Genomic DNA, 72,089 nt, shown 5'->3' with positions numbered 1-72,089 from the left:
CACCTCCAAAGCAATCAAGCCTGTCGCAACCGGGAACGAACATTTTCAGCACTAAATCGAATAAAAACGTATGCCAGAAATACGAAATGACAGGCTCGACTTTCAGCATTAGCTTCAATGGCGATAGAAAAGGAGGAAAGAAAGGAGGATGGATATTGTGTACAGTTAAAAAGGATTTTTGGTGAGTAAAATATGGCTATATTCCTAAATAATCAATTCAATTCTATTTCAATTGTACGAGGTTATTATTGATGATTTTTCATGTGTCGCAGCTGTAGATTCAGTAGAGGTTTTATAGCCATAAAATAGTTTTTGAGGGTTGGATTGATTCCGATAGCTGAAGGCCCCACTAGAAAATGCACGGACCACCACTGGATGGAAGATATGCCTCGCTCAATGTTTTGAATCACTATTTTGATTTGAGTGTCAACTTAACCAGTTGTGGACTCCATTTAGCCATTATTTCCTTATGACATAAAACCAAATAATTTGAGGAAACAACCTCTCAATTGATTAAAATAACCATGCTGATTTGAAATTGAAATTGATAGCCTTATTGTCATTGTACGAGTTGAACCAAATGCCTTCCAGATACGGTCCCTATTGAGAATGTGTGAAAATGTGACATTTGGAGAGCCAATCCTTTCTAAAGGGCAATATATCCAAAACTCAGATCCGCTTTGTCAAACAAAAACTCGTGCTTACTAATATATTAATTAATTTCGTTAATGACATTAGTGTGTCAACTTATTTCCCCCTAGATTCCTAAACAAACGTTATAATTGCTGGAACAGTATTATTATTATTTTTTTAATTGTACAGACAAAGCAATTGTTGTTGCATGATTGTAAATCTGTTTGTTTTCAGTGTATCCCCAAATGGTTGCTTCTCAACAAAGTTTAAATTAGGGAAAGCTACCTGTAAAAATCGGATTATTTTCTACATAGTAAATTTAACAACAATGTCTAAACTCTGCTAATGAGATCTTCTGCTGAAGGTCAATTCTGTCAGAAAGCCAGGAAGTTAGCAGTTGATTGCTTGCCGACCTGCTGCATCAGCCTCCAACTGATTATTTCCTGACGCTGCGCGGTGAGGTGGCTGGCGAAGAGTTTGACTGCTAATTAAAATGCAACAGGAGAACTGCAAAGGAGGACCCTGTAGAATCACTGACAAAGTAAAACAAAAAAAACAGGCAAATATTTTTGTTGTACTCGGTGTCTATGTAAATATGTATGGTTTTTGGCTTGGATTTTCACAGTGACTCATTATTTGGCATGGGGTTTTTTTTGGCTTAAAGAGGAGGTTGAGTTGCTTTTCTACCAACAGATGAGTGCTGTAACCAATATTAAATCATATAAATTGATTTAAATTGTCCCACAGCTTAGATCGTGTTAGTGCTGATAAAGTTTGAAAATGTCCCAATTGTATTATTTTCTGAAGTTGTGTAAATGTTACCTGGCGGTCCCAGGAACAAACAAAATAATTGTTTCCCCCCCTCAAACTTGAACTTTACAATCACACAGCAGCATAAAGCTCTTCACTCACAATATAGTTGTAATTTCAGAACAAAATTAGTGACTTTAATATCATAAAATGGTCTAACTGGTACATTGTACCTTAAATCTGTAATAATATCCAACTACAGTGTGGCAGGGTGGTTTTTTTGTTTGTTCTTTTGCTTTTTTTGGCTTAAAATAATTTTACTTTTGTTGCTTTAGTCCAAAATGAATGAAAAACCGCAACAGTTTGGCTTTGCTAAAATTAGAGGTTATAATCAAGTTTGTATATCCTTAATTATTTAGAAAATACTTGTTTTTCACAACAAACATTTCTTCATGTTTCAGAAACATAACCAAATAAATTCATTATATAATATGAAATATACATCTCATTTTAAATGTCAAAATTATGACCACAAAAGCATTTTTCATACATTAGTGCTTGGTCATTTAAGCTCCTATTATCTCACAAACGTGATCATTTATGCACATATTAGCTCATCTACTCTAGAAAACATTAGCATGTCTCAATGCTGATGTTCATGTCGATGTTTTTTACTTTGCATGCTGAAAACACAACCCAAAAAATCATTGGGAAAAAAAGTCACACTATTTTCTCCCATGCTGTGAGAGAAATCAGAAAGCAGTTCCAGCCTCAGCACTGCGCTTTCACAGCCTCACACAAATAGAAAACTAAGGGAACCAACAAGGAAACTGTTGACTATGATCCTCATACATGCCCCAGTCAATTAGCAGGGATGACCTCTTCACATGTACAATTATGTTGTCTCGAAAAAGCCTTTATCGGATGCAACTCTGCTCTAATAGTGTCCTAATTGTGTCATTAAAATAGGAAGACAGTAATGGAAGAGCATGAATGCGGGCATTTTGCTGAAGCTAATTGCTGGGGCTTTCCATCTGACCATACACACACTCACACACTCAAAAATGCAAAAGCACCCTCATGCACACAGTCAAAAGTATACCGTGAGCTTCTATTCATATTCTACTTGTTAAAAGCCAGAAATATTAAGGCAGTGGTGTGCCGTCAGGGCCTTCAAGGCCTTCTTTGCTGGCCTAAGAAATATCTGAATCACAGACTGATGTTAATTATATTTTGTCCATGAATACTTATTAAATAATTCCAAATTGTCTGTCAGTTTCTTTTCATTGCTTTCCCCCTGGTTGCACTGCTTCCAGATGTGTGTTTTCATATTGAAGCATTTAACCAATCACATTTCAGCCATTATTGGTTGCCAGGGTCAGAAATCTGCCTCAAGGCCTTCACAATCAGTTCTGCAGGCTCTGCTGCATAAAAAAAGCGCCGATAATACTGTTGCTTCAACCAATCCAAATTTGATTTGGTGACACCAAGGCCTTCTCGCAGGCAGGGATACGTCATTGCCTTCTCGCGGGCGTAGGGACACGTCATCGCTTTCACCAACTATGATTGGCTAGTGATAGAGTGGACTAGCCAGAGCTACCAAACTGTATCTGGAGTGAGCTGCACAAGCAAATATATTGTTGTGTTGATTTTGTAGCAGTTTTGTCAACCCGCAATGGCTGAAGGAGGAGAAGAAATGGATTTGTTTACAGAGTTACTGTCAAAGCCATTTTCAAGACAGACTTTTAAAGAAAAAAAGCTGGACATCATTAAGAAAGGTCGGACAACTCCAAAGCAAGCAAAGAAATGACTACCACTTGTCATTTTATTTCTGAAATTGACATATTTTCAGAGTTGCAGTAAAAGCCAGTACTAGTTTCAAAATAATCATTACCATTAAAATCTCACTAATAGCAGTAGTAGTAGCAAGAATAGAATAATATAATAATTGTATGGGTATAGATATGCTGTAATGCCATTGCACATGTGCAATGGGGATTTGTTTTAATTTGTTGAGCCTTTTTCTTACACCATTTTTACTAAATATGAAAATAACCATAGGGAAATAAAATTTGTCTGAATTTGTTGTTTTCAAAGATTAATACTCACTCTATTTAAGTTTTGTTCTTGGAACATACTATGTTTTGGATACTTCATCAGGCAACAATAATCTTCATTCACAAAAAGTGTGTTACATTTGCTTGCTATGTACAACGACCGTCTAAAATGGAGTGTATAGCATGTGAAATACTACTGGCTATTAACAAGGAAATTGAATAGTGTTTCAGAGTGAACTACTTGCCCTTGGCAATGCTTGATTGAGTTTAAGACTGCGAATGGATACGGAAATAGGACTGTGCTGGATTGGAGCATGATTTAAGCATCCGTTCAGCCATTTTTATACTTGATATCCTTTTCAAATTCACAGGAAACTGGAGAGTATCCCAGCTGACTTTGGAAGAAAGGCCGACTTCACCCACAAATGGTCGCCAGTTAATCACAGGGTACATAGTAAGAAAGAAAAGCTTTCACTACCAATTGTCAGTAGTACATAGTGCCAACTTCTACCATCATGAACTATAAATCCCTCTGCTGTAAAATGTTTTATTCAACTTTTCATGAAGTTTGCATGAACTAGTTGGATGACTGGAAACACTAATTGCATTCTGTCGCCTCTGAACAGAATGGAAAAAAATCCCCTCAACTCTGTCACTCTCAATATCCTCAATCTTTCCTTCACCTTCAGCGTTTTAATAACGCTCTTAATGTTGACATTCAGTTTTTTTGCACTCTCCGCGGGCCACACTGCTGCTGTCTGGTTTCTAATTGTCATAATAATTGTGCTTGCCACTAATGTCGACCAGTGCTGCGACCCTGGCTCGCAGTCAGTGGGATTTGTGATAATGAAATAATTGCCCAAATGCTTCCCCCCCTTCTCTCAATTAACAGCCAAGACCTGAACCTACATCCAAATCCTCATCAGCCACAGTTTCTACTTTAATTGAAATTTAGATTGAGTTGTTGACCTCGTAGGCAAGACTTACTAGAACAGTCGTCTAATGGCAAAAATGCCAGCTGTCTGTCACCAAACAAACTGTGTGTGCATGGAGGAAGTGTATGTATATCATCTATCTTCAGGAGTTTTGTAGTCAGATTTGCATTGTTGTAATGATTGAATGTGAGCACACAGAAATTGGACATTTATTCTATTTGTCTGGGCTGAAAACGCATCATTTCTCTCGCAGTAGGTCAAACGAGGCCATTGTGAAAGTCATGTTTTGTCAGAGTATTTCTCCGGCATGATGCCACAGTTCATTTATACAAAGGACATGCCCTCATTGGCCAGAACAATTTATTCTTTCTATCCCAGCTGGCTGATGGTGTGGTAGTTCACTCATCCGATTTCAAGGTGGGCAGGCGTGGGCTCGATTCCCGCTGGTGGCGGTATGATTGGAAGTATGAATGGTCATTTGTCTCTCTGCATGCCCTACAGCTGACTGGCGACCATTCTAGGGTGTAGTCGGCCTGCTGGGATTAATTCACAATGATGTAATTATCAAATTACACAAAATTTTGGAATATTTTGATAGTTTATTGTTGAGAAACATTGCTGATGTAAAATTCTATGAACTGGTGGCTGACCAATTGCAGGGCAAAAGGAGACAGACAACCAATCACACACAGTGTCATACCAATTTAAAGTGTTCAACCAGTCTTCCAGCAAGGATAGTTTTTTGTATTTACTTACATTTATAATTATAAAAACAAAAAGATTAAAAGTGTACGTTTTTTTGTTTTGTTTGTTTTTATTCATTCTTTTTTAAAATGTAATTATCTTTTTTTAAATATTATTTTTATTATGTATTTATTTATATTTTATGTATTATTTATTTATAGAGTTATTTATTATTTATTTATTATATATGTATTATTTATTTGTTAATACATATATTTATTAATTCATTTATTTATTTACCTATGTTTATTTATGTATTTATTTATGTATTTGTTAATTCATTTATTTATTTACCTATATATATTTATGTATGTATGTATGCAATTATATTTATTTATGTATGTATGTAATTATATTTATTTATGTCTGTATGTATGTATTTATATGTATTTATTTATTAACTTGCTTATTACCTATCCATTTATGTCTAAAATGCCTTTCCTGTATTTCAAAACAGAAAAAGAAGATTAAATATATTCTTACATATGTAGTCCTCGGTCTTTCATCATTCCAAAATGTACTTTGGCAAGAAATGCAATATTGATGGACATGATTTACTTTCACAGGCCATTGATCAACCTGATCCGGCGTCCAGATATTGCATATGACACCTGTGACATAGTGGAAAGGGTAATTTGGAAAGATTTTTAAAGGATTCACTTAACCTAAGAAGAATGTTTTGTAAACAGAGTAGAATATTTGACTAACATATCTCTTTAGATTATGCACGTGTAGCCAATGTTGTGCCTACTGAGTGTGTATGTCTATTTGAGGAAAGTGTTTTAGCACGAGATGAATTTCACAGCATTAAATGTGGGCTTTCATTTTTAGGGCACGCTGCATCATTTAGCAGGAGTGCTCCAAGAACATTAGCAGTGGGACTAAAATAGATGTTACGCTCAGGACCTTATGTAGAATTGCAAAGGTGCAAAGTGACATATAGGCCGACCCAATTCTTTGATTTTCTTTACTCTGAATTGTTTTGTGACTACACTGTAAAGCACAGGTGTCAAAGTGGCGGCCTGGGGGCCAAATCTGGCCCGCTGCATCATTTTGTGCGGCCCGAGAAAGTAAATCATGAGTGCCGACTTTCTGTTTTACGATCAAATTCAAATGATTATAGATGTACATTACATTTCCTGATTTTCCCCTTTTTAAAATCAATCATTGGAATATTTTCAATCCAATTTTCTTTCTTATGTTTTTAATTCAAAGCACATTTTGTAAGATCTAAAAATAAATATATAGATATTTTCAATTTTCCACTTTAATATTGAACATAATTTTTAAAAAAAATGTTTCCATTTGAAATGAAAAACATGATTAAAATAAATTTTCCATTACTTAGAAAAAAAAAAGCTCAAATAAACATTGCTTTAGATCTATAAAAACGGACTATTTAGGGCTTTTGATCCAGTTCTTTTAATCCAATTAAAAAAAATCTAATTACATCTAAAATGGTCCGGCCCACATGAAATAGAGTCGATTTTTAACACAAATCCATCATTCTTCTGTAAAATCAAATCAAAACACCCAGTCTGTCTCATCGTGCAGTGCGATTGGCTGCCCACCGATTCAAGGTATCGCCTACCTGGTGCCCATAGTTACCTGGGATAGGCTCCAGCACCCCCACAGCCCTTGTGAGGATAAGTGGTTCAGAAAATGAATGAATACATTTTTCAGTTAACTCGAGTGAAGGAAAAGGGGTAAAAAAATGAGCAAGACACAAAAACTATCCTTTTAAACAACTAACCTTGACAGTCAAGTGCAAAATATTTCTTTAATATGTCTTTCAATTTGTGCTTTGCCTTTTCCAGCTCCACTTGAAAGAGATTATTCACCTAAAAAGCGAGTGAAATGGTGAAAAACTAAACATTTAAATTCAGTCAGTCTTGTAGATAACCACGTCCCCATTAACATTTTAACGAGTGCATCCCACTTGTATTGTTCCTGCTTGTTTACTAACCAGCAGCTACAATTTGGTCGTCGGTGAAAGCAGTTCATTATTGTTGTCTCCTCCTTCTACCGAGGTGTTGCTTTTCTTACGAGGGGGCTACTGAGCGAGACCACTTTGGACAAGTGCTCGCTGTCAGCTTTCTTGTCCGAGCTTCTCAAATGGACTTTAAGATTCATGGCTTTTTTTCCCTTGAGAATAATTTCACGTATTTTATCACTAGTTTCCACAACAAGGCAATTGCTTTATCTTTCTCTGCATTTTAGTAAAATAATCCTATTTTTTTTATCTTATAATAATTTTACTTATGTAGCTTTAGTCCAAAATGAAAGAAAATCTGCAACATTGGTGCAAGTTTGGCTTTGCTAAAATTAGAGGTTATAATTGAGTTTTTATACATTTTATAAATCTTAATAAAATAATCCCAATTTAAGCCTCCTTTTTTCCTGTGGCGATAACAACTCGACTATATAAAAGAACAATAAGATGGAAGGGAAGCTTTACTGTTTCTGATTTTAATACGTTTTAGTTTTGTGATCAAAGAATACAGTAATTTATCATTTTGTTTTTTTAATTTGTTTTAGTGAAAGGAAATGTTGATCTGTTTTAGTTTTTATCTTTTTGTTCATTTTCATTAACAATAATTACATTGGCCTAGATGGAAAAAAGAAGTGTGGACGATCACACAAAAAAAGATCGGAAATGACCAAAAATTTGGGATTGTGCTTTATCACCTGTGGTCTAAGCATTGACAATATGACTTCTGAATCGTATTGGGGCGTGAACGGACGTTTGGTCGAGGGACACTTGGTCCCCGGACGTTTGGTCGACGGACAGTTCGTCGAACGTACGAACTGTCCGTCAACCAAACGTACGAACTGTCCGTCAACCAAACGTACGAACTGTCCGTCAACCAAACATACGAACTGTCCGTCAACCAAACGTACGAACTGTCCGTCAACCAAATGTCCGTTAGACGAAACGTCCGGGGACCAAGTGTCCGTCGACCAAACGTCCCTCGACCAAACGTCCGGGTACCGTATTGGGGAGAGGTGATTTGAAAATGGCCGATTCCCTTTGAGTTAACATTAATAGCAGACTGGTTTAGCATATCCTGATTCGGGAACAATCGATCCCAGGAATGGACAAGTCAAAGCTCCCATAAATTAAAGATGTTGCCTCCAAAAAATGAAATGTAATGCATTAAATCAAATGTAATTCCACTGTGACTCAAGCCACAAACAACAACAAGAAATGTAAGATTGTCAGACATTTTGTGTGTAGGCTATTCTTCATCCAAATAGAAACTATGAGCACTATACCTGGCTTGCCCGATTCCAACACACATTATCCTCAGCAACGGTGCTGCTATTTGGAGCGAGAAAACCAACACAAAAACCTCAACGTTAATGTTTAAGTCAGAACAACAGCTTTTATCCGAAGCCTAGTTTACATTATTTAACCCTTCTAATGCACATTTCTTTCCACACTTTGACGAAGAACCCAGAAAAAACCAAAGGGTGACTAGACATGCAGTTTAAGATTGTTGAATATAACTCATCATGGACCACTTCTGGGCCACGGTGACCAAAACCAACACAGTGTTTGAATTATTAAAGCTTCGGAAGGAAAGGGACCATGGAATTGTGTGTACATGCTGTTCAAGGCAGGGATGGATGATGAAATTAGAACATGCACTACATACTAAAGAAGGATAATGATTATTCAGAGCAAGACTAGGTTTTTACGTCACGCCTTAATTCATTGACCTCCTAGAATCGGACATGCAGATAATTGTTTGATCTATAGAGCGTAGCATGAAAATAGTAATTTATTCAATAATATTTCCAGGGTGGTGTTGGCAGTCCAACAATTGTCGTAGAAAAGAAATTTGCTTGTATGTAAAGGCAACAATTTGTGCTGCTTCTTCTGCCACGTTTATTTCGCTAATTAAACTGACTGGGGAACAAAAGGCAACTTTAATTGCTTTCGAAGCAATGCATAGATTCGTCTGCGATAAGCGTTGGAATTAGTGGAATTTTTAATTAGCCTCTTTTCTATGGAGGTGAGTTTGATGAAGAGACGGCAAGAGTGAGGGTGTTTTTTGGGGGGGAGCTTTGAGAGGGAACAGCTCAGCGAAGCGCTCAAGAGGAAGGAATGGCCTGCTTTAAATGGTGGCATTTTTACTACTTCCACATAGACAGACACAAAAACACTGGATTCAGAAAAAGAGAAACTAAAGCAAGGGTGTCAGACTCGGGTTGGTTCGCGGGCCGCTTTAACGTCAACTTGATTTCATGTGGGCCGGACCATTTTAGATATAATATTTAGATTTTTTTTAAATAAATGGATTTAAGGGACTGGATTAAAAGTCCTGAATATTCAGTTTTTTATAGATCTAAAACAGCTTGAGCTTTTTTTATATATATTTTTAGATTTTACAAAATGATTTTTGAACTAAAATCACAGAAAAATGGATTAAAAAATTACAATTATTGATTTAAAAAGGGGGACAATCAGGAAATTTAATATACATCTATACTCTTCATTTTAATCTGATCCTAAAACAGAAAGTCAGCACTCACGATTTACTTTCCCGGGCCCCACAAAATGATGCGGCGGGCCAGATTTGGCCCCCGGGCCACCACTTTGACACATGTGAACTAAAGAGACTAACAAAGACTGAGGAATAAATGGTGGTGTTGTGAGTCAATAAAAGAGGATAAAAATAGGAAAAATATATTTCTCAAAAAAATGTTCTGTTTTGGTGAGAGCATATCAGTAGTCAGATTGGCTCAAAGTGTATAGACTGTCTTCACTTTGCATATGCTAGTTAGCTAGTTAAAGTATCCTTTATTTGAAGAATTGAGTTAATTATATGCATTTTCTACATCTGCATAGCAATTCACATGAATTATACTTGCATGGGTTGAATGTGATTTCAGCTGTAAACAATAGAAGAAAAAGATTCATTGTCTACAGTAGAGTAATAATGTCTTTTTTTATTTTTAATATTATCTTTATTATTTTTCACTGTGCAATTTTGTCTCTCACTTTAACAAAAAGCCTGCAAAATTCAGTGTAATCAAGTAGGCCATTTTTATTCTCTAGGTGTTCATTAATACATTTATATTAGCCTTGTAATTAGACAATGAGTTTTACTATGGTTACATGACAATTTGACCTTTGAGAATGAAGGTTTAAATACAAGTAAATGCATGCAGATGAGTGTATCCACTAAAACACGGCATTTATTGACAACTACACACTCATAAAAGCCCATACACAGCATTTACCAAAGGACTTTAAATGTGTTTTATATTTGAACTGAGCTTCGGCCGAGTGTTTTTAATCCAAATGTTTCAGCCTTGCACTTCCTGAGAGGTTTGAGAATGAGATTGTGCTGTCGTGTATAATCCACTTCTATAATGACTTTTATAGGGGAAAAAGCAGCGGCCCACAGGGGCTAAGTAACTGTCAGAGAATCACAGCGACTCACCGCTAACACCGCCACATCCTATAAATATAGAGTCCCTGCTAAGGCAGCACGTTTGCATTGAACTTGTAGCAATCCCCACGTTGTCGTGAGAGGACTTAGGGTTCAATAAATGACTGGATTTGGATGGAAGATCCAACTAGCTCTTAATGGCTCATTTTATAGGCCTGGGGATCGTAATCTGATTCATTAAACCGTGTCAAGTGCCAAAGACACTCGTGATTGCATCCATCTATAGAGCACATTTAAGAATGTTACTTATCTTGTTCGAGATAGAAACCACATTACAGTAGTAACACCTGCAAAATCTAATAAGATCAAATCCATTTCCTATAGCTCTCATGCTGAAGTTTATCCCAGTAAATAACATCATGTTTCTTTTATATTGCCATCAAGCAGTGTTTCATTTTCACTTTGCGGCACCCTTTTTGCATTGCAAAAATCTCAAGGCACACCAGCAGCTGAAAATCTTCATGTAAAACTGTCACTTATATATTTACAATGTCACATTTTGGCAACATAAGGTCAGTGTTAAATTAACACTGACTTTATGTCGCCGAAAGTCAAAGTCCGCAGAACCCGAACAACTACTGCTTCATGTGATTTTATGACTTTTTCTCCCAATATTACTTCAATCTCCTAAAATTTGACCAGTTTGGTGGTCAAAGAGACTTCGGGTGGCCAAAAGTTAATACCCGAGAAACCAAACAACTTCCAGATCATGTTAAACACTAAAAATAATTAACAAAACAACTTGAACTTTGTAAGATTACGATTTAAATCTTGTAAAATCCCATTTTCTTTGTCTTATTTCAACTTTAATCATGCAAATTTACATTTTTTCCTTGAAATATTGCACCTAATGGGAAATTTCCCACGTCACATCTGACCATCCCTTACGGCAGAGTATTTGGAAAACACTCTTGTCGAAGAACCTTATTGTGTAAACTGCCACACATCATACTGAGAGATGTTTCCATGATAGCACAGGATAACACAAAGAGGACGTTCAAGGCTATTCAGGCCACTGACCACACATCCTGTGGGAAGACACTTCATTGCGCTTCTAGTTGCTTTCTTTATGATCTCAGAGAACATGCTTTTTGCTTTACAAGGTCACATTGTGTAAAAAGCAATTTACATCAGGTTGACGACTTCATGGAACCTTCGCTGTTCTCACAGTCGATCGTCTCAAAGGACCCGCTGTCATCTCTTTTAACCGTCCCAAGATACACACACACTCTCACACACACACAAAACACTTCTTGTCAGTTACATACTCTACCGAGACGCAAACCTGTCAGCATCTGCTTTGACAGTGACATGTTTTGGTTGGAGAGTAGTGAAGAACAGCTTGAAATTGTGTGTGACTGCTATCAAAAGCCAAACACCTCAGAAAGTAAATGAGCTGAAAAGTGGTTATACATCCAAGCATGTTGGAGCTATCTATCAAAAAGAGAGCCGTAATTATTACCATCTGTCTTTCCCTTCATCAAATCCAGTATAGTGGTTTTCAATGGTCCAACAGCTTGAGAAAGATAACATAAGGGGAACGGATGTTTATTTTTCCTGCACATATTTTGGGTTAGTTCAAAAGTCTTACAAATGATTGACCATGAACTTTTAGCAGACACCTCCTCAAGTAAAGGAGACAATAAACTCAAAGGAAGTCATTAAACAAAGCTCTTAATATTCTTGTCCTACTGAGGTGCAAGTTGCAGGTCAAAAATGACTATTTTGATTAGCTAATGTTTTGTCATTATACGAGCAAAATTCAGCTTCCTAATCTTACTTTTTGATTTTTTTTTAAAAGCACTTTGTGATATCAAAGTGGACTAGAATTACAGCAGAGTTTTAGAGTAAAGCAAATTACCCAAATCGGTTTCATTTTTTCCTCCATGTGAAACTAACAAATGTTGATTTCATTCAATCAGAAAATGGATTGAAATTTAAAAGCAGAAGGGGATTAAAGTGAGAGTGCTGGTACTTACCTTCACAGAAGAAAAAATCAATTTAAGAAAGTACTATGAGCATCCAAGCATATCCAAAGATGACATCTAATATTTTATCTAAAAAATGGAGTAGTCAACAACACAGTCCAACACTTACCTTTCCAGCAATTTTAAAAGTCAAACAATATTACTTTTTGTACGAACAATAATAAAACAAAAATAAAATTAATGACTTTATGGGAATTTAAGGGATTTGTTAAGTGTTGTCTTTGAGTGAGCTGATTTTTCAATAATCAATTATTGCCCAATTTGGTTTCTATTAAATATTCATCTATTTTAACTATGAATCCAAACAAAATTATTCATGAATTAATTTTGGGTGGCCGGCCAATCACAAGACACAAGGAGACGGACAACCATGCACACTTAGACTCATACCTAGGGGCAATTTAGAATGTCCAATCAGCCTACCATGCATGTTTTTGAAATGTGGGAGGAAACCAGGAGAAAACCCACTCAAACTCAGGGAGAATACACAAACTTCCCACAGTGAGAACTGACCTGGGATTGAACCCTCCATCCTCAAACTGTGAGGCTGACGTACTAACCACTTTCCACTGGGCCGCCCAAACAAAATTAATGACCAGATATTTTCCTAAGCATGTTCCTCCTAACTGGTGTGCAAAGAAAGAAGGCATTCAACCGTGTACCAATCAATGATGTGATAAATGGAGCAAATTTTGCCTGGACATTGAGGATCATTACACCCTTCTCTCCAACTCGTCCTTTATCGTGTACAGATATATAAGCGAGTTGGTAGAAAGTAAATAGTGTGCTTACTGCATTTAATGAGAAGCTCACAGACACAAAGGAAGATAAGTGTAGTCATCAGGGACTGCATATATGTGTTATCTGCATCGTCACATAAGATGAACAATATGACCTTCTGACTGTGTGGCCAATCACGCGACAGGGACAATATGCAAATTTCATACAGTGAAGCATTTTACCTCCTAGGACAAGGGTGTCAGACTCGGGTTGGTTAGCGGGCCGCTTTAACGTCAACTTGATTTCAGGTGGTCCGGACCATTTTAGATATAATATTTAGATTTTTTAAATTTGTATTAATGATTAAATAACTGCATTGAAAGCCCTGAATATTCTGTTTTTATAGATATAAAACAATGTCTATTTTAGCTTTTTTTATATATATTTTTACATTTTACAAAATGATTGTTGAACTAAAAACACAGAAAAAAAAAGATTAAAAAATTACAATTATTGATTTAAAAGGGGGAAAATCAGGAAATTTAATATACATCCATACTCTTCATTTGAATTTGATCCTAAAACAGAAAGTCTTACTTTCCCGGGCCACACAAAATGATGCGGTAGGCCAGATTTGGCCCCCGGGCCACCACTTTGACACGTGTCCTAGGACTTGCCATTCACATATGTGTACATCATTTTTCTCACAAACTACATCATGAAAAAAGATAATTCTTTGTCTTTCTACTCATCAGGTCCCAATTAGCCTAAACATCAAATAGAAAATAAAAATGCATGCCTTGCAAGAGTCTGGCTCTTAGGAGTTTAATGATATATATACTCCCGACAAATATTGCCATTTTGGGAATGGGTGGGTTATGTTATGTTGTATCAGACCCATAAAAGTGGTCTACAACTTTGCAAGTCTGCTTCGATATAGATGGCCTACTTTCTGGACCTGTCAGTCAGAGAACAAAATATCATAGAACACATAGCGAGCCGTTCACACCTCAAGAAAATATAACATTTACTTCACCCAAAAGGTCAGTATACGTCAATACAAGTTCATAATTACCACCCAAGCTCTTGGATGACTTTCACCTTGAGCTCAGACATATACAATCACAATAGGACCCTCATGGTGGGTGTTTGTCTCAGTAGGACCCAGACAAAATATGAACTTTTGACCGTTTCAACAAAGAAAATAAAAGCCCCACTGGGGCTATTAGGATAATTTTGCGGCAGTCAACGTCAGCTGTGTTTAGTTCTCACCATTAACTGCTGAGCCACCACATTTTTACACTTCCCAAAGAGTGTGGTAGTATTTACCTTTCTGGGGCACCTCCCAGTATTTAAACCCTAAGCTGACCACAAAAAAAGCTTTTGAACACTAATCTACACATAGTTCACATTTCAGAAGAGATGTTGCTGTACTACCTGAAACTACAGAGAAAAAGTGAAAATAAACATACCAAAGTATGTAGATGTCGATCAGGGATGTCCAAACACAATGGGTCGTAGTGTGTGCGGGTTTTCATTCCAACCCATCAAGAAGGCAACTTTTCACCAAGCTGGTGTCCTACAAGTGCAATCAGTGGATTGCAGTCTGCAGGTGCTTCTCGTTTTCTGCAGAAATCTCATTGGTCAAAGGGTCTGTGTTGGATTGGTTGGAACAAAAAGCTGAGCAGTTGTTTTTGACAAGACAGACTTTTACACTAAGTGTTTTTCTCGTTGTAAATCAAAGTAAACGGTACACGGTCGATTGGTCGCCGGTCTTTTGGTCACCCAGAAGGTTATTGATAATTACCATTTAAATCGTTGCTCAAATTCCCTAAATACAAACTGAATTACTATTTAGTCATACTTAATGCCCTATTAATTATTAGGCTAAAGAAAAGCTCCAAATTTCCCGGACTTGTATTGTTTTTTGTTGGAGAACTTGTTAAGACCCTGACTGACGTACCTTCCTAAGGGGACCACTCATCTACATACAAACTCTTATACACTCACACGTCGGCTCAGTGAAACTGCTCATGGCCATTGTTGGCTTTTATTGATGCGTAGACCGTGTTGTTTTACCTTGTTTTGTCGTCGGTCTTTAGGTCGCCCGGACCGTGACAACGGGCGACCAAAAGACCGGCGACCAATCGACCGCACACGAAGTAAGCAGAGTTGCATTTGATTTCCAGATGGTTTCAGTTGAAGGAACGAGATTTTACGCGATTGCTTAGTGACTACGTACATCAAAGTTATACATTAAAGTTTACAGTTAAAGCAACGAGGGAACAGTGGTAATATTTGTCAAGTCTGTTGGAACGAACCATTTAATTTTCAGTCGTCCTCATACTAAAATAAATCATTGCACCTCTAACTTCGTCACCCTGATTGGAGAATGTCACAACATGCTCGCTAGGAGCCAATACACTTTGTAGAAAATTTTAATTGAATTCATTTGGTTCTGTTTTGCATTAAACTGCTGTTACTTTGTGTCTGGATTCATCAGTGCCAGACCGTTGATGGCGTGAACAAAGCCCACATAACAGCTTTGCAGGAGACAGCTGGAGAAGTGAAACGCGAAAGCTTTCAGTCAAACCATGGCAGGAAGGCTAAACAAAGTGTCAACAATTGGAGAAATAGAAGAAAAATGCATGACTGTTAGTGCAAAAAAAAACCAAAAAAAACTTTCAACCAAAGCAAAATGAGTCTGGAATGAACCATAAGCCTTCGGTGTGTTTTTATACGCATTGACATTTTTGAGCAAAAAGGTAAACCGCTGAAAAACCATTTGGCAATGAATTAGAAACATTTTTTTGCGTTTCCAAGTCCTACAGATCATTGTACTCGACCATTAGAAGAGTGCTAAGAGGCCTAATTTATTTGTTCACTCAGCCTCATTCCACATGGAAAGTGGAGTGTTTCATTCGCCGCTGTTTTCAAAGGTGCTTTATGGCCACACAACTGTGGTCCATTATGCGCCATGAAGAGGAAGGCTCTTAACCGATGGATGTAACTTGTGGAGGAAGGAAGGCAGCATTCATACGACACACTCCATAAAATGACAATAATTATCTATTTTTGATACACAAAAAAGAGGTTTGAGGTTTTGTTGAATGAAGGACACACAAAGTGCTAAGTGTGACTTTTTGTGTCACAAATATCCTCATGCTATTAATGTTAAGGGCAATATTTCTGATCCTCAAATCCGATTTTGACTGTTCATACTATTTTAATGGACTCAATAAGGTTTGGCCCTGTTGTAATTGAGCATTGTTGACCCATGTGACTGCTTCTGTGTCTACAAAGGCGTCATCTGGCATAGAGTATGGATATGAAATTGCCTCATTTAAGTGGTTTCACGGTGTGTTGCAAAATTCAGATACATGTTATGTGCATGTTCAGACCAACGAATTTAAATCTGGGTGAGCTAAAAATGTGCATTTCGATGATCAGCCTGAATAAGATTTTAAATCAAATGGCAAAAGTGCACTAAAGTGACTACGAAAAAAAAAGTAAGACCTGATGAGACACTGTATATAGAATGGGTTCTCGGACGTTTCGTTGAAAGACGTTTGGTCCCCGGACGTTTGGTCGCCCGGATGTTTGGTAGAACGGACGTTTGGTCGCCGGGTTGTTACTGTTGAAACCAGCTCTCAAAAGTATAATCATGAGAGAGAGAGTGAGTTCAATATCTAAATATCTAATATCAAAATATCAACAGTAAACTCTCTGCCATAATTTGACAGCGAGCGAATCCGGCAGCCAAACGTCCGTTCGACCAAACGTCCGTTCGACCAAATGTCCGTTCGACCAAACGTCCGTTCGACCAAACGTCCGTTCGACCAAACGTCCGTTCGACCAAACGTCCGTTCGACCAAACGTCCGTTCGACCAAACGTCCGGTCGACCAAACGTCCGGGGACCAAACGTCCGGGGACCAGACGTCCGGTCGACCAAACGTCCGGTCACGTAGAGAACGTAGTCTTACTCATTGACATAAATAAAAACCACTTGAAAAGTGACCTGACAGTATTATACATCAAGAATGAGCTTTCCAGCAATTGACAGTGTTTATGAAGAAACATTCGACATTTGGTGAGATGTATTTTCTCCTTTCTTACTGGCCAAGGCAGCAGCTTGACCCTGGGTAACCTTAAACCAGACTTTCTGAAGTGCTAAACTGTGCGGAGCTAATAGCCAGAACTAGGATAAATGGTCTTTAACCTAAAAAGGGACCATTAGGCAGGGTGCCAGAAGGTTTTAGGTTAAATTAAAATATATCCCTTTGATTGATGTTCTAATCACTCAATTTCTAATTCAATGGCACAAGCAGAAAGAAGAAGTGGAGGAGTATGTTGGACAGAAATAGGAACATAGAATAACATGCCTGGCAAATGTGAGTATAGCAGCTGGTCTTGTGTCATGCTTAACACACATTTGGTCAAATTGCAACACACATGGACACAAAGTAATGTGTATACTAACTTATTATCTTAGGAATACAACATCACGTAACACGTTTTATTTAGTACATGTGCGAATGTCAGTGTTACTGGCTCCTAGTTAAAAAAAACCTGACGTGCCAGTGAAAAACTAATTGCGTACCTAATAATAAATTGTTGTCAATATTTAAAAAAATGGTCTATTGACTGACAAACTAGCACAGTTTTGATGTTGTTATAAAGCCATAGTCTAACATAACAGTTAAAATAAAAAAGAATTGGAAGGAAAGTCTAATCATGGATAGATCAATTTATTCATTCTGTCAGAAGATTTTCTCTATTGTCCCAAAGTCTTACACCCCCCAAGAAAGTGATATGTCCTAATTGCTTTAACCTGAAAATAAAGTAAGACAATGCAACAATGAAAACAAGACATTCAGGGGAAATTAACAAGTTGATATGTTGACAAGACCAACTGTATAGATTGCCCAATGTACCTATTTGATCCTATTAAATACCGGTATTTGATTCACCTGTACCTCTTAATGTGGGATTGGAGCAATATTTTTTTTTTTTTAGAAAAAAAGATAAATAAAAAAACAATACAAGTAAAAAAAGGCCTCCTAGCTTTTAAGAAGAAAGCCACGTTAAGCAGATGTGTGGTTGTAAAAGCTTACATGCATGCTGACACAGGCACTGAGCTTGACTTTTTAGGTCCTCAGAAAGAAGACATCATTTTACGATGTGTGAGGTCTTGCAAAAAAAGGCATTAGATAGGATTTTTTGGGGGAGAAAAAAAAAAACATTTTCCAAAAACGCAGAATGATTTTTGAAAAAAAAACTAGCAGACAGAATGAGAAAACAAACAACAAATCTTAATATGTTCAAGTCGCCAGAAATCCGCCACAGGAAAAATGATAAAACTTTAACATCAACAAATATAAAACACAAAATAGTGGCTTTGCTCCAGGAACCTCCTACATATAATAACATTACTCTGAATACAAGTGGACTGTATTGTCCAGAAAAGCTCAGCAAGCCAGTGCTGAGCATTCTAGGTCATGTATTAAAATCCAGAATTACCAAATACCAAAAAGAAGCTTTTAAAGCTGCTTCTCGTACAATTAAAACCAACCTAGGAGCAGTATATAAAAAAACAACAAAACAAAACACAACAGTTGTACAGTCAAACCAAGCACAAAAAATATTAAGCATAATTAAGGCGAGTTAAAATATTGCAGAATATTTTGGCCCCTGTATCTCAAACAGACTGCCACAACAGTCAGAGCTCCCACTCCTAATCACTGCATGGATCCAGAGAATAAATCAAAAGATGAAAAAAAAAGACATGTAAAAATCTCAAAATAAATGATCCTCTTTGGAGAGATTTTATTTGGTTTAGTTTGGTCTCTTCCTCAGGAACATTTTAAAGGGAACAGTGATGATGTCCTTTTAAAGAAACCAAATGAAATTGACAAAGTAAAACAAACAAAAAAACAAGAAGAGTGATCATCTTGTGTTGTGGGATGGGCATAAAATTCTCATTTTATTTTGTCCTAACACCTGATATGACAGATGACAATAACTTGCCTATGAGAAGAGTGTGTCCATCTGAAAATTCTTCCCCCTGATTGTAATTAAGAGCAGTCCGGCAAGAGATTAAAAAAAAAGAAAAGAAAACGGACCTTGTCTTTGTTCCCCCCCTAACTGTCTAAAGGTCATTTTAGGGAAAACCTTCCCACAAAGAGTCCCTCTGCTCCTCTTGTTAGTGAAAAAGGCAGATTCAACTTCACCAATGTCCCGCGGTCATGCCTTGCGTGTTAGTGGCCAATTGTCAGGCCACACTTGGGTCAGATCGTCCCAACAAAAGAGGACGTGGTTTCAAACGTCCATGCCAACCTACTAAGGGATGGATGGCCACCATCTGCTTCTGTCCCATCCTCTTTATGTATCACACCCATTCCTGCATGGAGCGTTTGCAGTAAAGTATGTGGCGCGGCGTACCTTTCCTCTTGAATTGCACCACAGTATAGACCAGCACCATCAGGCACAGCGCCAGCACGCATGGGATGACAATGGCCACCGCCTTCACCGTGTTTGCCTCATTGTCAAGCTCAATGACCACGTCCGTGTTGCCGTCGCCGGTGGGCGGGCGCCCTGGGTCCATTGGCATCAAGTCGCAGCCCATGAAGTCCTTGAGGATGGAACGTGGGTAGCCAGGTTCCACCCTTAAGAATTGGTTGTTGAACTTCCAGTACTCCTTCGCCTTGTAGAAGTAAGTGAAACCTGGCAGGATGGAAATTGACAATGCTCAAGTTTTAAAGCGATGGCATGAACAACCACAATCAACGGATAATGACTATTGATGTTTCAATCCGATACTTGCTACATCATTTTTGATACTCGGTCGTTTGGTCGCCGTTTTTTGGTCGCCTGGAAGGTTATTGATAATTAGCATTTAAATCGTTGCTCAAATTCCCTAAATACAAACTGCGAATTACTATTTAGTCATACTTAATGCCCTATTAATTATTAGGCTAAAGAAAAGCTCCAAATTTCCCGTACTTTTATTGTGTTTTGTTGGAGAACTTGTTAAGACCCTGACTGACGTCCCTTCCTAAGGGGACAACGCATGTACATACAAACTCTTATACACTCATACGTCCGCTCAGTGAAACTGCTCATGGCATTATTGGCTTTTATTGATGCGTAGACTGTGTTGTTTTACCTTGTTTTGTCGCCGGTCTTTTGGTCGTCGGTCTTTTGGTCGCCGGTCTTTTGGTCGCCCGTTGTCGCGGTCCGGGCGACCAAAAGACCGGCGACCAAAAGACGGTGACCAAAAGACGGCGACCAAAAGACCAGCGACCAATCGACCGCACACGATGTTTCGATCCGATACTTGCTACATCATATTTTTGTTATATCGGATTTGGTCATAAGATCCGATCCAGTAAGTGATGTAGCTCAAATCCTTAGGCCAACATGTCCGCTCTTTAGAAACTAATGTTAAAAAGAGATCATCGTGTAATATCGTTACCGAAGTCTTTTAAAAAAAACGTTAATACAAACAAAGTGATTTGTCATTTACTGGTTAATATTTTTTTGCATTATTTTTACGGGTATAAAAACATAGGCAATGGTTCGGCATCGGATCGGTATCGATAAACATAATCATTTACTCATTTTCCAAACTGCTTATCCTCACAAGGGTTGCTGAAGCCTATTCCAGTTATCTATGGGCACCAGGTGGGGAACACATTGAATTGGTGGCCAGTCAATCACAGGGCACAAGGAGACGGACACCATTCACGCTCACAATCACACCTAGAGGCAATTTATAGAGTTGAAGCAGCCTACCAAGCAAGTTTTGGAGATGTGAGAATACGCGGAAAAATAACACACAAACCCTTAAATTCTGAACTGCGAATATGCGAGCATGCACTTTTATAAAATAGGGATTCATGAATAACCAATTATTCGATTCCAAATGTCAAATTAAGAGCAGAAATGATTGGTGTAAAAAAAGTTTTTCACATGATATCAGTAATCCAGAGTATTATACCTTTGAATTAAAAATAATGACTATTTTACCAAGTATAAATAAAGATGATCTGGTAGTGTTTATACAGGGCCGCTTCTCAAATAGATTAAATAAAAATCTATTTCACCAATAGTGAACTGTGCATGGCATTTGAGCCACTGTGAACTTAGTCTCCAGAGATTAATTTAAAAAAAAAAACAGCATTTAACAACAACAACAACCGGAAAACACATTCATACCTTTGAGCTAATAACCCACAAAGCACAATAAATGTCATCCAAAAATAACGTTCTTTGGTGTTTTTGAACACTGGGTATTTCTTCACTTCTGAGAATAAGTGGGCAATTGTCGTGGTGTCACGCAAACAAGAAAGTCACAACGAGTCAGTGTTCATGTTTGATTCCAAACCCCTGGAGGAAAAATTCACTTAGAAACACTTATTCCTCTGTGGGATTATTTGTGAAGACAGCAAAGCAAACGTTGAGCAAAGATAACTAAAATATTTTCTTTTCATACACAATACACATGCAGGTCATTCCTTGCAATGAACAAATTTTACCATTAATTAGATTGATTCAATGATATCTTATTTTTGACATGATACAATGAGTTCTGCAATTTCAAGTTGACTTCAGAATGTCCCTGAAAATTAATGTCATGTAAAACTGGGCTCTCACCCTGCATGTGGCAGCTTGGATTGCTATTTATTATTCATGCAAGCTGTTTTCAGGGAAAATGAGGACAGAGATACTCTAAATGTAAATAGAGCGGAGGAGATTGGACACATGACTTTTTAAAAATGGCAGGCAGGTAAGTTTTTTTTATACTTGAAAGGGCAAAAAATAGGAATAGTTTTTAAATACATATACTATACTTATTCATTTTCAACACTGTTTATTGTAGTCAGAGACATGGGTTGCTGGAGCCTATTTAGTCTGACTTTGGCCAAAAGGCGTTCTACACTCTCGACTGGTCGCCAGTCAGTCGTAGAGCACACACAAACACCGACAAACTATCGAAAGTTGCTCTTTCTGACCATGTGTCCAAAAGGCCTGACCTTGAGTGTTCCTCTTATTGTCTCATTACTAATATTATCCAAATCCAGTGGAGAACCTCAGCATCTTCATCTCCACTACTTCTAGCTTGGCCTCCATTTTTTTCCTCAGAGCTACTGTTCTTAAGCCATACACGGGTGGCCTTACCACTGTTCTGTAGACCTTTCCCTTGAACATTGCTGGCACTCTCCTAACACATAACACACCTGATACTTTCCTTCAGCTGTTCCAGCCTGCCCGCACACAGTTTCACTTCCTTTCCACATTCTCAATTGGCCTGCACTGTTAGCATCTACTCCTTGTCACTTAACTGTTGCCCCGGTGAACTTCTCATATGCACACATATATTATGATTTACTCTTGCACACCTTCATTTCTCTCTTTTCGAGAGCAGACCTCCATTTCTCTAAGCCAGGGGTCTCAAACCGGTCCTCAAAGGGCCGCAGTGGGTGCAGGTTTACATTCCAACTCAACAAGAGGATACCTTTTGCAAGTGTAATCAGTTAATTAAAGTCAGGTGCTACTTATTTTAGAAGACACCTGATTGGTTAAAATGGCGGCACTGGATCGGTTGGAACAAAGACCAGGACCCACTGCGGCCCTCGGCGGTTTGAGACCCCTGCTCTAAGCTATCCCGTACCTGTTCCACGGTCTCACTGTAGATCACAGTATGACCTGCAAACATCCTATTCCAGAGAGCTTTCGGTCTCACCGTATTTGTCAGTCCCCTATAGTTTCTCCAGCACCATGGCAACCAAAAAGGGGCTAAGAGCTGACCCCTGGTGCAATCCCACCTAAACACTTCTCTGTAACTCCTGCCACACACTTCACAGCTGTAGTACAACGAATATAAATGTCCTAAACTACTCTGACATACTTCTCTGCTACTCCAGACTTACTCGTGTAGTCTCACAGTTCCTCTCCAGTCATAGGCTTTTTCAAAGACACAATGCAGCTCCTTCTGACCTTGCCTGTACTACTCTGTACTACTTCTCCTTGGAATAAAGCCATACTGCTTCTCACAAATACTTACTTCTGTCCTTTGCCTAGCCTCAACAACCTTCTCCCATAACTTAATTCTATGACTCATTAACTTTAATCCCTTATAGTTTCTACAACTACTACCAATTACCAAAAAAAGTAGCAGAGTTGCTCCATCCTATGCAACACTTAGCGCCAGTGAATGCACTTTCAAGGAGTCATATAGTCTCATAAAAAGAAAAAAAAAGAAGCTGTGGCTTTGCGGTGGCTTAACATCCTTGCAATTAACCACATCGAGGTATGAGTATTTTAAATTTTGCAATACAGCATGGGTGCTGAAAATCTAATCTCCCACATTTTTGCAAATGGTAAGCGACAGAAATGTAACACTAATATTAAAGAAGGAGTGTGTGAACAGGTGAGGCGGAAGGTGCGACTGCAATTCAGTGCCAGAAAAACAGCCTTAAAAAATCTGTTATCACACACTTATTTATAAACACATGGCATAGACACATATTCAATTGTGGCTCTTTATCTAGGTCGATTTAATGCTGTATATGCATGCATGCATCAAATGCCACACCACCCATTAAAACTGAACATGCGTGGTATTAACATGGCCACCAATCAGCCCCACCACCCACCCTTCACGCTCATGTGCCTCGTGGCCTCAGTGACTGAAATATTGGGCTCTGAATCTGAATGCCCATGCACAGAACAGATGGCCTGAGCGTTCAGCACCACCTGCCCTGCTTGTTCTGATCCAGGTGCTGCCAATTCATGGCCCAAACCCACCTGGCGGGATAATGTTTTATCATCTCGAAAAGTCATACATGGCCTATACCTCATTCAGGCCAAATAGTTAAAATTGAAATATGTAAGAAGTAGCGGTCTTGTCCCTCCTGCTTCAAATGCGTAAAGTGCTCCAGATGAACTGTTGCTTTACTAATTTAAAAAACATTAACCTATTTTCTTATTGCTTTTCATAAATACCTGCATTTACTACCACTGTGCAAGAACAAAGATTCTAATTCTGAAACGCCACATGTCACCCGGTATAAAACAATGTAAACATAAAAGGGGCACATTTCAAATCAATGCGACCCTGCTTTACCTCCTGTTGAGCGAACCATTGACCAAATGAAATCAATACGAACTGGCACATGAACGGTAGTGCTGCTGCCAAATTAAGGTATCAGGAAGAAGAAATCATACCATTGGCTTTATCCACAAAGGCCCCCTGTGGTGATTCAGGCACACCTCTCCACACGGTGATGGCCTTGGGATAGCCTGGATCCATGGTTCTCATTTCCTCATTGTAACGCCAGTACCTGTTAAATTCCGTTAAAGGTACTATGAAAAGATGAGTAGGATGAAAAATGAAAATTACTGCACTAATGCAATTTCACATGTAGAAAACAAATTTGGCACTCAAGTATGACTTTTTAAAAACATTTTTTAAATAATTAATAGTTATTCCATTCCATTCAGAACAATGCACACACCCTTTTCCCCCCAGCATTTCTGGGTGTGACATCATCTACTGTTTGGTGTTTCTGTAGTGGGCGGGGCTAGTGCAGCTGAAAAAGGAAGCTATATTAGTATCTAATTTCATAATGAAGCGTTTTATGTCACTTTTTTGGATGGAATTGTGTTGAAAATATTGGACGCTATTATTGTAAAGTCACTTGCTGTAGTGTTTCATACTAGCTTTAAGTGTCACTATGAATGTTAAATAAAATTTGGCATTTGGCAACTGTGAGAATGTTGTGATAAAAGCTTGAATCATTCACACTTACAAATGGAAACATAACTTTTCATCTTGCGTGTCACTTCCAAGAATTCGTTAACATTACATGCCTGTTTTGAAGTGTTGATGGAAATAACCCACACAACAAACGGCTATCCAAAATATCCATGATAAAATTCCTCTGTAAAGGCCTTTTCACAGTTGCAAACCAACACAGAAAAATCCATTCGCTGTGTTTGTGATGTGGAAAATTACTTGGCGTTTGGGGTGGTGAGCAAAAAAGTAAATTAGCATGAACGAGAACATCCACAAAGAAAAACATGTTCTATTCCAGAATGTCAACACTGTCAGAAAGCTCAAGTAATAGGCGAGGGGTTTGCGAAAAAATATCGTGCTCATTAGGTAGATGTATTCACAAGTAACAGCAAAACTGACTAAGGGGTGGAGTCAAAATTAAACCATTTTTTAGAACATCTACTAAATTCATTGTTACCTATCCCCTTTAAAGAAGTAAGTCTTGGCCGCATCTTCCCACCACACAGCTGTCTCAATGCTCTGAGCAGGCATGCCATGGCCATACTGGGTGATTTCCCTTGGATATCCTGCCTGCAACACTGTGTCCTTAAACACCCAGAATTGCTTCCCTGTGAAAGAAAAAAAATAAAATCATAATTGAGGAGAGAGGACAAGTAATAGCGTAGATTCCCCCGCAGGTGCAATAGACAAGAAGGGCAAATTTACAAGGACGGCTTGGACAAGCTTTGGTATAAATACCAAGCAGTAAACCTGTTGCCTTATGTATGTGATGTTTCCCTCAAATAGAAAACACAAAGTGACAAGTTCTCCTTGCCCTTGCTTTGAAATACCCCGGGAATTGCTGGAAACTACTGCTAGCAGCGGTGATAATAAAAATTAAAAAAAATACAACATCCGACAAGTGTTGAGTTTTAATAAGATGACAGCATGAATGATGATCTGCAAGGAATTATTAAATTATTTCACGTGTACTCCAATATATATCTCAAACACAGACTGGTTGTAAAACCAAGCAAAGACAGAAATAACCCCTATTTCATTAGTTCACTCATCTTTTTTATTGTTTTGTTTGTACCTGGAATGTATTTCTAAAAATGTCTGCACTATATTGTAAATCCATTTGGAATATAATACAAAATTCCCAAAAGCGGCCCAGTTATTTTTAAATAGATTAAGCACAACCAATAAAAAAAAAACATGGAGCAGCTGGAAGTCTTGTATTTAAATTGCAAAATATGCATGCAACATACATTGCATTTTATTTAGTTCGTAAAAAAACATCCTTTTTTTTAAACTGAATTTTCTATTCCCCCTTCTTTGATTCTCCTTCACAAGTTTCTATCTGTGGTGAATGGAGAGACTTCCTGAGGTCTAATTAAGTGAAACTGCACACTTTTGACAGTGTGACCTTAGGAAGCGCTTTTCTTAGTCATTCATGGGGGTGTAAAGTTGAACAGAAGGAAGTGGGGGTGGTCAGAGTACATCAGGGAAAATTGTCTACAAGAACTGGCTAATTGATGGTCGTGGGCGGGTGAAACTAACTAAAGATATACAGTATGTATTTGTATCTTTTGGCCAACACAGTTGCTTTTTGACAGAGACTATCATTGTATTATGTATGTAAGCATCCAAAATGTGATGAATCTGCAATAGTAAAAAAAGAGGTCATATATCATTTGTAATTAAATAATTAAAATGTCATTTTTGTTGGAGTTATTATCCCTAAAGATTCACTAAAAGACTAGTATTTGCTACACACACACTAGGAGTAGTTGTGGCCTCTTTTTGGAGAGGAAACTCATTTAATCTTTTTTTCTGACAAAGACCTACTCAATCCATGTCACATTTCCTCAGCCCCCGACACACATAAAAACACACCCCACCCTCCGATTAAAACGTTGATATCCAGAAGAACAAAATGGCTTGGTTCAATCTCAAAATTACAAACCCTGTATTGCAAAAGGCTTTACTATATAATGTAAATCAATGGTGACATTTCCTGCTGCGGTTAAGTCCATTAAAAATTAAGTTAATTGTTTGACTTGTGATAATCTCCGTAAAATAATGAACCAAAAAAAGGGTTATTTTAGTATTTCATCAATCTGTGGAATCAGTGTTGCAATTTGCTTTCTGGACAACCTTTTTCTTCAGAATGAGGACAGCCAAAAGAACCGACTCCTGGGAAATCAGTTGTGTGTTTCAAGAGAATAAAAGGACTGGTATTGAATATAGCAATCTTGTTTTTCGCCAGTCTAGAAAGATAGCAAGGTGGAGAGAAGGCACATAGCTATTGGCACACACTGCCCGAGTATTTTCTTTTTCCAGCAATTGTTAGTTTTTGAAAATAGAATTGGGGTTGAGTAATTATTTGTAGTTTGTTTGCCAGAGTTTTCTTTGCCCACTTAAATTTCAATTTATGCATATTGCTACAGAACAAATAAAAAAAAATTGAAGGCAGACATTAATATCACTAGCACTAAGCTCAGTATCAACATTATTAAAAGTCCAATTTAAGGATTACAGTGGATTTTCCAAACAACTGAGCAAAAACAGTACTTTAATCTTGCTGATTTACAATGAAATAAGATCAAGGGAGTTTGGTTTGTGAGAACAGAGAGAAGATGCCAACAGAGACAGCAGTTGTTATTTAAAAAAAAACAAAAAAGAAAAAACAAACGTACCTTTGAAGAAAACAAATTTGCCTTCACTGTTCTCATAGACTGCATCAATTCTAGGTGGCAGACCCCTCCAGAAAAGACTGATGAGCATGGGGTATCCAGGCATGACAGCATTATCTCTTACTCGCCAAAACCAGTGGTCCTAAAAGACATAATTTCAAAGATTATTAGGTCATCATAGCCAAGAACAGTATATATTTCAGTTTTTAATTAAATCTGTTTGTGTGGGGAAATAAGTTAAAGAATGAACATTGTATAATAATGTCCGTCACTAATGAGCAAAAAAAGTAATCTGTTTTATTATTTGTTATCTGTTTATCCAAGCAAAACAAATAATTTGGCTAAAAGTCATAAGGTAGAAACCACTTTATTTGGGGGGAAAATCAAATAAGTTTTTCTTGTTTAAAGAGTCATGAAACAAAATGTTGGGTGGGCCTTGAAATATCAATTTGCTAAAAAAAAATGGCTGAGAGTTAAAGCCTTACTGATGATGTAAGTTATGTACTCGTTTTATTTAATTTACCAAATATCACGCAATTTGGTTGAGGTACCGAATACTGTATTTTCTGCACTATAAGGCGCACCGAATAATAAGGCACACTATTAATGAATGGCCTATCTTAAAATTTGTTTCATGTATAAGGCGCACCGGATTATAAAATACAGCAGTAGTAGTAGTAGTGGTGGTGGTGGTGATAATCGTGGTAATAGTAGTAGGGGATTGTGTTATACATCCAATAGATGGAGTTATGCTTAAGGGATTTTCATACAATGATTGACCAATATTGATCCATGTATAAGACGCATCTGATTATAAGGCACCTTATAGTGGGGAAAGTGCGGTATTTGGTTTGAGATGTTAAAGCAGAAGTCCAACGTCCATAAGGTCTTGTATTTGTTTGTCTTTCTATTGTTATTCGTTACTTAGTGTGTATATTTTTTCTCTCCAAAATATTAGTCCAACTTGTTAAGATTCTCAAAAAAATAACATTCAACTGACAAGAGAGGAACAGATTCACATTGCTGAAAATGATGTATACAATCCGGAACCATATTTTTCACACCATACTGTTTCCATTCTCACATCAAAGTGCACTTAGGACCCACCACACGCCTTCGGAGATTTCCTGGATTGCACATCTGTTGCAATGCACACAGAAGTTCAAGAACAAGGAAAAAAAACACCAAGTCACGTTCATATGAATGTTGGGAGCATTGGAAGTCTCGGAATCTCCGATTTCCTTTTGGAGTGAAAGGTGTGTCTTTTCGATGAAGAATGAAACCTGATTCCAAAATAAGTGCTAGGGGAGACCCATCTGGGAAATCCATTTGGACTCGCTCACAAAGCCCAACCCTTCAGCTGAACAGTTCATCACATCTCTTGAAGACGTTATACACATTTGGGGCGAACTGAGATTTTGAGTTGATATTGAGCAGGAGACAAACACACACAATGAAAGCTATCTGATTAAAAAGAAACTGTGTTGCTCCTTTTTCTCTCACTATCTAATCCAATTGTTTCTCTGGGACTGCACTCAAGCTAGGCACTTCTCCTTTTTCTTTGCTGTTAATCTTGTTCTTTCTACCTAACCTTCACAGTTCTTTCATTGGTCCTATGCTTCACTCAATTTAAACCGACAGACTCCGTAGATTACAAGTGCTTCACATTTTCTTTAGTATAAGGAACAGCCAAGTAATGGAAAACAGATTTAACTCTGAAATCTGACCTTTCTGAATTCGCTTGACTTAATAATAGAGAAAAAAGTGCTTTTCCCCACCATAGTATCCTATACTCCGACTAGGAAAATAGCTGTTAAGAAATCTTACAAACCTTTAAATGCTGTATAAAAGCACGAATTGTGGAAGTCGCAGTACATTAGTAACAATTAGGAAAAAAATGCAGCTCGTTTTATACGTTGAAAATTGAATGAGTCACAATCTTAGCACTTAAAATGCCCACTTTTGAGAGAACCTGAAATCCCTGCACAGATTGTAAAGTTGTTTGTACATTCAGAAACTATTGCAGTGGGCATGCACATCATTGAATTTAATTGAATGCTTGTCATTATACAAGTATAATGAGACAATCTACACTGGATAGTAGTAGCTTCAAGTATAGTACTTGGTAGAGTACAGTTTCAAACAACATTGGCAAAGCCACAATGGTCAATAGCTATGCATTACCTGAACCACTTGACTGTACACCACTATCAGTGAACCTTAAGTAACCTTATGTACCTAAGTGACCTGCTACCCAAGCAGAAAATCATGAATTGTAAAACAGACACCTCTACCCATTACTCCTCACTTCCCATGGCTTTGTAGTGTAACTAGTTCTTAAAACAGGCTCCTGTCACCATCAATACTGAAAACAATGTGCATAATATTATGATAACAAAGACATTTCCGCTCCAGTGTTCTTCCATGGCTAGTAGGTAAAAGGGATAATGCAAATTCAATTGTATGATATAAGTTTTATTGTATTTACACCTATAACTACCAAGCTCAGTCGATAAATGATCATGTTAATGATAATGTTACTTCTTAAAATGGTTGTACATTTCTGAAAAAAATGTACCCCACCAGGTTGAAAAAAATCATTTGGTCTTTACTCTGGAATTACACTAACGGTATTCCTTTCTGAAGATGGTTCAGAGGTTAAATAAATATCTATACTCCACAGTAAACGGAATAATACCAGTATTATTAGGCATACGAATGTATTTCTCTTTAATGCCCAAAACCATTACACTAAAGCAAAATTTAAATTTCTATCAACATTCACTAACTAATCAAACAAACTCATGGTATTTTCTTGTGCGGAAAAGAACAAAAAACTAAAATAAATATATCAGGGTAAACACTTGAATAAAAATTCCCAATATTTTCAGACCCTACATACAATTTGCAGAAACCAATGTTTGTTGCATCATAACTCAGCATTTACTAAATTCCTCTTTTCCCTGTTTCTACCAAAACCCTCAGAGCTATGAAAATGTACCACCATTTCAATGGTGGGACCAAAAATCTCTCATCCCATCTGAGATGAGAATACATCCCAGCTACTACTGCATTGATTACAGTAAATAACAGAAAATTAGTAGGCTAAAAGCATATCAGACCATTATATAGCCATTAATACACAAATATTTTTTAAACTGAAATTATTATCTTTGGCCACAAAAAAATAAACTTTAGTTAAGGGAGATGAAAAGTGGTCTCTTCTATTTAGCTCTACAGGACCTTATTTAACAAATTAGGATTGTTTATATATATAAAAATAATGATAAAATTCAAAAACTCACACATAAAGCATGAGAGACACCCTTTATCCTCTGTGTACAGAACACAGTGCTGCTTTGTGTGTTGCCTCAAGGTTTGTCTCTGTTCCTTACTAGTTGGTACTGTGGTCTTAGGCTCACAAGCTTCACCCAAGGATAAAGACGCATTAAGGAACATGTGTGGTTCTCTCTTGTGCTGGGGTAAAAGCCATGCTTCTTTGTAAGAGAAAGAAAGCGCAACTGTCGTAGTATACCGAGTGTTTTTTGGAGGGGGTGAAAATAACAATTTATGCGCAGTGTTTTTTCAATTGGCCACGAGTTGGCTGAAAATATCTTTTGAAAGGAATTAACAGTAAAACAGAACCAAACGTATGTCTATTTTCTATAGCATCTTCAATCAATGCAAAAATACAAATAATAATAAGTTGGTGTCATGTAGTGAAAACAAAGTGTGATTTTTTTTTAGCAATGCCTACCTTAAAGACAAACATTTCTCTTCGTAGTATTGCCAAGGTGTTGAAACTTCCATCACAGATATTAGGTTTAGAATTTGGGTGAGATGGTCTGTCACCGGGAGGCAGCCTTGGAGGTCTGGTCTGCCTGTCTGGTTTGCGTGGATCAGATGGGGGGTGAGAGCGAGCAGGGGGCACTGTTGGCAAAGGCTTGGTGGGCTGTGGGAGCTTGTCAGGGGGCCCTAGAGAGAATAAAATTGAATTATCAGAATACACATTTTAATTTCGTTTGAAATGGTCGAGCTTTGTTGTTTCTTGTTTTTACGTTACGTTAAACGGAGCTTGTTTGGTTTCAAGTGTATCAACTTAAGGTGATGTAAAGTCTGTGTGAAAATGATGCGCTGCCGTGATCCTCTGTGACACCTGTGTCAAAGTGGCGGCCCGGGGGCCAAATCTGGCCCGCCGCATCATTTTGTGTGGCTCGGGAAAGTAAATCATGAGTGCCGACTTTCTGTTTTAGGATCAAATTAAAATGAAGAGTATAGATGTATATTAAATGTCCTGATTTCCCCCCTTTTAAATCAATAATTGAAATTTTTTAATCCGTTTTTTCTGTGTTTTAGTTCAAAAATCATTTTGTAAAATCTAAAAATATATTTTAAAAAGCTAAAATAAACATTGTTTTAGATCTATAAAAAATGGAATATTCAGGGCTTTTAATCCAGTTCTTTAAATCCATTTATATAAAACAAATCTAAATATTATATCTAAAATGGTCCGGCCCACGTGAAATCGAGTTGACGTTAAAGCGGCCCGCAAACCAACCCGAGTCTGACACCATTGCTCTATGAGAACCTAAGAAAACATCAATAACATAGTGCCAGAAGTGGGATGAAGAGATGTTTGCAAACACAGAAGGACAAATGTGAAAAGGTTTTTATTTCTCCCCCTCTCAAGCTAGAGCAACACTGCTGTCGATTAAGGGGGCATACCAACTGTTCCAATAACACTGGGGTATGAATCACCGACTGAAGCTGTCTCTCCAGTGAAGAAGCATTTTATAAAGAATAGGTTAAATATTTTTGAAAGGATAAAATAAATATGAATGGAGCCTTAATTAAACAAAGAAAGGATGCAACAGCCAGGGGCAATAGGTGCACCCTTGTGTAATCAATGCAGGAAACACACCAAGTGCTAATTACAAAAAGGGAAAGCAGGTAGGGGTGGACAGGAAAGAATGTTCTATCCTGGAGATGTGATATTTTCTCATGTCACAGCTGCTACATGTTCGGAAAATGAAATTTCTTTATCTAAATGTTTGAATTTTATAGTTGCATGAATGAAATGATGAGCCTATCAATCTGAAATTGATCTTAACAAGTGCATTACACTGGTATACAAGCAAAATATAGAATATAGTGAGGCTTCAATAAATTTGGGTGACAAAAAAGTGAAAACGGGTCAAAAGTGTTAATAGACCAACACTAAAGCAACTTTGAGTTTTTGGGTGATTTTGGCAATGGACACAAGCAATATTGTTTTTCCTAACGGAAGACCACATTTCCCATGAGGACATGTCATGAATTCCTGATTTCCTGGTCGCCTGCAGTCGGACAGAACTACATTTGTGTTTTTGGTGGCTGTACAAAGGATGAATAGCGATTAGGTAATGTTTCTAACAATGAAGGGGGGAGTGACATAGGTTGTTAAACAGGAAGCTCATTCTTAGGTTTTTTGGTGTAGTAATTAAACTTTAACGATAAATATCTTGAATACTTTATCAAACCAGCACTAAAATATTTTATTTTCCAATCCATGTCACCACAGCAAGTATGATTTAGCCATTTTTTAATTGTTTTAAATATTTTCCTAAATTTTATAGTCCAGTCTTAATTTCCCTTTGTGAAAAATAAATTCCCCCTCCCCAAATAAACATGATACACAATTCTCTCAGAATATGACTGTCTTGAGAATACTTAATATTTTTGTATAACATGAGACTAGATGATTAACATAAATATGATGAGTACAGAGAGTGTGTTGCAAGTGTAAATAATTAAACACATCATGGTGCACAGATAACATTCACTCTGAATGTGAATAAGATACGACGTTGACTGAGTTCAAAAGATTTAAGAATATATGAATTCAATATGGAGACCCTAGTATTAAAATTTATATCGCCTTCAATTCACATTCACATAAAGTAACCCTACCTATTTCCTATAGAATTTAGAGCAAATCTAATGATCTATAGAAGAGAAGCTATACATGAAAGTAATTGAAGGACAGGGAGATGAGAGGATTATGAGAAGCAGAAAACATCTTTCAATCCATAAAACGGATCTTATGTTTTTCCAAGAGAATGGTTCTATTCACTTACTGAATTAAATCCTGTGATATATAACCCAGATTAGAGGGTGCAAAGCACTCTGAAGTTATGTAATGATAGAGACGATCAAAGTCAGAGGGTCACTTAAAGGCATAAAACTGGCAACGTCACTCTAATTGTTAGTTCATTCAGCTTTCTGTCCCAGCTGACTTCGGGCGGAAGGCAGACTACACCCTAGACTGGTCGCCAGTCAGCTGTAGTGCATACAGACAGACAGATGACCACTCACGCTCACAATCAGACTGCCACCGAGTGGGAAACGAACCCAGACTGTAAGAACGGAAGAACCACTGCACCATTGGGTGGCCCACTCTGATTGTGTCACTACAAATCAAAGTGGTGAAATACGGCAAAAAGGCTATTTCTATTGAAATGACGATTAAGTCTAAAAATGAGTATTTATGAAAATGTGTTATTCATATTAAAAAATAATGAACAAGCACGGGTGTTCCAATTATCACCCTGACACTTTGAAGTCTGGTCATTTCATCTCAGTCAAGAGAAGAATTATATAGGTAATAGTAATCATAGTCACATTAGAGAGTGGGGCGGCCTGGCGGGTGATTGGTTAGCGTGTCGGCCTCACATTGGGAGGCCTGGGTTCAAATCCAGGTCGGTCCACCTGTGTAGAGTGTGCATGTTCTCCCGGGCCTGTGTGGGTTTTCTCCGGGTACTCCGATTTCCTCCCACATTCTAAAGACATGCATGGTAGGCTGATTGGACACTCTAAATTGCCCCTAGGTATGAGTGTGACCGTGAATGGTTATTTTTCTCCTTGTGGCCTGCAATTGGCTGGCCACCAATTTATGGTGCCCCCTGTCTGTGGCCTGAAGTCAGCTGGGATAGGCTCCAGCACCCACCCCGCGACCCTAGTGAGGATAAAGCGGTTCAGAAAATGAGATGAGACATTAGAGAGTAGGAGTAAAGTGACCTGAACATGCTTGGGTGCATTTTTCAGTGCTGAATTAGGTCATGTACTACAAAGTGCATTTACTGTATCTGTGTCACAAAGAAAAACTGATTAGAACTTTATGATAATACAATCCCATTTGGTTTGTTGCCATGTTCATGGAGTAAGCATGCAATTGTTTGCTGATTCAGAAATTAAATTTTGTTTAAGCAGCTTTTGTAAGAAATAAAAATGTTTTTGTGCGTAGAATATAATAATATAATAATAAAATAATCCTTTTGGGATTTTTTTTCTGCCTCGGGTAATATTCCCGCATCCATTTTCTATTCGCTATAAGCACTTATCTTCATTAGAGTCGTGGGTGAGCAGGGGCCTATCATAGCTGACCTTGGGCAGCAAATCACAGCAAAATCAAATTCCAGTAACCCCAACTCAATTTCAGCACTTTTGCACAGTATCGCCCGATTTTTGTACCAAATAACTCACAGTCTTCCACACTAAGCCATCAGTCTTGTCCCATCTCGCCATGGAACACTGCTTTAGTTACACCAATTTTCCTACTTACTCCCAACTTCCCATTGATTTAAACTCTCAAGGTCCCACCACTGACCTAATTTGGATTCAACAGCGAGAGTTACCATTTGAAAAAAAGGGAACGAGGCCAATTGCTGGGGGAACAAAAATGTCCGTGAGAGAAGCTGCTGCCACTTGTCCTGCCCTTCAACTCTACACTACAAGAGAGAGGTGGAGGAAAAAGGAGTAAAACACAAGCGGGAGGAAGAGAGATTTGATCCCTTGCCCAGGTCTGTCATTCCCAAAGTATATACCCTGGTAGTGTAAACAGATGGCAGGTTCTTTTTGTGAGCAAAACAGAGTGAAAGAGCGAGAGAGAAAGTTAGACCACTGTCATCTCTGAGGAGTATAACCGGCTATGATGAACACTCAGTTACTTCTCACCAAGTTGTGTCAAGAGAAACTGAGAACGAAATTACAAAAAAGTTTGTGTCATGAAATGGTTTATCCTAAACAAATCACCTGTTTGCAGACTGACCACATTCTAGCTCTGCAGGATTAAAAAAATCTATCAAATAAATGGTTGTTTAAAGTACTCGGACGTTTCGTCGAAAGATGTTTGGGCCCCGGACGTTTGGTCAACCAGACGTTTGGTAGAACGGACGTTTGGTAGAATGGACGTTTGGTCGCCGGGTTGTTACTGTTGAAACCAGCTCTCAAAATTATAATCATGAGAGAGCGTGAGTTTAATATCTAAATATCTAATTTCAAAATATCAACAGTAAACTCTCTGTCATAATTTGACAGCGAGCGAACCCGGTGACTAAACCTCCGTTCTACCAAACGTCTGTTCTACCAAACGTCCGTTCTACCAAACGTCCGGTCAACCAAACGTCCGGTCAACCAAACGTCCGGTGGACCAAACGTCCGGGGACAAAACGTCTTTCGACGAAACGTCCGGTCACGGTTGTTTAAGGATTAAGACTAAGGTGGCTTATATGAAGATTCCTGTAAGATTTCTGTCACTATATTCATCAGTCATAGTTATGCAAGATTTAAGAGAAGACAAAGTACTGGTATTAAATAAAAATCCTCACCATAGATTTTCTGGATTCCCAGCAGATCGTCCATAGGCAGCTTGAAGTTCTCAGTATCCATGTATTGGTAGAAAGGAGCCATGATTGCCGTAGGGTCATTGGAGTGTTCCAGCCCGAGTGCGTGGCCAAGCTCGTGAACTGCTACCAGAAACAAATCATTCCCTACAGGTGTAAATAGGAAAAAGAAGAACAGGCGAATGAGCTCAGTCATTGCTGAATTCAAACACCTTAAAAGCAATGCTCGGATGCCGGTAAAGTTTACAATAAACAAACAAGACCCATATACTGATACATTGTAATTAATGTGCAATAGAGGTTAACCAAAGTAGGTCTTGGGGAACCGTGGTCAACAGCACAGCCATAATTCTAAATCAATGTATTTGCTAAAGATCTTTAATTTAGAGCAAGTGGTCCAAAATTAAAAGGAAAGGAAATCCGTGTAAAGAGTAAGAAAATGGTTTCAGACAGTTTTGTGAAGTCATTAACCACTTTCTAAATATGTTTGAACTCAACTTCAAAAGCGAACAGTGCTTCGTAATTACAATTTGCAACTGTATAGGTCAAATGATTTCGACATGATATACTTTCAGGAGTTTAAAAGGTTGTCTATCTCACTAATGATGGTTCCACATATCAATGTAGCAAGTACAGTAATGGGCATGATTCTAAATGCCAATTTTTTTTTAATGAAATTAAAGTAAAGTTCAATAATACATGGCACACGTTCTCAACTATTATGTAGTATTTCACTAAAAAGGATAAGCATAGTTTCAGAGAAAATTGAGGGTTTTAATAGATGATTTCTCAGCTAAATTGAGGGTAAATTTATGCAAGCTTATAACAGTGAACAGGTGTCTATGGATTAGATTTAAAGCAAATAACGAGAGAGAAGAGAGAGAAAAGATAAAGAGAAACAATAATTTTTTAGTGACTTTAGAACACCACTGTTTTGTAGCCAAAGACAATTCTTGAGGTCTTTTCATAGCAAAGCAGTAGAAATACACAGATAGATCTGCTCAGTGTTTTAATGTGTGCCAAAATAAAATTTTCAGTAACAAAATTGTAATTAAATTTAACATTAAAAAGAATAGCTGTAAACCTAAAAAGAAACAAACCTTGAATTTCTTATGTAATTTTTTCTTTGTGTTCCTGGGCAATTAATACGTAATTAGTAAGTGTATAACTGTTGTTTTTTCATTTACTTTGATAACTACAGGAAAAATTGTACACAAGAGTTTTTCTATTTCGCATTCTTGATTCAACCCTTTGCCCATCTCGGCCATTTGGGGTTAGTGGTGTCACTTTACTTCAGGCGCTAACATAAGTCTTGCTGGGCAAGACAGGGATGTCCTGTTGGCCTTGGGGTACATAAATAAAGTTGAGGCAGCTTAGTTACAGCCTTGTGAATGGTAAGGATGAAAGACAGGTGTGAGATGAAAAAAAATAAGATAGCATGCAAGGGGAGTTCAACATAGAAGAAACAAACATTAAATGTAAATGAAGATTCAAGGAAAGAATTTGATAGAAGTAAAAAATATTACACAAACTGAAAAAGCTATGTAAGTGAATTGCACTAATTCCGAAAAGTCGTTTGTGATAATGTCCTAATGTAAAAAAAAAGAAGAATGGAATTATATCGATAACACAGCTCTCTCAAAAGTCACAGCATCAATGCAATCACAAAACAATGCGAGATATCATTGTGGAATTTTCCTAATGACTTAAAGACAGTTTATAATTGCATGGCGCATGAGACCACAGGGGGAAAAGGAAGTTAGAGGGAGATTGATGATCAGGAAATCTTCTAATAGTAGTTGGAGTAAATAGTAAACACTACAGGGGTTGTGATTAGAAACCATAGTCCTCTGGTTGCTTGCGCTATAATTTTCATACGTCCTACACATGCCACTGGTGCTACAGTCCATTTGTTGGCTAGGGACCTGTGTGACATGGGAATCTCGAAACTCCACCACTACCATTCACAGATGGTTAAAATGCACGTTCTGCACGTCTGCATTTTGTTATTAGTTTGTCGAATCCGCAAAATAAAAATGACATAAAAATTTGACTTCTTTATTGCCTTTCATCAATTTGAATGAGACATAATTCATTGATATTGTAATGAAGTTAAACTTGAGGCGCCACAGTACAACAGAGAAGTTTTTTTTACCTCACAGGTTACGGAGAGCCATACGCACCTATCAATAGAGCCACATATGGCTCCTGAGCCGTAGGTTCGCTACCCCTTATATAGCAACATAGGGTATTGTGCTGTGGAATAAATATCTATTTACAGAAACCGAAAAAGGGTGAATTCAGACGTTGGAATGTTGCCAAGGACTCGAATATCAGCAGTCCCTTTAGGCTTGAGGTAAATAAACAAGCATAGAGAATATAATTAATGCTGCCAAGGAAAGGACATCCTTTATTCGTGTCATGTTTATCTCGGCACGGCACCTGTGAGCAAGACGGGATTGTTGCACGTTTTTGTTGTGATCATTTATCAATAATACATTGCCAAGGAAGTGTTTGCACGTGGGCTTTTACAAATACGTGCAAAATAGTTTTACAAATATGTCCTTGGATAAACTCAAACCATGATAACGCCTGCAAAACTTGGTTTACACTAGGGGAGAGGAACGAAGAAACAGATGTGATGCACGTAATTTTCAATTAAGATGCCAGTGCTATTAAAAGAAAAGTTTTCACTCTGCTAAAGTCATAGAAAAAAAACAATTGCTTTGAAATAAACAGCTCATGTATATAAAGATGAGGGCTTTGAAAGCAGAGTGTCTGAAAGTCTGAATCTGTCAATCTTTGAGAAGCTACTACTCATGAAACCAGTTTCTCAGTGTTCGTCCTTAGCCTTAAAGTCCAACGATCACAAATATTTACAAGCTAATTAAATGATAGCATCTTGTCAAAGTGTATTCAATAATACACCATCAAGACTTATATTATAAAACGATGACATTACCGGAGGACAGAAGATGGTAAAGTATGGAAGACTCATGGGGAAAAAGACTGTTTCAACGGGATGTGTTTGAATAAGAAATAAAACCAGAGCATTCATTGGTCGGATGGGAAAAAAACAACATGTATTAACCATTTTTTTGATAAAACAATTAAATTTATTGGGAAAAAAAAGAGCTACAATGCTGGATGCCACAGTAATGAAACCAAACAGAAGAGGACAAAATGCGCCAAGAGGCCATCCCTCGCGACGTCTCTCGGTAGCAACTCTGTCTTTCTGGCCAAGAGCGAAATAGGATTAAAAATGTTTTTTCTCCTTTTGGTTTATTTTACAAAGAAGAGGACTATGGCTTGTGGCTCAGCAAAGCCCAATCCATCAAATTCAGTATAGTTCCCACTAAGGTGATTCTGCGATTTTAAATGTTAATGATAGTAGTAAACCAGTCTTAATATATTAATATACAGGCAGCCACAAACATTTATATGCTGTATTATACCCAAACCTATACTGTGAATTATGGGCATAATCTTATATGGGCATCTGACTGATTAGGGGGAGAGGATGCCTCGTCAGATTTTCTGTATGTGCGTTTGTGTGTGTACGTGTGGACGGATGCAAGGTCCACCGCCCATGTGGAAGTTAATGCTGCTGTCAGTAGGTGGCTGTCTATTTCTAGTGGCAGCCTGGTGGGCAGTAGCACATTGTAGATCCTCTGCTTCCTTTCATGGCACATTATTTTCTAACTGTATGGAAAGAAAACTATGTATTGCAAGAAAACTCCAGGCATATACACACAGGTATATATATATATATATATATATATATATATATATATATATATATATATATATATATATATATATATATATATATATATATGTATGTGTGTGTATATATACACATGTATATACATATGTATATGTATATATACATATATATATGTATATATGTGTGTGTATATATATACACATGTATATACATATGTATATGTATATATACATATATATGTATATATATGTATATATATGTATGTATATCTATATATGTATATATATGTATATATATATATATATATATATATATATATATATATATATATATATATATATATATAAACATTCTGGAGATAATCTCTCTTTTCATTCTGAGTAGTACAGTACTGTATATAAGGCACTTCTAAAACGCCATGAATTAATCTTAGTAAAAACCTCTTGTGTTAATGCAAATACATGTCTTACTGGGTTAGTTTTGAGTAATCTCTTTGCACGTGTCTGTGTTGGTGGGCAAAAGTTCAAAACAACATCAATGCTTTGAACACAGATAATGGAATAGCTACTATGTGTGTACTTAAACCACATGTAGAATGTACACGTTTATCACTCAGCAGACTGTGGATTAATTTCTTAGTGTTCAATGAGGATCTCATCATCCGAAACAATAAAACAAAGTAACAACCTCAACTGCTGGTGCCAACAGGCATAGTAGCAACTGGTCCTTCCCCCAAGGCAGCATGAGATGGCATTGGCACCATTGTGGAGAGTGCATGTGGGTGTGTTTGTTACCGTATGTGTGTTTTATTACATATTGATATTCATTGAAAGAGCAGATTGTAGGAACAAAGAACTGAATGATTTAAGGTTGCTGTATTTTTTCATTGTATTACTCAAAAACAATATTTTGCCAAAATTAAACAGAATACACTCTTAGATTCTTGAAATACAACTTTAAGCCTGGAAGATCACGACGGTTCTGATAAGAGTCCTGTTTTAAATGGAAACTTCCTGGTTTCTAAAAATCACATTGTGCTCCCACTCACCTCCTGTTCTCTCTTCTCACCCATTTCCTCTAATATTGTCGTTATTTCTTGCTATAGCAATGCCTCTGTCCCCCTCCCAGCTATATTGACTTCTTGAATGTCTAACATTTGCCTTAAAAAAAGGTTACTCTCCATTCATTTACCTCTGGTACCGCTGATGTATTTTCTTACATGATCTGGAACTTTTTAGTTATTTAATCTAATGTGTCTTTTGGTTTCTGTGGCTCTATAGTCTGTTTGTGTCATGGTCTTAGCTCATGACTTGGTAACTAATGAATTAAGATTCCTCCTCATGTCTCTTTGAACATCAGAAAACAAAGAATCTTCTGACTGAGAGACATATTCCAAATGTCTTCACCTTTTACTCTACCCATTCATCTACTCTTGACAAAGATGAAGACAGCCATTTCAAAGCTTAAAAGCAGTCTGCAAATTCTGCATTTGCGCGTGGCTTCAAGAGTTCTATTGAAAAAGCCAACATACTGCTAAAAGCAACATAAAAAATAGACACGACTTAATCTCCACAAATAAAACATATGCAGGTCCTACATTTCTTTTGCCCAGTAAATTCAAATGGCTAACACAAACAGTGGAACACGATAAGGGCAGCATAAGTCACATAAAGCCACACTTTAGATCGTAACACATTGCTTTTAAGTATTTTATCCGTGATTTGTCATTCCCAACAAGCAAAGAAAGTAAAAACTATAGCAATGCTTACCATCATGGTTGGGGTTACCCAGTGTCCATGGCTCATCCGAGTCAAAATGTGTGTCTCCTCCAATTCCTGGCCCTGGGAAGTAGGCATGGGCCAGGAAGCCACCCTCACCGTCAAAGGGAGAACTGTCACCATGGAAACCTGAGGCAAAAATGATTGTGATGTCCACATCTTTCTTGGTTCGCTCCAATTCACTGTATGGCACAGCTTCAAAGCGCAGCGGCGTCACATTTTGCCAAACATCAAAGGCTCGCCGGATGGCGTCATGGGTCTCCTCAGCACCAACTTTGGGTGTCACGTTTTTGATGCTGTAAAAAATACAATCGATACAAAAGAAACTATATTTAATACTTCCAAAGTATGAAGATCATTCAGCCATTCGTCTCAGCGTTTAACATTTACCAAGTAGGCAAGTAAAAAATCATCATGCAAGCAATGTTCCCTCTAATTTTTTGTTTGTCTGGGCAGAAAGACAACTTCCCTGAGCACACTGAGTACCGGTGTGAGCAACATCATCATTGCTCGCTATAGGCACACAACAGTATGATAAGCAGGTGCATGTCTACTACACATAAATGATTTAGTAATAATAAAATGTAATGATTACTATCTATGAATGAGCGGCCCGGCGGATGATAAATAAAATAAAATAAAAAAAATGGGATTTTATTTTGTGCGCTCCATATGATTTGCTGTGCGCAGAGAAGACGAGAGTAGTGCGCAATTGCGCACGCGCGCAGCTTAGAGGGAACATTGATGGCAAGTAATATATCATACAACCCTTCTGGTAATTTAATGGGAAATAAATGGCCCAATTTCACATAAAATACTACATTGCATTAATAGAAACTTAATATAAGATTGTGCCATTTAATGCTTACTGATTTTGCCATTTAATGCTTACTGGGGCTTGCTTACATAGAACTACATGTTGCAGTTTGTGAGCAGGAGTGTCTGAGATCAGCCTGTCATCACTGTTATGTTTAAGGTGTGGAGAGGATTGGGCAATTTTCTACCTAGCAAATCTACTTTCTAATTAAGGCTTATCACCAGCCGGCTGCCTGCTGAAAAGCCCAAGACAGGTTTTTCATGGCAGGAAAACCCCTCTCTGATTTAAATGCTGGAGTAAAAATATTTGTCATGGTCTTAAAATTTGGTCTCACTCTGGGTTAGTTGCCAACAGCTTATGAGAAGATATGCCTGCCTGCTGTTGATTTTGCTGCTATCTGAAGACTCAAAATGATTTTTCTAGAGGAGATTTCATAAGTACAGTGGTACCTCTACTTAAAAATGCTTCTACATACAAAATATTCAGGTTACAAAAACGATGGGAACCATTTTATCTTGTATTTTATTCTGAAACAGCTCGCTGACCTCCCATTGGCTACAAGGAAGCTGTGTCTCCATGCCAGAGCCGAAGTTAGCGTGCTGACATTAGTGCTGGCCGAGCAACGTAGTGCAATGGGAGCACAGCCCCAGCCCGACTCAAAATCGGGGCGCTCTAGGCAGACAAAAGAAGTGGTCCGTTCAGGATAACGGTTATCGGCGGAGTCCCTTCGTCAAGGAGTTGTTTCATGACTTGTTCTGACATGGAATTCTTCCCAATTGGAAAATGGGTTTGCATTTCTTATTCATTTCAATGGCCTAAATAAACAATGTTTTTATCATACATACATCCATTTGCGTAGGCAAAACTGCTATGCTTTTATCATTGTTAAAGGGTGTAGGGAGTAGTATTAAAGATTGTAGAAGGAATTATGCTTATTCAATGTACCCTTGGAATCACATCGCCATTGAGTAATTCTGCCAATATTGCAAGCCACTAAAATTGGATGGACAAAACACGAAAGTAGTCTGCTTGATTACTGTAGGTGCTTGTTTTTCTTTGTCCAGTAAAATAACAAACAGCGTGACCAACATATGTTGCAAGTTGATTAAGACCAAAAGTTGGCTAAGCTGATTCCAGTCCAGAACCAAATGTACCTTCCATTTCAAGGACAAAAAAGAAGTTAAGAGCAAACACAAGCAGCTAGAATTTGCCACAAAAAAAGAATTCAACCTTTTATAAGGCTATATCAAATATTTAACTTCATGTTGTGAGGTGATAATTACTCTGGATGCATATCATGTGCTATAATAGTACTTGCATGCTGGGAAAACAGTAGGGATGCCAAAGCTAATTAGGGCCACCCAACAGCACATACTGTATGCAGCTACATGAAAATGAGCACACACTACTCAACCATACATTAATTATGCTTTTTGAAATCCCAGATTTAGTTTTTTGATTATCATTTAATGAGTTTGGAAGCAAAAGTGTTGGGTTTATCTGCTTTTGCATTGATTTAGTCTTGACTTTTTCCATATGTAACTTGTCCTAAGTATCTCAGCCTTCTGGTTGCCTTGTGTGTGACCCACCTGTTCTCCATCTCTTGTTAAAGGATGTCTGTGTATTCAAGTCTGCTTTGTTTATTTCTGGTTGAAGTCCTTGTCCATGTCATGTGAATGTTAAGTGTGTGTGTGTATCCCATGTATGTTTGATTCCATGGCATTTGATTCATTTTTGTATTTTTGGTTTCCCTGCTTTTGCTTGCACTTTGTTTTTGGTCTCTTTAATTAAAGCCCATTGTCTCGGTTTCCCTGCGATTGAGTCCATCCCCCATTTTCACACCTGCACTACGTGACAAAACTGATATTTTAAGGTGGCGACATAACCGTGACCAAATTTAGAATGAAACCAAAAACGGCGATGACATCTGAAAGGAAATCAAAGATTTATTTGCACAAATATGACATTAATTTTAAGGTTTTTAATCAACTGCACAAAAAGTTAAAGGTGACCTTGCATTACATTATTTTCATTAATCTAAATGTCATTTCATCAATGTCGTCTTTGAAGCTGTTTCAGTTGTTTTTTTTGTTTGCCTCTCCTAAAAACAGCGGGTTGCCATTATTTTGTGGGTGACTGGATTGAATTTGAATATTTAATAGTTAAGTTTACACTCTCCACTATGTTTAGCTGTTGGCGGGTGGCTATGTCCGTGGGCAAGTGTTTACATTGCCGCTACAATGTTCCATTCATTGTTTTACGTGGTCTGACAACTCAACGGTACTGCACTCATTGGTGGCAAACCTATTCTCAGTGTCAAAGTCACAAAAAGAAAAAACTGAATCTACCGCATCCATTACTGCAGCAGTTTGACAGCTAGAAGAGAAGCTGACTAAGCCAAGTGCACGGCCTTATAGAACCCTTTACGAATATGCGCAAAAGAGCAAATACACTCTCAAAATCCTTCGATCCTTATTACATAACCCTAATCTACCTCCAAATTTCCACTGGGGATTCCTCCTCTTGCAGCTCATTTCTTAGTGCTGCTGGTTGTCTTTACTTTGTTTCTCAGTTTCATTTCCACACATCTACTCTTGCACGCTTCACTGAGCCTGACCATTTGCTTGATATGTGCCATTGCAAATGAAACTCTGGTCTTCTAAAACCGTTCTTTGAATTAAATTCCCTTTATAATGCGAAATATAATCCTGAAACAGCAGGAGCTTCACCAGTTCTACCACGTAAAAAATACAGTCCTCAAAGTAGACAAAAACTATTATGGATTGTCCTATAAGAGATAAAACTAGATAAAAAAGCCGCATAATAGAAAGAAGCAATTTGACAAACTGTGGAGCTAGCAACAAAAACCTATATCTTGTTTTAAAGCAAGATTGAATTTATACTGACCATGTTTTTCAGCTTATTTGTTGTTACAGAATTTCACATTCAGTATGTGTTACAATCAGATGTTCTTTCAAGGTACATGCAAAATTGTGGAATGTATTTTTGAGGGTATGGAGAGATTTCAAGGGCACTCACCTGTAGGTGATATATTTGTGTTGCCACTTTTGTCCTGTGAGGGCGTACCGCCGTTTCCTGACGTTGAATTTTGATACGCCTCCTATCTGGTCAGGAACCCCACATCTGGGCTTCTTCATCCATCTGCAGGAAACATTATCAATGAAACATTCAGATCATATGACAATTGGGAAAAAATAACAAGAGGGCTACATCGGAACGAGAATTTAATCAAGTTTTGAATAGGAGTTACCGAAGCACCGGATTGTGAAAAGCTACATAAATGATACTCAACTTTAATTTGAATAGTAGCTCTTTGTACAGTAGTGAGGGTGTAAATCACAAATTTCATGACGATACAATCCGATAACGGTTCTTTGAATATTTTTGCCAATTTTACCAAAGTTTGCCACTATTTGATTTGATTCAATTCCAGGGCCTTGTTTGATTAACTACGACATTATGTACACATTTACCACACTCAATACTGTTTAACAGAAACAATTTTTAAAAATTATGAAACATGTAATTAAATGCAAGTTTGAAATATATATTTTTTGTTGTTGCTGAAAAATTTTAGACATTTAAATGAAAACCAAAAGACTACATTTAAAAGATGATAATGATCAATGTTTTGTATTTCAATCGATTTGATTGCATCGTTGCTTAACCAATCAATAAACCGATTCCGATTGATATATTGTTACACTTCCACTATCTACAGTAGAAATAGACCACACTTTTTGCCGAAATTTCTTCAGGATTGATTCATCAGTAATTTGCTCAAATCTAGAAGAATGTATAATAATCAATTCAATCATTTCAAACTGTTTATTTTTATGTGTAAAAAAAAAGTTGAGTATTTACAAACAACAAGCAAAAAAAATGCAAGAACACAATCCAAAAGGCTTTTAAGGATTAAAAAAAAGCATGCACGTCCTTCATAACTCAAACACTTCTCCAGTATGCATTATCTAATCGATACACATTACACTCAAAGGGCACCTCACCTTAGTGTGTTACTGCTGCATAGAGTGAAGCAAAGAAGAAATAGAAAAACAGGCACACTGTTAGCTGATCATATTTCACCCGGTTTCAGTCCACTGGTTAGATAGCAATCACTCGGCTGGTGGAGACGTTACCAGGTTACAGTTCAGTGGCCAAATTGAGCTCATTGCCATTTCTAGCACGGATGACATTTCAACATTGCTGGGGACAAATGTCAGCGAACACTGTTTGCTTTACGTGCAGGTGAAAAGTAATCTCACAAACATTCAAGTTTCGATCATAACTTTCAGAAGACAATTCACATAAATCCAATAATTTATTTTCTAAATGTACGTGATGGTTTCAGTTTGATTACATGCTGTATATTATGAGACAAATGGGAACAAATTATAAAGAAGTGGCCATACCACATCGAACGCTAAAGTGGCAGTGTTTTTGAAAATGCTTCTATACTAAATATATCATGACAGTGACATTACAGGATCTGACCTGAAAATGTAAATCTCCTTTTGGCCATATTGATATGATCCAATTAAATCAAGACAGGGTTGCATCTTGAAAATTAATCCGACTTCCCACCTGAATCTAATACTGGAGATAGCTTGTCCCCCACTGGACTCCAGATCACAAACATGTCTTACCCACTTAGTCAATCTTTTGCAACAATATGACACCATTCCACTTACAGCATTTTGGAGGGAGTGTTCTACCCTTTTTCACATTACTTTTATTTGTCTTGGCACTCGGACATTTGGTCGAAAGACGTTTGGTTCCCGGACGTTTGGTCGACCGGACGTTTGGTCGACCGGACGTTTGGTCGACCGGACGTTTGGTCGACCGGACGTTTGGTAGAACGGACAGGGCGTCGACCGGACGTTTGGTAGAACGGACTCTCTCTCATGATTAGAATTTTGAGAGTGAGAGATTACCTGGTTGCTCGCTTTCAGCAGTAAACTCTGTCTCTTTCTCTCTCATAATTTGACAGCGAGCGAACCCAGCGACCAAACGTCCAGTCGACGGCCCGTCCGTTCTACCAAACGTCCGGTCGACCAAACGTCCGGGGAACAAATGTCTTTCGACGAAACGTCCGTTCACGATTTGTTTCCACTCTTGCTATTTGTTAAAACTACAATGTAGTGTTCTAAGCAGGACATTGCACAGTGTTAAGAAAACTTTGAGTCACAGTCAAGCAGGACAAAGATTTAAAACCACAACGCAACTTATTTGGTATGCCATTATGAGCACAGTTAAGGGTGCAAAAACTTTTCATGGGAAATATGCAACTTACTCTATGGTGTTGCTGTCAAGAGTTCCTGTCACATTGAGGCCGTAACGGCGCTGCATGGCAGCTATAGCAGACTGCATGACTCGGGCAGAACGTAGCACTGACATTCTGGGGTCTGCAGGAGGGAGGTAGCCATACCTTTGGAGCCATGTCTATGAAGAAAGACATACAAATAAGAGAGAGAAGACATTATACATCAGTTTGTTTCAGGTTATAAAATCGCAGGCCAATCAAGGTTAATTGCTTCTTGAGGAATAGGTTTGTAGACTCCAATGTGCAGTTAAATCAAATGATTGTTATCATGCTTGTAGACCAAAAAACGAAAGGATCAAACCAGTGAATTTTTATTATTTCTCTTTCTCAATGAAAAATGTCTGTATTAAAACTAATGTTTAAAGAAAAGTATTTGATTTCTTGTAACCCACCCAAAAAAAACATTCAGTCAAGTTACTTGGCAACTGTATTCATAAGGTCAACTATTTTGGATTTGTGCCATTCCTTTGAAACAGTTCAAATAAATTGTTCAGTACTCAAGATATGAATAAACAAATATTGAATTTACATCCAACTCCCAAATGGTATAAAATCACAAAAAGACAGACTAACCCGCTCTTTTATGCAACATGTTCATAATCAAAAGGAAAGAGACTTGGAAAAAATGGAATCTATGTGAGGTTTACAAAGCAGAATGCAATCTTTTATCGTGTTGTTTGGCTTGTCAGGGAAAGAAATTGCCATAACAGAGCTCTCGGTATCCCTATAAAATCCTGCCAAAGGGAATCACCGCTCAGATCTAGGGAGGAAGGAGGTCGGTTAGGCTTTCCCGCAGAAGAGCTTTTGGGATTTAGCTAGTCTCAGACGCCCTGTATATCTCATCATCAAAACAGTAAATATGACAGCCAACGTCAGCATTTCATGACACAATTAAAATTCACTGATAAAATAACAGTTCCTTGTGCATATTTCAAATGCGCAGACATGGAAACCTAAACACACCAAATGAGACTAGGAATCAAAAGCCTAATAAAGTTCTTGGCAGAAATGTTCCCTCATTTAGTCTTCATGCTTGTAGAGCTACTGAATTTAGCAAAACAGGGGCATTTGGAATATGAGGGGAAAACGGAAGTAACTGGAGAAAACCCACTGGGAGAACATGCAAACTCCACATACGAAGGTCGGAATCCACCAGGGATTGAACCCTTCATCACAGAACATTGAGGCGGGGATACTAACCACCCACCCAATGTGTCGCTCATCTACAAAATACAGTATTGCTAAACTTTTCGCCCGTTATGGTTTTCTGCTCTATGATAGATTAAATAATGTTTTAAAAAGCGAAATAAATGTGGCCTGGTGTGTTGTAATGGCAGATAAAGATCAAATCTTCACAAAACAGGGCAATTAGGTAAATTAGGGCTGAAAGTAAAAAATATTTTGTTTCTTAATGTCCACGTTCAAATCTAATACATCAAAGGGAGTCATATAGGTGATAGATCGAAGAGAAATAAGTCATAAAAAATCCATGTGTTTCAAGTTTTATTCACATGGTCTCAAACCACAATCCTATACTTCCTTCAATGCTTGATAGCTCGGGCCTTTGTTCACTGAAAAAATGTAATTGTTTCCAGGGCTTTGAGATCTCATATTTTACCATCACTCTCCACATTACAGCTAATGCATACTTTCCTTTTTCTTGTCCTATAATCATCTGTTTTTTCCATGGTATCTACTCTCTGAAAATCACAGCCACATTTGGCTCTCCCCATCACTTTATTGGCGAAATCTAAAGAAGCAGAAAAATGGAATGGCTCATAAAGCCAAAGACAGTGGTGATCACGTCTTATTTTGGGCAAGGTGATCAATATGCTTGCTGGTGAGTGAGAGGAATTGCAAGATTGAAAAGTAGTCAGTGTCCAAACACATTGCCAATTCGGTAATATAAACCCACTTTTAAAAACGTTTAATTGAATCGATTTCAGTTTTGGATGTTTTGTTCACTACACTTGGATCCCGTTTTGGTTTTGATTAATGCATTCTTTTCTTCATAAAATTTATTAATGGCACTAGGCGAGGCAGTGCATGTGAAACCTAAATCCTGAGAGTTTTTACACAAACACCAGGAAGGGGAAACCCTTTTTGGTTTTCCCATTAAACTTACAAATGGACAAAGGCAAGTGGATAAATCCAAGGTTGTGTTTCCACATAAAATTGGTGCAAAGATTTTATTTAACCCAATTAAAACGACGCCATCCAACGGTGAGTGTTGCATTTGCAGAGAAGAAAATCAACTTTTTTTTTTAAACGGCACCATTTGAGACATGGATGTGCCATCTAGACAATAGAAAATAAAATAGGTATAGTCACTGATACTAAATGTGTGCTGTCTGAATACAATTTGTATTTTCAGTACAGCAGATATTAGAATTAAACAAAAAGTCACACAGACATTCCTTGCTCAGAATTGCAAAGGGTGATTTCTCATCTTTTTGTCAGCCTATTAAATATGAATAAGCAACATGTCATCCTGGCTAATTTTAGCCAAATCAGTAGGCTAGCAGCACAAAATGAAGAAAAAGTATGAGTCATTTATTCTGAGTTAATAAAGGGGAATGGCAGACACGTTGGGGGTAATTTAGTATTATCAAGCAACAGCATTAAAAAACACTACTAAAAGGCACAAAATGTGACAACTGCAAGGGTCGCAGGGAGGGGGTGCTTTTTTCCAGGTACTCCGGTTTCCTCCCACCACCGAAAAACATGCAGGTTAGGCTGGTTAAACACTCTAAATTGCCTCTAGGTATGAGTATGAGCATGAATGGTTGTCCATCTCATTGTCCCCTGCAATTGGCTGACCCCCTGATGCCCGTAGTTAGCTAGGATAGGCTCCAGCACCCCTCCTGACTCTTGTGAGGATAATTGGTTCGGAAAATGAATGAATAAAGATGACTGTCTTGCTTCCACTCATTCTGAAGTTCTGTTTCTATACTAGTGTCTAATTGGGTAAAATAGGTTGCCTGAGAGGTAATTGCGTCTTGGTCTATAAACCTATTCCAAAATTCACACAATCATTAAACGTTGTTCAATTCATTGATAACGAACCAAAATGAAAGAGAGAGAGAGCGATAAAGTATAGTCTTCTAAATCTAAAATGTCTGAATTGCATCATTATCTTTTTCTGGGTTATATTCACTTGCTTCTACACTATTGAAAGCAGAATTTAGTCATTACGTACTTTAAAAAGAGTTCAAGCTAGCCTCAATCCTCTGTATTTTCACCCATTGTTTTTCCCTCCCAACAAAGAATACAGGCTTGACATTTTAAAAAGAAGAGTATGAGGCATTTTCCCACCCAAAAAACACAACAATCATAATCTTGGCACTAAAATACACTGTGTATGACTAAAACAAGACAATTGAGAAGAGCCCAGAAAAATTGGGCTTTACCATTTCGCTTCACCTTGCAAAAACACCAGGACTTCAAATATTGAAGTTCAAAAGAAGGGCAGAGTACTGCACTGACAGAGGCACAGATCGCATGTCCCCTGTGGGACTTTGACAAAGGGACTGAGCTGATGTGAACCCTAGACTAACTCTCCCTCTGAAGCTCAGACCACACCTGACAAGCAGAATGTCGCCTAATTAGACGATGGGTGCCATTAAAAGGCCAATGTGTAAAGCGATGGAATTACTCCATTATGGATGAGGTGTATGTCAGAGAGCCCAGATGGCATAGTAACATATTCAGAGCATGTGGCGACTGTTGATGCTGCCACTTCCGACAGATCAGCTGACATGAGTTTGGTCCCTCAAGTCACAGGGACAGCAAGTGATGTTTTGCTACAATCCACGTGTGAGTGAGTTAAGGACATCAAAGCCGAACTTGACTAAAAAGATTATAGGTTTATTTAAAGTTTTTCTGTTTTTTTTTTACACTAAAAATAAAAAAAGTAATAAGGAGCCTCACCATAGGTGAAAAATTCATGTGTTTTGTAGAAAAAAACTGTAAAAATATAGAATATTGTAATTATTTTCACGACTATAAGGCGCGCTTAAAAGTCTTAAAGTTTCTCCAAAAATAGACAGGGCGCCTTACAATCAAGTGTGGTTTATATATGGGAAAAAAAATGTGTCATTCATTGAGGGTGCGCCTTTTAATGCGGTGCGCCTTATAGTCGTGAAAATACGGTATGTACTTTTTGGACTATAAGGGACACCTGGCTGTGAATTGACCCTGCCAGATTTGACAAAAAATAGTATTTCTTCATTCATTTATGAGCTACACTGACACAAAAATTGTGGTAGTTAGCAAACCATTCATGGGATAAGAAGACTTTAAGAATGTATGTGTTTGTATTTGCACGGAAAAAAATCCTCATCCAATCCAGTTTCCAATTTATAGAAATAACTGCAAAAAAATGTTGTGTTTTCTTTAGATTTTTTGTGTGATCATCAGCTATTAACTCTGACTAACTTTTGCTTCATCTCCTCAGAGCTTGCCACAGCAAAACAGTCGTTGCGCACGACTGATTTGGCAAAAGATTTACACCTGATGCCCTTCCTGACACAACCCACATGAACGGGAATCGAACCCGGGCCACCACAACGGCACCTAAATGGAATTTATCGCAACAATGGACCATTAATACGTTACTGCTTTTACCAGCACTACTAAAAATGACAATAAGTCGACAATACTAATAAAAACAGCAGGAAATTGATTGTTTTCAAGTCCCACACACATTTTTCACTACGTGTTTCTGTCACGAGCCATTGGTCCTGTATAGAAATAAGCGCACAGACGTAACAGGCGCCTTTTTTGTCTGTTTGTTTGTTTTTTGTAGTTTCAAAAGGTTTGGGAGGCAACTCCTTCAGGGTCAAGACAGATTTCAAATTATTGACTTATGCTCTATTCTGTTCGTGGGGTCAACAATCTTAACAGTAGATTTATTGGCAAGTATTGATACTCAAATTTATGTAGGCACTCTCGATACAGGTGAGCCATTGGAACACATTTGCCTGCCAGATCTGACCACTCTAAATTATTCATCACACCAACAACCACTGGTGAGTGTGCCAGGGTTGTCAAGGAAACCACAGCCTTCCTGCCCACACCAATGACCGCAAACCCACACGTAAACATGGAACCTAACAGCTCTATTCCTACTGAAATCCATTTAAAAGAAGTAACAAGGGTTTAAACAAAACTACAGTAAAGAGTTCAACTTTCTGATTTACTGTGGCAATTGCAAAATTGAAACACAAAATACAGTGTTCACCTTCGCATCAGCCAATACACAAACCACCAAGGATGCTCACACAAAAAACTTAATACATGCCATGCTTACCTCAGTGGCCCTATTAGGACAAAATGTCACAAAAATGTCACCCACAAATGTCACAGTCGTATCCAACATACTGATCAGTGCTTGGCACCTTTCGAGAGCATTCTTTTGGGGGTTGCTTCTACGTATATACTATCGTCGAAATCCCTGCAAAAAGAAAGTCTGACATTCCCTTCAACATACAACTGAACATTCTTGCATTAAAAAATGTTATGGACATTCATTCTTGCATTTCTATAAACAGAATACTTTGCATGCAAGAGGATGGATGGCATCAACGTATTTTGGGTACATGACATGCTAAATAATGTAGCTTTTCATAACCTGTGACAGAAGAAGGACTGTCAAAGTCTATTCTGAACAAAAACATAACACTAACAATTATCTTAAGAAGAAGAAGGGGAGGGCTGTGTGTCTGACTGATGCTATGAATCATTAAAGCAACAACATTGTTGTATATGTTTCTAGGATTATGCCAACAGACACCCCTGTGGCTTCGAAATCTGCTCTCTGGCACGAGCCAAATGACGTAGCAAAGGAAGCCGGTGTTTTTCGTACTAACAAGCAATGTGACAGTGTCGCAGTCGCTGAGAAGTAGAAGTAAAACAGCTACAATGGTACTGGAAAAAATACAATTAATCAATTAAAACCAGTTAAGACCTGACTGACAGTTTTACAAAAGATTAATATTTTCTTTTATTATGTTTAAGATAAATATAGCCCAGGAACAAAAAAAAGAGTTGTTGGAGGTTTAGGGGAATAAATGAAACATCACATACACATTTTCTTAACTAGGTCTACAATGTCTTGTGTGTCTTATGTCTGTTTTGCTACTGCAACCAAGAAATTTCCCGAGTACGGGATGAAATAAAGTTCTAATCTAATCTAATTTTATCCATACCTCCCTAACAAAAGAGGAAAACTACCAGATGATAACATCAAACTGTGACCATTATGGAAAAAGTAATAGCGGTCAAACTAGTAATAGAAACTTGTTGTCATGTAAATTTAGCATATGCAATAAAACGCAGAAGTCAACAATAATTATAGTATCAACCCTATCATATTTGGAATATGAAAATTATACTTCATGAAATGATTTTACAAATTCTCTTTTTGAAATGTGACACTAGTTGGGGTAGCACTGGAAAATAAAGTATGCTCATTTTGCACTACTACTGATAAACACTTTGCACTCGTTTTGAACACTTCTCATGGGCATACAATTGCATATGTGAGTCATTACACTTAAACTAGACACTTGACAAAAGCTAATGAGAATTGCAGTTTAGTCCTAATTGTGTTAAGTACAGAGAAAAAGATTAGATAAAATACACACATTGCATTTCCAAGGTGTCATATCTCTTTTCAACACTTTGTCACATTGTTGTCAGAACTGGTTGGGATTAATTAGGTTGTTCATTTAGCAGAGAAAGGATGTGTTAACATGTGCGAGTGCGTGAAGCACAATTTGCTACACTTCACATTTTCTCTGACCGTGCAACTTTTCCGTGTCTCAAGTGGTTACATTGGTTCTGATCTAAAAGTGTGACACGGGGTTGGACTCTGCACCTGATGCCTCTCTGTAAAATGACAAAGATAACAATTTATAAATTAATTTGTTTAAGCAACTTTAATGATAAAAATAGATAACAGGAACTACTATGACAAAACCATAATAAAAAGGTAATATCTTACACCAAATACCCAAGAAAATTTTAAACCTATTCAGATATTATCAAACTGGGCCCTACATTGTATAATGTCACAATAGATATAGTGGTGTGGTTTTAAAAAACATCCACCATAAAATTATTTACACACTAACAAATTTAATTTCTGTCGGTGAATGAAAAAATAAAGCCAATTCTGACCGAATTCATTGAAACTTACAAAGGTAAAAATATGTTTTTAACAATTATTTTAAAATTAGGGTTCGCAAATGTCGCAAACAGCAATTACTTTTGATTTTTTTGTTCGACAGTATTAAATATAGATATATAACGTATTCCCAAGACAAAGAAAGCTTCTGGGAAAATGTCCTTTGAAAAGGTGAAACTAAAATAGAGATTTTTGGTAAAGCACATCAACTTTATCGCCATAGACGCACAAATTAGTCAGACCAAGAACACGGCATCTACTGTGAAACACAGTGGAGACTCGCTTATGTTCTGGTATGTTTAACTAAATATGGCACAAGATTTCTTGAAACTGTGAAAAGTATGAGATCTCTTGCACTAAAGCTCTATTGGCAGCTAACCACTTTTGAACCTAGTTATTTATGTGAGCACTTATTCATGTTGACTACTACTTATGTACTATGTTGACTACTTATTTATATATTGCTTATTTATTGATTATTTGTTTATTTATTATAATTATTGGATTATTTATCTGTTTGTTTGTTTTTATTTGTATGCTTCCTACTTATTTATGTTGTTGACTACTTATGTTGACCACTTATTTATTACTTATTTAATGTTATTATTTAGTGATTATTTATTGTTCAGTTTGGTTTTGTTATTTGTGCACTTCGTGGTAACGCTTTAAATCTCATTATACTTGTATAATGACAATAAAAGCATTAAGTTCAATTCAATTCTGTAGAGATATGTGCTGTCTCGTGTCAGAAAGCTTGTCTGTGTTGCAGGTTATGCCCCCCCAAAAACCCAAAAGACAATCAAAAACACCAAAGGGCTAAGAAAAAAGCAATGGACTTTTTTGAAGAAAATAAATGGATGCTTTTTTTGTCACAGCACAATGAAAATGGCTCTGACGAACAGCTTGAAAAGTGTTCACCAAACTGCATCTTGAAATGCAGACAGATAAACTGAATATGATTCAACTATTGCTCTTATTTGGCTTGGAATTATGAATATCGCAAACACCAAGTAAGTCACAATGTCAGTTTTTTCCAATATTGTTCAGGCCTAAGTGGCACCATGAAAGCAACAATCATAACAAAAAAATCAACAATTTTCTTTGTTTTGTTTCATTTCCTGCAACAGTATTAGTTAAAACCTGTGTTTTGGTTTTGTTGTTTCTTCCTCTGGGCATCATTATTCTACTCAGCCACTGAAATTCAGATTACCCACATATGATGTGTCAGACTAGATTTTGAATTATACCAACTGAGGGGAGCATTAAAAACCTGATAAATATTTGGTCAAGTATTTAATGCCCACTATCAAAACGTACTCAATTTGTCCTTGTGGAGATATTCTAAAGTAAAATTACAACTTTTTATCTTGAGAATTTTTGGGGGATTTGAAGCATGGCTTTTAATTTCCAAGGAGATAAAAGAACAGATTTTGTGTGACCAGACCTATTTAATAACTTTGTGCCAAGACAGGTTTGGACGACTGAATAAAAACACGAATCTTGTACTTGTGTATGATGACAATAAAGTCTTTTGATTTGATTGATTGATTGTCTATGGAATAGCAGATCTAAAGAGACGTGTAACAAATATTATTTACAATCCATCAATCAGTAAAAGGCTGTATCTTCACCACCAAGCCAAATTAAGAGTAAAGAATGGGAGTATAATGTTGGAGAATAAAGTTAATGCAGCCAATTTCGCCACGATGACCACCCACGATGTCAGCCAAGCCGTAAACCAGTAACTCTATCGTAAAAAGAAGACCAGCAATTACTCCTCAAGTCCAGTTCACAGCTTCCACATCAAATCATAATTGTTATATGTTTATACCCTTGTATTCACTGTTGAATACCAACCATAACGTGAGGTGGACTGTAGTCATTGCAGACACAGACACAAATTCCACCCTGAGCACTTTCCTAAAGAATCACAGGACTGTCAGTCATGCTTATTATGGCTGTATGAAGCCTTCTGATTGTAGCATTACACTCACAAAAGAGCCTTTTGGTGTAAACCATATTTTAAACAGAAGGAACACATATTTAGCATTTGGATCTTTGCTTATGTTCGCTTCTCAATAGAATTTACTGGGTATAGTGTATGTAAACGATTATTGTGTGCAAAAAATTCTAAGCAAAATGGCTAAACCCTTATTCAATGAAATAGATCTCTGAGCTCCTTTTACCATGCCAATGTCGGTCAGATTCCTGTGCTTGAAATCATGTTTTTTTTCTATAACAATCAGTTGAAATGAGCTAAATCAACAGCTTTTGTTCTATAGTCACAATCAAATTGTGCACTGTTGTGGCCAGAGTTAATGAGCAATTGACTGCAATCCATCAATAAAAACAATCATTAAATAGAATACTGTCATCAAGTATGTTGTTTCAAATATGAGAAAGGACAAAAATTAAATGAGATCAGAGAAGAGCATTTTCCATTCCACCTATCCTCACTAGGGTGTTGGAGCCAATCCCAGACAAGTATGGGAGTAGGCGGGTGACACCAATAGTCACTCTCATATGTTGTTTACATCTTATAAGAAAGCTGATTCATATTCCCTTGGTTGTATAGGAGAATGTAAAGGATACAGTGTATATTCAGGATGATGACGTCTTCCTTATTTTGTTTGTGTTGTTCAAATTGATAACCTCTAGCATCTGGATTAAATCTAAGGTCTGCCTGTCAGCAGAGAAGATTGTGGCATGCCAAACTTGCAAATCATGTGGACGTGTAGATGCGTTCCTTGAGTGAGATTCAGTAAACGCAACATGATGCCCATGTGAGCACATGACTGTAAGACCAACGATCATTTGTAAACATGACTGATTGATCTCTGTAGCAGAAAAACAACAAAAACAACAGCTGCTCCAAGAAGGATATGTGCATGGTATGGGTTCAATATATTGAGAATTGATGAATTTACAGGCAGGGTTGATGTTTACGTATTCATGGAGGCTCTATACAATCATTTTATACTGGTTAACAGTTTGACATGAGAATAACTAAGTGGTATTTGTCCTGTATAGTCATGCAATTGCTGATGAATATATTGTACACCAATTCTATTGTGCTAACCCTTTGCGTTGAAGCCCGACTGTGACTCTACACATGGATAAGACTATTGTGCACTATTATTATTATCTGATTCATATTGCATTAGTACAAACATTGCACTTTCTAAATGGAGCAAACTAATCAGGAGGCTTGGAAAGATGCAATGATAAGGGAATGATGTGCAGCCAATATACAATGAAAGCACTTACCTGGTGTCCATTATTATTGAAAATATCATTTACCATAACACTTCTGTGGCATATTTACATGGTGAAAGGCCTAATGAAGGCATTTCCTTTAACTCATTTGGAGGGTAAGCACTAGGGATGGGCAATTTGAATTAGAATTTTTCACATTCCAACAAGTAATGCTTGTTTTTATGTGGGTTGTGGATGATCTGACTTTGGACATTGTGTTAGGTTTGGCTAAAAGACGAGAAACCAATCAGTAATATGGACAATTTGGTTTTTGATTTCCCAAAAAATGCAGTTTTGCACCAAGGGGGGAAGCTGTCCTACCCAGAGAAAACCCATGCAAAATTTGAACCCACAAATGGGAAGAGACGTAAAAATGATGAGGATGTGTGCCACAAACAATGAGTTCACGAATCCTCAAGATTTGAAACAAAGGAAAGCTACAGTCTCGAGACATCAATGAAAGATGATGAACCTTACAAAGAATATATAATTATGTTTCTTTTGAGCTTTTCACTATCCTGCTCAAAGCCCATATTGAGCGTTATTTGCCAGTTATTTTATTTGGCATGACAACTGTACTAAATGAAAATAACAACCTTAAAAAAACATATTTACCACTGTTGAAATGAATTTTTTACCTCATCTTGACATTAATTTCAAGTATGGATAATCAGATGCGGGGTGGCCCGTTGGAGTGAGTGGTTAGCGCGTTGGCCTCACAGCTTTGGGGTCCTGGGTTCAAGTCCAGGTTGGTCCACCTGCGTGGAGTTTGCATGCTCTCCCTGGGCTTTTGTGGGATTCCTCCGGGTACTCCAGTTTCCTCCCAAATCCCAAAAACATGCATGGTAGGCTGATTGGACACTAAATTTCTTCTTAATATGGGTGTGTGCATGGTGCTCCGTCTCCTTGTGCCCTGCAATCGGGTGCCCACCGATTCAGGGGCCCCCCGCCTCTGGCTCGGCGACAGCTGGGATTGGCTCCAGCACCCCCGTGGATGAATTGGTTCAGAAAATGAGATGACATGAGATAATCAGATCCGTACAAATACTGATTATATACATCTAAATAACATCCTTACCAATTCTCAGAGCATCTTGCATCATTTTGGGCTATGTCACCAAAAGAAATACTTTTTTTGAGGAGAGAATCAGTGCCAATTATTTAGATCAGAAGTAGAAAAACGGGATGATCTTTCACACAAACAAAGAGACCATTGTGAAGACAATCACAATGAAGGCTGTGTCAAAAAAACACGTGAAAGCAGACAAAAGTTGCTCATTTGGACCATAGGAGGGAAATGATGCTCTTTTGAATCCGTTCGATTAAGCGTCTTTTATATATTTTTATCGGCTCATGTCCCGCTTCTTACCTCCACGCTGAACGGCTGCTCCTCTCCGTTCACGGCACATAAAATCCACAGCAAAAACTGAAGGCATATCGTCCCCGTACATCGCCTATCGAGACATCTCCTGCCGCGCACCGCCGATAAAATCATAGTGAGCACCGCTTGCGTGTCTCTTATTGTCTCGCTTCAAGTTCAACTCGCAGTCGATACAAACAAAACACGGCAGGCTGGAGACATGAATCCTCACACGGCTAGCAGCAACATTGTCGATGTACCGGGGTGGAAGGGGGGGTGAAAGAAGGACCGAGGTCGGTCACTAGCCTTCTCGGGAGGAGGTTACCCCGACCGGAGACGAGATGGGGGCGATGAGCTCTTAACGACTGCCAGCCGGCTGCCGGTGTCGCCGTCCCCGGGTCAGTCCTCCGGTGTCTCGGCTGTCGTTCCAAGCCTCCAGATCCCTTCTTGCCTCACGCGGCATAGCTGCTCGTTTTCAATTGCGATTCCCACCCACTGCGCATGCGCTGCTTCGAGCGGACATCACCCACCCCCCGCCCCCCCTGTTCCAAATTGTCGAAAATTGACAGCAAGTGTGTCAATCGTGCGTATAACTTTATACTGTTTATTCTGTATAACTTTTCCGCTACATGCAGCATATTTGACATATTTATTACTCAAACTTTATTACACTGATGGGGAATGTAGTATATACCAATAATTAATATAGCAGGAATACACTTGAGAGCAAACTTTGAGTTGTTCATCATTTACAATCCATAAAGTGTAAAAGTAAGGATGGTCAAGGTGTTTTTTTTATTTTTATTTATTATCAGAAGTCTATTTGTGGAGTGGATGTACTTACTGTTTTGATTCTTGTCGCTTTCATTTTGGGATTCTCTTAATGTCCGCTAGAGGGTGCTAAGTGGCTTTGTTTTATTCAAACAACTCATTCAGACTCAGAAGGTCATCATGTAAAAATAATGGAATTACCAGTGGTGACTCAAGTGCCATTTTATTGAGCAGGTCTGCCTGGTGCAAAAGTTTTTATGCAATAGTTAGGAGGGGCACATTTATACGAGTAATCTTATCATCACACAAAAACAAGCAAGTCTGCAACAACAGCCTAAAATAATAAATGTTATTTATACATAGTGGTTTGCTGGGATTGCCTCTCTCATGTGTGTAAGAAGGCTGAGGGTGATGTCACAGTCCTCGCTTAAATGTTTTCACCCTGTTCCAACCTGGGATCGAATCCACGATCCCAGAACTGTGAGGCCGACGTTTAACCACTCATCTACCATGCCAAATGCAAGTGCAGGGCTTATAATCAAAGTATTAAACAAAGAATTTGGCCCATGGGACCTTGTAACACAGCGATATTAATGTTTTATATGGACTTTACTAGTGAGTTGGCTGAGATGTATTTTGTCATTGTAACTTCCTCTTCCTCAACCCCAAAATGTCTCACATCCACTCCATCTACTTAATGATTTCCTCTCACACTCAATAATCTTCAATACTCTTTCAGAAAGGTTCTGGCCCATTCCAACTGGTCCACCCACAAGCACTGAGCTTTGCCAAGAAACTCAAAGCCTCTCCAAAACATGACTGTCTCATAACTGCTGCATCTGCTCTTGGTCAGACCTTCTGGAGCTCCTGGCAGCATAAAAAACAAAGTCTTCCGTCTGTCTTCCATTTGCTTCCTCACATAGAGGAATATATAAATTAAAATATAAAGACAGAGAGAAACAGAAATGAGCGACAATAGAGCTGCTAATAAAAACCCCTTCCAAATAAAGTGAATTTGTCAATATCTTTTAAAAGGTAAGCTTTTGGCTCCTAAGACTTCCAAAATTATTTATATTTATTTGGATCTGACCATAGAAAGTGATGGTTAATTAAAGACCTTTGTTTCGTGTTTATTTATTTTTTTTTGTTGCATTTTAACTAGACTACTTCAATATTTTTTGAGAAGTGTATACTGAATATATGATGATATTTCCATTGTTTCAGACCAGAGCCATGTAGAACACATGGGTTTTGATTTACAATTTCCCTGTTACTGGCCATGCATTCCATCATCAAATGAACAGAATACAAAAATATAAGATATGAATGATACAGGAAGTCAACACATCTGGCTTTCAGGCTGCAGCGGTCGCTAATGACTGAAATGATTGCAATTCCTTCCAAGAATTTTGTAGCGAAGGCGCCTGCTGCTGCTCTATTAAACGAAGACATGACACGTCCCCATCATGCAACTGTGGTGGTGTTATTTATTTATTTATTTATTAAGACATGGCCAATTTAGGGGTAAAAATAACTTGATGAACACTATCACTGTCAACAGACAGCACAAATTTACCACACTAGGAGAATAGTTCACTTTTGTGAAATGTTTCTGATTACTATAGTTATAATAGGGTTTCTGAGGGAACTTTTGTACTTTTCTACGGGCAAAAAAAAACATTTGCTAGGTCACAAATGTTAGATCAAAAAGGTGTTTGATGGGGGTCAGGACTTACACTTCCCTTCATATCACACTCACCCAGGAATGCCTTTTAGGAACAGTTATACTGGACCCAAAAAAGGAGCTCCTGTGAGTGTTGACTGTTCTATGTTATAGAAAAGTACACTTAAAAAACATTTAAATTTAATGCCACTAAGGGTAAATTAAGATTTAATTATAAAACCTTGTGTAAAACTAATTCCTTAATAGTTGTTCAGTGGTACCTCGGTTTTCGAACATCCCAGACTTCGAATAAATCTGTGTGTGGTCGATTCGTCGCCGGTCTTTTGGTCGCCGATTTTTGGTCGCCGGTCTTTTGGTCGCCCGGACCGCGACAACGGGCAACCAAAAAGACCGGCGACCAAAAGACCAGTGACAAAACAAGGTAAAACAACACGGTCTACGCATCAATAAAAGCCAACAATGGCCACGAGCAGTTTCACTGGGCCAACGTGTGAGTGTATGTATGAGAGTTTGTATGTACATGCGTTGTCCCTTTAAGAAGCTACTAAATAGTAATTCACAGTTTGTATTTAGGGAATTTGAGCAACGATTTATAAATGCTAATTATCAATAACCTTCCGGGCGACCAAAAGACCGGCGACCAAAAGATCGGCGACCAAAAGACCGGCGACCAATCGACCGTGTACCAACAAATCGGAGTTTTTTTTGCTAAAGCTTTAAAAAGCCTATTTCTTTTTTCCCCCATTAATTATAATGGGAAAAATCAATTCAGATTTTAAACAAATCTCTTATTGAACAGCCTTCTGGAATGGATTGTGGTCAAGAACTGTGGTACCACTGAATTATAACACCCTTGTTTGTTAATGTACAGGAGTTGGGGTAGATTTTAAGACTACGGAATTAGCTATTAACTACTTTGGTGGGTTCTCTCCTCATTATTTTAGTGATTTACTATCCCATCTCACACTTGATATGACACCAGTCACTCAAAATCACTTTCACACATTCAAAGTCTTAAAATAATATAATAATTACAATAATACTATTAAAAAAATGACAGGCTATCCTCCTGGTGAAAATGTTGGTATTCTGTGAGGTCAAATATATCCAGTAAAAAATTGGAATGATAAGAGATGAAGTTGACATGATACTTGGCAGGCTGTTTTAAACTCACTATTACTGAACAATCATCTGCCATTTAGGTGTTGGATAATGGCATAAGAGGTCAAGAAAACACCACTCTACACAAGAATGTCTCCATGCAACTGCAGCTTGCACTAAAACCTCATATCTCTGCTAATGAACTGAGCAACAAAATTGTGAATTAGGTCGTTTGAGACTGTTGGCGAACTCTCTCTCTTCTCAGTCTGACTCAGTGCGGCCAACGGTTTGTTTGTTAAACTTGTGCCTGTGGGGAAAAAAAGCAGAACTGATGCCATAACAGTGTTAATGAGCTCAATTGGACAAACGAGGCTGGGTTGTGCAGCGCCAAGGCAATGCACGCATTCCATCCCTAACAATATTGTCCATGCTGTAATTGTATTCACTAGTTTGAATAGTAATGTTCTGTTGTTCGTCTTATACGGAAGTGTATTGCATTCACTTTAAAAATAAAAGCTCTGACCATTTTTCAAATTATTTTATTTTTGGAGTTGTTTTTTGAATTAGTAATTATTTATTTAAAACTTGTTTTATATAAATAATTAATTTTAGCGGTTGGTTTTTGAATTTTTGTCAACTCTATATTTTTCCAATTAATTTATTTTGAGAGTTGTTTTTTCTAATTATTTTTTTAACTTTGTTTTTTCTTTGAAGTAATTAATTTTCTGGGTTGGTTCTTTTTTTAATCTTTTTTTTCACATCACCATTTTTTTCAATTAAACTAATGTGAATGGCATGCATATAAATGATGCTATCTTACTTCACCTGATTATATTTAATCTTTTGTTGGAATAATGATTCAAACCTTTTAAATCATAATTCTAACACTTTTTTCAAAGGTGCCCAAAGACATACAACTAAGAATTTGCATTTTTTTTGTTCTTAGCCTTTCTTGATTTTATTAGCTCTGAGGTATTTTTAAAAAATATATCATTGGCAGGCTTCTAACCTGAAACTGCGACCAAGATTTCCATTGTAAAGCAGTAGCTGTCACTCCAAAATCCTTACATGTTTTTCATATTCATTTCTTTTCGCCCCTTAGTGCAAGTTCAAGATTGCATTTCACAAAGCAAACCCTAGACATAACAGCCAGGTGTTTGTTTCCTGTATGCACGGTATTCCTTTTGTACACACAGCACAGGCAAAATTGTTTCTATAGCCTTTTGTTAAAGAATGAAAAACCCACAGTCATTGCTGAAATAACTTTGAATGGCTGAGAGACAATTTATTGAAAAGGATATTGACAAGCAGGAGCACATCTCGGAGAACAATCTTGTGATAGTGTTTTTTTCTGTAATGTTTTTTTCCTTTCTTTTAAGATAAAAGGTATCAACCATTTCTATGTGCCGTGTCTACAAAGAACAGTACTCAGTGAGATACATTCCAAAAGCAATGATACAAGGCGGCCCGGTGGATGAGTGATTAGTGCGTAGGCCTCACAGTTCTGGGTTCAAATCCAGGTCGGTCCACCTGTGTGGAGTTTGCATGTTCTACCCGGGCCTGCGTGGGTTTTCTCTGGGTACTCTGGTTTCCTCCCATATTCCAAAAACATGCATGGTAGGCTGATTGGACACTCTAAATTGCCCCTAGGAGTGTGGCCTGCGATCGGCTGGCCACCGATTCAGGGTGTCCCCCGCCTTTGGTCCGGAGACAGCTGGGATTGGCTCCAGCACCCCCTGCGACCCTAATGAGGACAAAGCGGTTTAGAAAATGAATGAATAAATCTCTCCCCAACAAATATAAAGTCATCCAGTGCCTGCTGTCAGATGAGTTAAGGCACATGTGTCAAAGTGGTGGCCCGGGGGCCAAATCTGGCCCACCGCATCATTTTGTGTGGCCCGGGAAAGTAAATCATGAGTGCCGACTTTCTGTTTTAGGATCAAATTAAAATGAAGAGTATAGATTATATTAAATTTCCTGATTTTCCCCCTTTTAAATCAATAATTGTAATTTTTTAATCATTTTTTTCTGTGTTTTTAGTTCAAAAATCATTTTGTAAAATCTAAAAATATATCTTAAAAAAGCTAAAATAAACATTGTTTTAGATCTATAAAAAACTGAATATTCAGGGCTTTTAATGCAGTTCTTTTAATCCATTTATTTAAAAAAATCAAAATATTATATCTAAAATGGCCCACGTGAAATTAAGTTGACGTTAACGCGGAGTTAAGGAGTTCAATCTTATCCATCCAAAGCACGACTTAGCCAAGTTGTGTCTTTGCCAACAGCGGTATTTTTTTATGGCAGTCACCCCTAAATAAAAATAAAACTCATCAAGAGTAACCTGACATTGCATAGAAAAGTACATCTTAAAAGTGTTCTTGCGTTAGACGGCTGTCCGCCCAAAAGCCAAGAAGCAATTTTGTGCACACAGGACTCAACTGTGTGAATCGCTGGCGGGATCTATAATCAATCATAATTGCTTGGAGTCAGCCGATAAGTGAATTGCTCATCTTTCTGCCGTGACATTCTCCACACAGCTGAGCTTTCAGCATTAAGCTTCTATTCTACAGCATTTTGATGCGGACAAGAAATGAACCGAGGGCGACGATCCATCACTGAAGTATTTTCACCGTGACCTTAAATGTATTAAAACATTACAAAGAATATCATATATCATAACCACTGCACATTTCTTGATGTTTGTGTGCAATAGGAGGTCAGATCCACCTTCTCATTCCTCCAGATTGACATTTAAAGACGAGTGGTCCGATACTGTCGACCCTCTTTGGTAATACGTCGGCAAATATCACTTGCCACCGCCAAGTATAGTCGAAACTAAATATAAATAACTCATGTGCGTTACTTACACTTTAGAACACATGTGTCCAAGTGGCGGCCCGGGGGCCAAATCTGGCCCGCCGCATCATTTTGTGTGGCCCGGGAAAGTAAATCATGAGTGCCGACTTTCTGTTTTAGGATCAAATTAAAATGAAGAGTATAGATGTATATTAAATTTCCTGATTTTCCCCCTTTTAAATCAATAATTGTAATTTTTTAATCCATTTTTTCTGTGTTTTTAGTTCAAAAATCATTTTGTAAAATCTAAAAATATATTTAAAAAAAGCTCAAATAAACATTGTTTTAGATCTATAAAAACTGAATATTCAGGGCTTTTAATCCAGTTCTTTTAATCCATTTATAAAAAAAATCTAAATATTATATCTAAAATGGTCCGGCCCACGTGAAATCAAGTTGATGTTAACGCGGCCCGCGAACCAACCCGAGTCTGACACCCCTGCTTTAGAATAATAGTTTTATTGGATGATATATTTTGTAGAGCAGCTGTTTTCAAGTCTTTGGTATTATACGTTGGATATTTGTCCAGCATGCAAAGACATGTTTTGCACAGCAGATAGGAAATGGAAAAACCCATTTTGTAATGTGGCTCAATAAGGTGAGATGTGGTTTTATAGAACTGAAAATGATATTTTATACTAAGTGCTTATGTTGTATGTCAGGAGGAAGGTCTACAGCAGGGGTGTCAGACTCGGGTTGGTTCGCGGGCCGCGTTAACGTCAACTCGATTTTATGTGGCCCGGACCATTTTAGATATAATATTTAGGTATTGTTTTAAAAATTGGATTCAAAGAACTGGATTAAAAGCCCTGAATATTCAGTTTTTTATAGATCTAAAACAATGTTTATTTTAGCTTTTTTGTATATATATTTTTAGATTTTACAAAATGATTTTTGAAATAAAAACACAGAAAAAAATTATTAAAAAATTACAATTATTGATTTAAAAAGGGGAAAAATCCAAAATTTTAATATACATCTATACTCTTCATTTTAATTTGATCCTAAAACAGAAAGTCGGCACTCATGATTTACTCTCCTGGGCCACACAAAATGATGCGGCGGGCCAGATTTGGCCCACGGGCCGCCACTTTGACACATGTGGTCTACAGCTATCAGGTCCACGGGCTGCTTGGATAAGTTGCAAACCGTTGAGTGCAGGTGGGAAAGACATCTTTTATCAGTCTGTTTGGGTTTTTCAGAGTGCAAAGTGCACGTCAGCAATATCCCTGGAAGGATGATGAGAAGGTCCTGATGAACAGCTCTCAGCCTATCAAAATGCCAGCGGAAGCACCGCTGTTGGCATTCCGCACGACAAATAAATCAACTGAGGAATAAGATGTATTCATTTGGAAAGGTCAGTCCTGTCTCCACTAGACAGCTGAAGATATTTGCAAAATGCCATTATCTATAAATTGAATGTTTTGAAGATAGAGGTTGTCCAGACAGTGAAGAAACACACATATGAGGCGTGTCAGGAAAGTTTTAAACCTGGGGTGTCAAACTGGAGCAGTTTGGTTTGCGGGCCACATTTATGCCACTTAGATCTCAAGTGGCCCAGACCAGTTTATTTAAACGTTTATTATAGCGCCAGTTTAACTGAATTGGACCTCTATCCTTGTCAATGGCAGGCAGTGAGTCAATTTTAGGGTACTTACGGGTCACCTCCTGTTACTTTTGGATCATTTTTTTATTCATTTTGAGGGAATTTGCAGGACTTACTGGTGGTTTTGGGTCATTTTATGTAGTTCCTTGTTAACTCATTGGCTGCCATTGATGGCACAGTTTTGACTGGAGGGGGGGGGGTCATAATATTGGGCGATTAAAGCCCCCATATTTCACAAATTGAATCATACATTGTAATCTAATGAGAGAAGTCATAATACTGCGAGATTAAAGACATAATATACTACGGGAATTAAATCATACATTATTGTATTGCAGGATTAAAACATAAAATAAAATTGACATAACAATACAAAACTATGTCAATCAATCAACCAATCAAAAGCCTTTATGGTCATCATACATAGCTGCGTATAACGAAATTGGTGGTGCTACTCCATAAAGTGCGTTTTTCCAGTACAAGAACATAAATAAGTAATATAAAAATATAGAGTCACATCCTGTTAAGGTAAATTCTAAACTATTGCACAATCCGTTTGCTGTAATATTAGAATATTAGAGTAATATTAGAAGAAAAAGTCACTAAATTACTAGATTAAATTCGTTATATGATTAATTATTGCCAACCTAAATGTCGATGTGAAAACAAACATTACAGGTCAGTGCAAGTTGTACTTTGTTGCTCAAAAAATCTGAACAGAGCTTGTACAGTTGGTAAAAGATGGCGGCAGGACCAAAGATTTTACTACTATTATGTAGGAAAAGAAATAAATGAGATGTGTCTTATCTTCTTTTTTTCTTTGAACGCATTAATAGCATTCATAGGAAATAATTGCTAACCACCAGTCCAGTTGAACAAATGTGAGTTCATGCCCTCTTGTAGAATCATTTGATGAATTTGAGGCACGCTGGGATCATTATCACTATAAATCCCAATTGCAGGAACCAAACGGTAATATCTGCATGAAATAATTCTTAATTGCTCCCATTGTGTTTTTGATGAACTGAGCGAAACTACTTTTTTATATATATATTTTTTATCTCTGACAAACAGCTGCTGGCTACTGCATGTTAGCTGAAATCATTGCTGCACATTCTGGGAGTAAATATTACCTGGCACAGTTTGAGATTTGCACCACATGTTCAGTAATCCCTCAAATATCACTATTAATATCGACCAGAAATAGCCGCAATAATAAAAAAATGCTAAGTAGGGTCACCCCTATTATAACTAGCTTTTTTCCCGTAAGTTCTGAGTCCTAGTAGCAAGAGTGGCTTCCGCTTACGAGTTTCAGCATGGATTTTCACATTTTTATAAACTTTAAATATATGGTCTCTGTTCTGGGCTGTCCTTTGGACTCTGTGGAGGAAGTGGAAGAGCGGAGGATGCTGACCAGGATGATGTCCATCATGGACAGCACCTACCACCCCCTGCATGAGTCTGTGGAGTCCCTCCGAAGCTCTTTTAGCAATAGACTGTGGCACCCTCTTTGCAGGAAGGAGCGCTTCCGCAGATCCTTCCTCCTATCAGCTGTCAGGCTCTTTAACAAAAAATGGTGAGAGTGTTAAGACCTACTGTATGCATGCATGTACATCTATGTGTATCTATTTATATATGTGCTTATATATATATATATATGTGTGTATGTATATATATGTGTGTATGTGTATATATATATATATATATATATATATATATATATATATATATGTATATATTTCAGCAACATGCTTATTTATATATTTATTCATGTATTTATTTATTAAATTACTTATTACCTATCTATTTATGTCTAAAATGCCTTTCCTATTTCTGCATCCTCACCCTCTTGCTACTGTGACAACTAAATTTCCCGAATACGGGATGAATAAAGTTATCCAATCCAATATATTAGAGTCTTCCCTCGTTTATCACGACTTCACTTCTTTGCGATTTTTTTCTGCTATTATATATAGTAGCAGAAAAAAATAGCAAAGAAGTGAAGTCGTGATAAACGAGGGAAGACTGTAAGTTGAAAATTGCATCTAAAACTGTGATGGGCAATTGCAACAAGAAGAGTAATCAAAGGCTAATACTACCCAGGTCGCCCATCTGCTCCTTTTGGACTGACAGCTGCAGTCAAGCTGTCTGATTGGGTCATTTATGAGAAGTCTGCATAGCTATTGTGAGGCGAAGACAGCTGCAGGTTAGATGCTCCATGATTGAATGGCACAATCACGACACAGGAACCTCTGGAGCGTGAAGCTGTTTTGGAAGGTGATGGACTGAAAGAAATCATAAACGTCTGCACTACTAGCATTTATTCTTCTATATTATTCTTTGCCTCTTCGATATCCATGGGTAGGTCCGTAGTATACATATGATTTATTGTAAGATAATTGGGCGAATAGCCATAGATTTATTTTTAAAAGAATGTTCATTCATTCATTTTCTGTACCGCTTATCCTCACGAGGGTCACGGGGGGTGCTGGAGCCTGTCCCAGCTACCGGCACCAGGCGGGAACATGCTGAATTGATGGACAGCCAATCGCAGGGTACAATGAGATGGACAAACATACCCAGGGGTCATTTAGAGTGTTCAACCAGCCTACATAGTATATGTTTTTGGGGTGTTGGAGGAAACTGGAGTACCGCGAGAAAACCCACGCAAGCCCGGGGAGAAGATGCAAAGTACACACAGTGAGGACCGACTTGGGATCGCACCCTTGACCCCAGAACTGTGAGGCCGATGCTCTAACCCAGGGGTGTCAGGCTCAGGTTGGTTTGTGGGCCACTTTAACGTCAACTTGATTTCACGTTGGCGGACCATTTTAGATATAATATTTTGATTTTTTTTTAATAAATGGATTAAAAGAACTGGATTAAAAGCCCTGAATATTCAGTTTTTTATAGATCTAAAACAATGTTTATTTTAGATTTTTTAAATATATTTTTAGATTTTACAAAATTATTTTGGAACTAAAAACACAAAAAAAATGGATTAAAAATGACAATTATTGATTTAAAAGGGGGAAAATCAGGAAATGTAATATACATCTATACTCTTCATTTTAATTTGATCCTAAAACAGAAAGTCGGCACTCATGATTTACTTTCCCGGGCCACACAAAATGATGCGTTGGGCCAGATTTGGCCCCCGGGCCGCCACTTTGACACATGTGCTCTAACCACTTGCCCGCAAAGAAGAATATTATACTTCCTGAACATTTCTTCTTCACTTTCCTCACTATCAAAGCATTTCTTTTCATATGCAATTCTGACTGACATTCTTTGAAATTATGTCTGGACTCCCTTGAAGTGAGAGGTGGGAGGAATGCCATAACAAGCTGCAGCATTGTTTCTTGATAGAAATGTGGACAAAGAAGGAGACCGTCTGGTGCATTGCTTTCCGACAAAGACTTTTACATTCCGCTTGTTTGACTTTTATTTGAAATTGAACTGTTTTTCTTGTTGCAGTATTCCGGGAGCATTCGAGGCCTTTGTCACTTGCTGTATCTGTTTTGTTCTATGCCTCTCTGAGTGGGATCATTTGGACCTCTGCCTTCAGTGTTACTCACACGCAGAAATGGGACAAGGCACTGAAATCTGCATCTGTTATATAGGTGACATTAGGGAGGGAGAGTGGTCACGTTGCACATTTTTGCCTCTTTTTTACCCCCACATCTCTAGTCTAACTCATAATTGGCATCCAGATGGATTTGTTGGAAGACTGGTTTGTTTCTGTTGCATTTTTATTCTTTTTAGTTTTTGCTGCAATCTGTTGACACAATCAAAAAATATTCTTTATTTAGAGCAGGGGTATCAGACTCGGGTTGGTTCGCGGGCCGCTTTAACGTCAACTTGATTTCACGTGGGCCGGACCATTTTAGATATAATATTTAGATATTTTTTATATAAATGGATTAAAAGAACTCGATTAAAAGCTCTGAATATTCCGTTTTTTATAGATCTAAAACAATGTTTATTTTAGCTTTTTCTTATATATTTTTAGATTTTACAAAATGATTTTTGAACTAAAAACAGAAAAAATGGATTAAAAAATTACAATTATTGATTTAAAAGGGGGAAAATCAGGAAATTTAATATACATCTATACTCTTCAATTTAATTGGATCGTAAAACAGAAAGTCAGCACTCATGATTTACTTT

At 37.7% G+C, this 72,089-nt stretch overlaps 1 protein-coding gene across 2 annotated transcripts; it reads right to left on the bottom strand.

Moving 5' to 3' along the window:
• Positions 1-18,022: 18,022 nt before the first annotated feature.
• Positions 18,023-60,398, bottom strand: mmp16a (matrix metallopeptidase 16a (membrane-inserted)). Of its 2 annotated transcripts, XM_077624475.1 has the most exons (11): positions 59,908-60,398; positions 48,065-48,213; positions 46,779-46,793; positions 45,790-45,912; positions 41,925-42,229; positions 36,414-36,575; positions 31,526-31,743; positions 27,772-27,910; positions 25,548-25,698; positions 24,520-24,635; positions 18,023-20,013 (listed from the first exon to the last, which is right to left on the bottom strand). In XM_077624475.1, the coding sequence occupies exons 1-11, from the start codon at positions 60,031-60,033 to the stop codon at positions 19,679-19,681; spliced, it is 1,839 nt and encodes a 612-aa protein (XP_077480601.1). In that variant the 5' UTR covers positions 60,034-60,398; the 3' UTR covers positions 18,023-19,678. The 2 variants fall into 2 exon arrangements, with proteins under 2 accessions (XP_077480601.1, XP_077480602.1); XM_077624476.1 differs by lacking the exon at positions 46,779-46,793.
• Positions 60,399-72,089: the final 11,691 nt, after the last annotated feature.

This window comes from Stigmatopora argus, chromosome 17, assembly GCF_051989625.1.
Source record: "Stigmatopora argus isolate UIUO_Sarg chromosome 17, RoL_Sarg_1.0, whole genome shotgun sequence".
NCBI lineage: Eukaryota > Metazoa > Chordata > Actinopteri > Syngnathiformes > Syngnathidae > Stigmatopora > Stigmatopora argus.
This window is presented reverse-complemented; position numbering and strand designations above follow the sequence as displayed.

Excerpts from the sequence above, each read along its gene's own strand:
- mmp16a (XM_077624475.1), bottom strand. The coding sequence starts at position 60,033 with ATGATTTTATCGGCGGTGCGCGGCAGGAGATGTCTCGATAGGCGATGT. Across the intron at positions 48,214-59,907 it reads AGCAGCCGTTCAGCGTGGAG|ACATGGCTCCAAAGGTATGG; the intron begins GTAAGAAGCGGG and ends CTTTCTTCATAG. Across the intron at positions 20,014-24,519 it reads CTTTGTGGATAAAGCCAATG|GTTTCACTTACTTCTACAAG; the intron begins GTATGATTTCTT and ends CCATCCTGCCAG.